This window comes from Strongylocentrotus purpuratus, unplaced genomic scaffold (assembly GCF_000002235.5).
Source record: "Strongylocentrotus purpuratus isolate Spur 01 unplaced genomic scaffold, Spur_5.0 spur5_scaffold_10, whole genome shotgun sequence".
Lineage (NCBI taxonomy): Eukaryota > Metazoa > Echinodermata > Echinoidea > Camarodonta > Strongylocentrotidae > Strongylocentrotus > Strongylocentrotus purpuratus.
The window spans coordinates 26933631-27005719 of record NW_022145595.1 but is presented as its reverse complement, the minus strand read 5'-3'; the positions used below and the strand labels follow the sequence as shown (position 1 = coordinate 27005719).

Below are 72089 nucleotides of genomic sequence, written 5' to 3'. Positions count from 1 at the left end.
TCTAAGTACGTGATGAGGTATGGTGCGTGACAAAATTATATATTCAAATATATATAACCTTTTGAAGTAGCTCGCTAGTATATTTATATGGGCGAGATGCTTGTTACAATTGGTATATTGCTGATCGTAAATATCTCACCCTAGCCATTTAATCAGCGAATAAATCACATGATCACTACCACAACTTGAAGTTTGTTATAAACTATCAACGCAAGAGATTGAAATGGTTTCTAACGAAAAGTTCAACACAATAAATACCAATATCTGCAAGATGATCTCTCTCTCTCTTTCATCGGGGAGGGGTGAAAGTGAATGAAAAAGAAGGAGAGGAGATGTACAAGAACTCATGTTGGATTTTTCACAGCCTGAGATTATAACTTTAGAGAAATAAAACTTTTAGCAAAGGACATAAACTCATACCTCTTTAAATTTGAGTAAAATTTGTGTGTAAGATTATACACATAAAACTTTTATATCAAGTATATTATTATTATGGTCGACAATTTATATTGTACATTTGTGTAAAGCAAAATTCTATTTGTAAACCTTCCAATTATGAACTGTGATCAACTTCAGCAAACTATTTAGCAATCTACGTATTAATGTTCAGGTCTCAATCTAAATTCAAACGCATTAATAATAAATTCAACTATGAACGATTAATAAATTAATGAAAAGTATTGAAAGGAATATTTCGAATTTAAGGATGGATTTAGTGGATACTACCTAAAAAGTCATCGTCATTGGAATACGAAATTTATGTCCAGGTTATTTCCAAGTTCACATCTTTGTGAGAGTTGTATAAGCCCACCTGTCATACTCTTAAATCTTACATCGTCAAGTTTAGATAGGCACCTTGGTACAGGGTGCCTAGAAAAAATATATGTGTTTACCACCAGTCTACTGAATACTACCAGTATTAAAACTAAAAATATTACAGAGGGTTTTTTTCTAGTACGATCGCTCAGTAAATATGATTTATAACTTTTGTGGTTTGATGGCAAAGTCACCCGTCGCCACCCTCATGTTCCCCCAAGGAAACGGTCGCTGGCTCGTCTTAAATCTAGGATGGTACGTTACATGTAAACAGTATTAGCAAAAATATTTGTGGAGCAACAGGAAATAATATCACTTTAAAATAGTAACATTTTTGCTTCTAATACTGACCCTATCTAGCCCCTTGCTTAATATAGAAAGCATTACTTTTTCAGTTCAGTTTTGCATATACAAGTCATAAATTGTATCTTCTGTGAGTCTTCAGCACACTTTGCTGTCTGAGTTCATCATGTCAGGTGTCACAAAATAAAAAAATAAAAGGTGTGATGATACATTCGGGTATGAGACACAAAACATATTCAAATACCATTAAGGCGTTGAACTAAAATCCCTTGCCTGAGAAAGTTTAATGGAATACAAAGTTTGAAAAGTAAAGATTTATCCTATTTTCAAGCATCATTTGGTTATTATTCAACTAATAAATTCGTATTTGGAGAGATTTCAATTGTGAATAATTTGTGATATATCAATTGCGATTGCAAGATATTATATTGCTTCTCAATTATGGCTTTTATAGTGTGCAATATTATAATGTACGAGGCCAAGAAGTTCCCCTCTACAGCAAACGTTATTTTGTGTAGGCTATATGAATACTAATTAGTGAATAGTTTGTAACTCATTAGTACTTATTTGTCTCTCCTACCAGCACTAATTTACTGACTCAATTGGAATATGAAACCATTTTATGTTGGAGCTTGAACAAAATGAACCTTTATATATATATATATATATAAGCAAGTTTAGTGAAACTGCAATTTCTGACAGTGCTCAACTATATATATATATATATATATATATATATAGCAATTAAAACAATGAAGTTAATCATTCTTGTGAGAAAGAAATTCCTTATTACCGTGGCCTCCAGCCCTCACATAAGTAGTTTTGTATATTAATTTGATAAAGTAGTTCATGCGATTAAATGAACCACCTTTAATATGGATACGTAAGTTCACTTCTTGAAGTGAAACAAAGGTTTAACTAGCAAACTTTGACTATTACAGTATTCAAAGCATAGAAAGTAGAGATTTTGACCCCCAAAAAGGGTATATACATTTTTACATCTCTCGGAGATCAGGACTTTTAGAACCGTTGATTTGTGCCTCATATTTGTTATCTCGGTGTTTCCTTGTTACATCTAAATATTTTGAGTGCGAATGAGAAGTGTGACATTATTCACAATTAAACTCAGATGTTCACGATCCGATTTCCAAGATTTGATATCCAGACAATATACCTAAGAAGAAGTTGGATAATGCTTTACGGGAAAAAACAATCCAACCAAGCAAGAGGCAGGCATCGCAAGATTCTTAATTGGTGTTGTTCCTTGTGACGATCTCCAATGAGGTGAAGGTGTATACCCTATGACGCCCGCCTCAGAGAAAAGTCGAATCAATCGGATATCTTGCAATGGAGAAGGGTGTAAGGAGGTATCACGAGGATTCAAGGAAATCACCTAAAGATCTTGCAAGTTTCGATGCAGTGAGAACAAACCTCATGGTCTCTGGCAAAAGTTTATTGGTCAGTAAAAAGTCAACCCCCACTGGGGGGGATTTAAGGACTCACTTTAGAGATAAGCTACGTGTCCCAAAGCACGGAAATCCAAACTCGCGCGAGCAGACAGTGCAAAGTATATTTTAAGAACTGTTTATTTTATTTCAGACGAAAATTGTGATTTATCATTTCCATATTTGATCGGAGAATGTAAATCTTGTACATGAGCTTGACTTTTGACTAGGGACCATTGTGTATTTTCTTTTGTCTTGCTGGAATAACAGAAGATGCCCCCTAAGAAAGGGTACCTGTCTGGTTCGTAGAGGATTTATGTTTGATAAAAAGAAAGAAGCATCTTCAAATCTACCACTACTTCTGGCAACCCTAGATTTTGTTCGGAAAAGTTTGAATTCAAACTTTGGTCAATAAAATCTAGCATGTCTGGCGTCAGAATATATACAGTATTGTATACAATTGTGTCGCAAAGCATTTATAACAGTGTCCATAGTATGATCATCTACACTTGGGCTTATTTATTTAATTTATTAGATGTTTATTTTACGACATGACTGTGAGTGTCGCCTCCTATGAGTACTCGTAAAGCATATCACGAGAGCTCAATAATCGTTTCCATTTTGATGGCGTTTTTCCTAATTTTCAAAATGTAAGAAGATACGCTTGATGGTTCCTCCACTCTTGATATTGACAATTTTATAACTTTACCATGGTATTTGCAAAGGTCATGACTTGAATTAATTGAATTCGTATGACTCTTTGTGTATTTGTATGGTCTCACGTCTAGCTAGTGCAAGCAATGATGAAGTCTACAAAGAGACACATTTAAACAAGAAATTCTTGTTTAGAACTGAGATAAATAAACTTTGACTTATATGTCGGATTTAAAAAAACTAAGAATGTAGAATTTTGAGATTAATGTAGGGGTTATACGTATGACTTTATTTTAGGGTGAACAAAATTGTGCTATGGTTTGACGTGTATCTTTATAGAAAAAAAGATATATAACAAGTGTTCGTTAAATACTGAGCTGCCATTTAACATTCTGCCTTTGAACTTTTAATATGAGCGTTCTGTTTCGTACTTTACCTTTCTTCGATACGTTAACACACAACAAAGAAAGTAAAGAAAACCAAACGTGGTAGAATACTCATATTCCCCTTTTTTTGGGCGGGGGGGGGGGGGGGTTGGGTTGTTTACTTTGTAGTTTTAAGCCTGCATCAATAATGACGTTCCGACGGTAATTGTGTTTTAAAGTTTTAAAGCAACTATTTGCCTATTACGAAATGAACAATGAGAGAGACGATGTGCAATCGATATATTTTATTGAACTGAATTAAATGTGATAAAAACGACAGACAGCGGATGACAAAGATAGAATTAGAAGATTGATTATTTATTCGTAGAATGAAAGGAACGGATATTTATGAGAAGCTGGTGCTTCATAGCGGGGTTTGCATCATGAGATCTATAGTGGATGCAAGTAGCTGAAGTTAGAATTAGGCCTAATGCTGGCTTTTCTCGACTTAATTTTTAAAGGGCAATAACATTTCATTACAAGTTGAATTGTGTGAAAACAGAACGATCAACAAAAATTTGTGTTAAATGTACTGTAGAATGGCCTTTCTGTGGTTTGTCTTATTTACATGATTTTGTTTCTGTTTCTCTCATTTTCCTACTTCAAAGGAAGTTGCATAATTGTTAGAGAGTTTGGATTGGTGCGATAACGTCATAGATTGAGAATGGTACCGCATGCATGGACAATCCACGCCTTGCTGATTTCTTAATTTAGGCACAGTGAGCTGATGAAACAATAATATAAAAAAGATCAAAGTAGCATTTAATACAGGGGAGGGTGGGATGTTGTTGCACACACAAGCTAGTCATTGTTAGGTCTATACATCTATTGGAATTTGATCTAACTGGTTCATTAATATTTAATCAAGACCTGAGACGAATTCGAGTCTTATTTCAATCAATGGCCATTGCATCAAACAGCAAATATGACGTCAACCGCGCACGCGCCTTACGTCTTTTGCTGCTTCCCATTCATTGTTCTTGGAAACTTGAGAAATGTCTCACGCTTCGTTTGAACTTGAAAATGACAGATTTACATGGTATTCATGATGGGGTTAATTGCACTAATCAGCCATCAACTTCGGAGGGCAGATCCTTCAGGACATTTTCCACAGTTCTGCGGTCTGGACAGTAAAGTAGGTCCACATGGTCTGGACCACGCGGTCGGGTTACTACATGGTAAGATTCCCGCTGGGTAGCAGCCAACAAGGAAGGTCCCAGTTCTTCGTGAGTAGGTCTATAGCGAGCTATTTGGATTGGAGTTTTGTCATAGCGCGTTTGTGTCAGAAGATCTTTCGCGCGATATTCGAACGTATTATTCATACCATCAGGTTTCACAGCCGACCGTTCATACAGATGTACTGAAATGCTGAACTCTGCTGGCTGACTAAGGAGTTAACAAACCCGGCTGCCGGATCTAAAAAACAGTTCATGATAAAATAAAGAATATAGCAAGTCGAACTCGTGCAGGAGCACTTCTCGACATGAATAAGTACATGGATCAGGGTTTAGACCTAGAACTCATAAGCCATGCGAACAGTTGAAAAAGAAATCACTTCTAGATGTTAAATTCACATGCTGTCTGCATGGCCATTTACGCCAGGTACAAATAATGGTTTCAGGCGCTCAACTAAACTTACGACCAATCAAATCGCCCTTTTATGAGGTCATTATGCACACACAAACACTTGAGAAGAAAGGCTCGTAATCCAAAAACATGCCTGGTCTTCCTCTAAAATTATCTCCATTTTCATAATTTCGTACATACCATACTTAGTAGTTGTTGTTTTTTCTAATAAGAAACTACCTTCCATCATTTTGATGATTATCATGCATTTATTTCTCATAGGTTTTTAAATCTTTGGAAGAATTATTATACCATCGTATTATTTGTTTTGTTCGTAGGGTTAACAGATGCATCCGATTGCATGTGTTCTATCAAAATGAACTAATACTATTTAGTTTTGTTCGCTTATTCTTATTTAACATTTTCATAATCATGTTGAAATTGATGTGAAAATAGATATTCAGCCACGAAAGTCTTCCAAACTGTACTGTACTTCCAAGCATTGCACCCATAAATTTGTCTCTTTATATGGTACCAATTGTTTGCATTAGCCAGTTTAAAGAGCTGTCATTTTTTAGCCAATCCTGCCTGCCAGTTTTCAACTTTTCACCCAGACCCCTTGAATCAGGACTAGGTCTGGGGCATCCATATACCTGCCATGTGGTGATATATACCATGTCTGATCTAAATAAGTATTTGAAGAAAAACATATGTGCACATTACATCCACAGTTGTGTTGGCTTGTATATTTATTATCCTTGGTTGGCTGGGCCAAAGGGAGAGTGGAACGATTGCCAATTTAAGCACATCAAAGGGTAAGGATCTTGATATGATCCGACTGGAAGGATTTACCAGGCGATCAAAGTATTTAGAACGAGGAGGCTCCTAGGTCAAAGTGTCAAACCTTCAAGTTCGTGAGACAGATTATCGAATTTCGAGATATCGCTGGTTTTTGGTTTGGATTGGTGCTCTACAAACATTGGAGGTAAATTGCTCAAAATAGCTAGTAAATGCATTAACAGGAGCAGGCCACAAAGTACAGTTTTAAAGAAGTAGGGCGCTGGCCCGATTCTAGGAATGTGGCGCTACTTTCTCTTATGATTAATATCTCATAACTACGATGATTTTCAGCGCCTCATCCTGTATCGTTAGCTTCTCGTCTTGAGTAGTCAAAGTACAATACATTGCCTTTCATATGATAAATGAAATATGATATGGTATCAAAACTTCTCCTCTGAGCTGACAGTGAGGGCGCAGTCAACCCGAACGAAATCAAACGTAGCATGGAAGGCTCTAATGAATAAACTCGAGGGAACGAACATGACTGCCTTAAGATGTCGATATTGATAGGCAAGTGTTTTGACGAAGGTTCAGGAGAGAACAAATACAGGAAAACGTATCTTCCTGCATTTTCCCTGAACAGAGGGCAACGAATCTTACATTCTGACCAAGTGAACGAATCTAGTCGTTTGGTTAGTTTAGACCAAAAGCAGAGTCGACCATTTATCATCAAAAGATGTTTGAAGATCACGTTACCAATTGGCAACTTCAATCGATAACGTAATGCAATAAGCTCCAGAACGATTAGGCAAATTACACATTGATCACATATTTGAGAAGAAGCGCCTACTTAAATTAACAAACAATTTTTAGCGACATTTCAGTCATACAAATACTCCGTTTCGTTTATTTCTGAAGGGGGTACAATTTATGGATGACAAGTTATCACTAGAGAGCATAGTGAAGCATTCGTCATAATCACAATACTGGATTAAAATTGTAGAACTTTGTAGGAATGCAACCAAGTGGAACAAAGCAATCAATAGTTTTATTTTTTTATATAAAAAAGACGAATTACAACAATCAGATCAGATCTGTGTCAATATTATAGGATATTAATAACAATCATAGTGTACATGTTTCTCATCGGGAAGGTTTTTTTTTGGAGTTTGAAGTTCATGTGCAAGTAGGGTAGGCATTCCGAGAGACACGGGGTGGCTGCTCGAACAGATCGGCCACCCCACGAAGCATGATTATGACCATTAAGAGTTTCTCTCAGGAAATGGTTGTAACATTCATTTTACCTGACCAAAATCTATCACAAGGCTACCAAATCAATAATTAATAATCAATAATAATATTTCGTTCTTAAACGTTAATGTATTTCCGTAGCCTGTGTATGTATACTGTGCTTTTATCCTTGGTAAAACATTTAACCCATAAGTATCATAAGTACCGTTATAAATGTTTTTAAATCACATCATATCAGTGCTGTTTACAATGACTCGGACATGTGAGTTTCTGAACAGTTGTCCCAACAAACACACAGCATGGATCCAACACCCATCCCAAAGGGAATAATAATGTTGTAAAACGGGCCTCCTGGGGCTGCAAGGTACGTGCCTGAATTATCACAATTTACAGCTTTCTGATCTCATTTGGGGATTTGTTTAATATTACAAGGAACTACTCACCAATGGGCATGAATCACTGGGAAACTTCGGCATCGTGAAGGTCTAGGTTAAGAAGAATTATACACATTTTGTAAAAGATGTATATGGATATTCGATGATGTAAGCCGCTAAAATGCATGATTATATCCATGTGTAGACCAGTCTGTAGTTATAAGGTTTAATTGTTAGGCAAATCGCTTGCGATTGTGCGTTTGTAGCAACTTGTCTTGCAATGCAGGATCTAACCTAGTTTTATTTCAGTCTGTGCAGACTATTCAGAAAATGTGTATGAGGAATTTTAGAATATACATCTCCAACAGTATTATCCTCTTCTGTGCCCCATTTGTCTATTGTGATATTCTTTCCTTTTAACATTTGTTTTGTTTGTATTTATTTGTCGTTCTCATGCCTTCAATGTCTTCCTCTTTCCCTTCCCCCCGATAAAGCTTCCTAAGACATCCATATCAAGTGATTCATGTAAGCGTTTCAATACTACAATATAGGCCAACTAAATATAACCTACGTATCGTGGTATTCTTGTTAATGTTCAAAAGTCTTCAACTTTAATTATGTAAATGCTATCCTCATTTCAACAAAGACATAGATATCCTTGAACCATTTCGCCTCGCTCATTCGATTACCATGGTGAACTTCCTTTTAGATCACAGTCACCTTTGGCTGAGTTTAAAAGTTAATAGAAGAGTTTACACCTCTACTAGCATCATGTAATGGAATAACCCCGGGAGATCCCCCGGTACTGGGTTATTCTTCTACTCTGAGGTCAAAGTTCATCTCTGACGGAGCTCTGACGCTCATCGTAACAGTGAATTGACCTCCGTTAGGGGCATGTGAGGACAGAGGGGAAGGGGCAGCCAGGAGCGCATGAATCATCTTTCATCATATCCACATGATCGTGACAAAAGTGAGAAATGTGAGTATTAGTGGCTGAATGATACATATTCATTTCGATAAACAAATGCCTCGATTTTGGCATGGATATTAGCCAGATGATTCCATCCGTGCGTTGCAAGGAGGGCCGGGAAGGAAAGAGTCCAAAGCGACAATGAGCATTTTGACGAGGCTTGAAAACAGTACAAGAGCCAGAAAATAAAGAGCATAGTCTAGATTACTAACAAGTCATTGCTTTAAAGGTACTTTGTCCCTTTTGCAGCCAACCTCTAATGCTGTAGAACTTTGCAGGAATTATGAATATGTCATGTATGTCCTATCTGTGAAATTTAAACGTTAGCAGTGTCCTCATATTCAAATTATGCAAGGAAACCCGTTTACTTGCTAGACTTCACTGCCTGACACTATTGAGTGACTGACTGGCTTTTTTCTTCTTTGGTAATAACATACGTGAAGAGAGTTGTAAAGCGTACATGAGCATTTGTCTACATCAATAACCCACTTCTTGTGATGGCCAAGATTAAACTGATTGAATCTTTGCGCAGCATAAAACGTATGACCATTCGGTACAATTGTCTGAAAATCAAGTCTATTACTTTTGGGCTCTATAGCCCTAAAGTCGATTTGACAACTAATAGTCATTATTTTCCCACTTGAAGACATTTTCAAGCCCACCTTTTTTAGGGAAGTTCTAAATTAGTATTATCTTTCAAATGCAGGTGGAATTTAACTTTTTCATTTGTTTGGCCTGCAAAAGGGACATAGTACCTTTAAAGAAAGCATTGAAGTCTCTTGCGAATGTCATGTCCTGTATTGAAGTAATGATATGAAATACCTGCACTCGATTGCCTGAGTTGAATGGACAAGAGATGATCTAGCTATTATTTGGGAAAGTACCCCAACCTCGAGTCGAAACTGCCCCAAGGTCTACCGTCTCCCCTTCACCAAGACCATGACCCAACAGAGTCTCTGTCGAGGTCTCCTCGCCTCCTCGGCTCATGTTTTTCCTGTCAAAATCCTGCAGATCACGGTGGTGCATTGCTAATGATCTAGATCTAGGGGGCCGAATAAGTAGTAGGAATGGAAGACAAAAACATATCAGATATAATTATAAGCCTATGATTTTGACTATTATACTCTCGCGTTTTACGAAAGTTCCTCGAGTTCCAAGTTGTCTTCTTGTTGTAAAGATATCAAGAAGTCAGAGTGATATAGACATCTTGTTAATGTTCCGAGCTTCTATTTTAGATCAATACACGAGCTTTGCCTTATATAAAGACCTGCATTCGAAAATTCAGTAACCAATAAATGAAAACTCATAAAAAATGTACTGGATTTCAAACCGGCAGTAGACTTAAAAGTGTTATTCTGTATTACCGGGCTTTGTCAGTCGTGATAGACATGTAATTGTTTGTAAAAAAAAATTGTGGATGTATTTGGCATCCTTTTTTTTTATTCGATCCAGCATCGTTCTCACCAACCGTCACATAGCGAGACAGACGATGGTAGTACTATTCACACCGACTTAAATATCAAACATATCAATTAGGTCGAGAACAAAATCATTATTGTAAGACATTGCGACCACGCTATAAAGTTCTGAAGTTATCTGGTACGATGTTTCTGCAGATCCTAAGTAAATGTTGTTAACCTATTTCCACGAGTTGTCATATCTATCTTACAAAGGAGAGGACCTGGCTAATATGCCGTGGTTGTTCAGCGACCTGTGTAAAAGCCCTTTTCCGGAATCACTTTACTTAAACTGGCACCTGGGCAAACTGCTCTCATGTGCTTGGCCATCCTGCCCGAGCCGAGTCGAAAATGTGTTTTTGCCATAAAACAGCGGTGCTAAAGGGAACGTAAACTTGAACGAGCCCGGATCTCTATGAGTGCGACCATTTGAGTACTTACCTAACTACCTGTTCCAATGCCAGTCATTTAGTGAGAAGGTAGATCACAGGCATGCACTAGCGACGTGTGTTGGAAAGGCTTCCTCCATTTGATTTATCTTCATTAGCATTCTGAAGCATTTCGCAAAGTGGGTTTAACGGCACTTTGGCTTTAGCCACTTTTTTCTCTTATTGCAATTGTGATATGGAATATACCTCAAACTAAGGTGAACTTTGAACAAACCTGGGAAGACCTAATTCTGTATGCATAGTTTGTAAATCAAGGAATTATCTCTACCGTTGATCATGACGTGCGTGGTAAATATATGATGGATTTATCCTTGAGTCGTCTTTGAATATCTTGTTGGAGGTTTTACCTGCTTTGCCAGATAGAACATCAATCAAGCTTTGTATAATCAGCATCAGTACCTGTACACGTACATGGATTTATCGATGTAGCGAAGCAACGCAGCTTGAGACACGTGAACGAAACGAGGTAAGCTTTCTTATGTGTTACTATGGATTTCAGTAATCAACGAGTAGAATATATGAAAAATAACGCCCTCACACACATAAATTTACATTGAGAATGTTTTTGTCACTATCTTAAAGAGCATATTCATTTTGTATTAGACGCACCGATATAATTTTGTCCATAATTCGCATTTCGAAACTTTGACCGAACGCCAATACTACATTCAACAACATGCATATCAAAACTAATTTCGTATTTTTCTTGGGCTTACAAAATAATATTCAAACTGCGTATTCCCACTGCAGTAGCATTTTTGTGTCATTACTGTCTATCCTGATATTATATTCTTCTTGCCTATACGTGTAGATGCTATCAAACTAATGTATCAGCTCAAAAGGGTGCGAAGATGACAAATATCGACTAATATTGTAACATTGTTTACTGGCCTGCTACCCACAGGTGTAGAAACATGATTCATACGCCATTGGCCCGTTTATTGGCTTCATAGCCATCACTCTTAATAAACCTTCTAACACTTCACCAGAGGTTTTCCCTGCTCTTTTACCAGCAATACATCCAAAATGCACACCATGCCCCTGAAAGGTCTGTGGCTGAAAATTAAGTTTGAGTTTTCGAAGTTTTAGTAGCAATATTACCATGATTACCTGAAATGACTCGAGTTCACCTGATTGTAAAATGGCAGCTTAGAATGCAATCGTAACGATTAATAATGTATGTATTTATATGAGTCAAGGAAATGGGAGTACGCTCATACACTTCTAGCTCACCCACACCCTACCCTACCCTACACACGCAAGCACACACACACACACACACGCGCGCGCACGCACACACACATACGCACATGTCATCCGTGTTAATACAAAAGAGATAAAATCATGAGAATCGATACAAAAAGTGTTTATAAATATATAAAAACGCAAAAAGAGTATGTTACAACTTTTTTTCGTGCGGTTTAAATTTATATATGAATGTATGTGTGTGGAGGGTTTCTTAGGCCGTTTTTTTGTTTTTTCACATATGTATATATGAAATATTCAACAGCTATGTAGTAAGAAGGTACACCTATTGAAATCTTTGGTAAATGCTCCCTATCTTTCCTTACAACTGAAAGAACTGTTTGTACTCACTCTTTTTAGCCAGTGAGATTTTCATCCATGGGAAATGTTAAATGTCGTCTATCTTTAAAAATGCCACCCTGCTTCAGGTGCTACCTGTTTACACATTTCACGTTACCATGTGCATTTCGGTTCTATCCAATGTCAAAGGTCATCCAACATACAGTTGTGAATAGGAAACTCTAATTCTGCTAAATTCATTAAAAGAAATCACCACCATTTTTGTAATATCGACGAGTAAAATGACATCTGTGGAAAATTCATCAATCATGAGCACTAACCTGGGGCTCAAGCGATAAGGCAAAAAGTACATGTCACACGAACCACAGCATGGACTCACCGAGCTACCATTTAAAGGGACTATTTAGAATATCTTAAATTTTTCTCATTTGGTGGTATTATGCATTAATCTAAATTTGATACATTATACACCTTCAAGATAACTGTTATTCTTTCAAGTTTGACAGAGGAAATTGCCTATTTTCCAAAATTGTTTTGTTCATCGATTTTGGGAAAACTCACATGCAAGAGTATATGCAAAATAGTTTAATTTGCAAATGTAACGTTTTTGAAAAATAATTCTCTCGTTTTTTGTTCTCCTTTTCTCCGTCCATGTTTAAACGAAAAAATCTTACATCGGAAAATATGTAATAGACAATAGCACTGCTTTAAAAAGGAGTGAAAGTATGAACATTTTGTATATATATATATATATATATAAGAAAATTGATGTATATGTACCCATAAGACAACAGTGTTGAAAAGGATACTAAACAACACAAATTTGTAATTTTAAATAAATATTGAGGCAGAACCAATTACACTATAGAAGTGGTCATCCACTTTATGTAAATATCTGAAACAAACTTTATATATTACAAAGAATACGTAATAACATAAGACAATGTTAACTTAGTTGCCGGTTTAAGTTATCTAGGTTTAAGTGTGTCCTCTAACAAAACACTTAGGTTGCATACCAGCTGAGTTTGAAATCCAGTATATATGTCATTATCATTATCATTATTATGAAAGAAATGTTAAAATGAATGAAAAATCAAGATTTCAAATATTGAGTTTACTTTTCCGGTTATTCTCAAAGGGTTGTTTCCCTGATTGTACCTTATTATATTGAATGATGGGATTGACCTCTATGTATGAGGTCTCCATCAAATACTCGTTTAAAGAGCAAACTATATTGACCTCATTCAGGTATTTCAATTTGAAGTTAGACCCTTTAAGGAGGCTGTTTAGATCATTTGTCAACTTCTGTTGACAAATCATTGGATGTGGTGAGAAATTTTCATAGTTGTCAGCAAAGCATTTTCCGTTCTTCTTGTCGATCTGTAATTTTGAACGTTCTTAAGCTCTTCACATGTTATATGCAATGAAAAACATTCGTAAATCTTCATAAAATTGAATTTTCCATTGCCCTATTTCAAAATAGGCCATTAGAGCTTCTTTTAAATGTAGACTGAACACATTTAAATGTAATGCAATTAAGAATACTCTTTGTGGTTTTAAGGCCAATGTCTTCATATTCATCTAACAGGGGTCCAAAATAAGCTTTTCCGATGATTTTATTTTGGTATTTAAAGTTTATCCTAAAAATACATTTATTTCATCCTCTCAAAAGATCTAAGAAATGTTTGTCGCAATATTTCAGGCTTGACTTTTGTAATGTAAATGATATGTTTAATTATAAATGTGTTAACAATTTAGAAACAATGTCAGGAAAGAAGTAGCCATATTTTAAAGGAAATTTGTGTTGTTGAAAAGATCCTTATTACTGTGACGTACGATATTTATTTATTCTTAACTGTGAAGAATAAAACAGAGAACTTATATTGCTTATAGGCATGTTTTTTGTTATATATATTAAAATATATGCATGCCTTTACGTGTGATGACGGAGCAATTTAATGGCTTTTCCGCTGAATGTGCTGGGGGAAATGTCAATATTCTTCATATCTGTTCTTTTGGGAAGACACAAGGAATACATTTAATATATTTACCAGGGAGAAAGAGTGCAACAACCTAGGCTCATTATATAAAGGATACTTATAAGAATTACGAAAATTATGGGGAAACCGTTATTTTATAATACTTCCATTCCAAACGAACTTCGTATGCATCGTCATAAAATCGAAAAGTTATTTCATCGCGATGCGTCACTCCCCATCCATAAAACTGTATTCTCCAGAAAAAAGGGGACATGTTTTTTTCGAAAGTTAGACATCGGGTTTCTGTTGAAAGTTCCGTTTAATAAAAAACATATTTATGATCTTTTGGATACCCAGTAGCATAATTAGAACAAGGAACTTCTGAAAATCCTGTTTCAATTATCCACAAATACGAAGAAAAGAAGTTGCTGCTTAGATTGCGGTTCGTCAGACAGATCAACTGTTTTCCTTTTCTTTGCCCAGAATTGCACTCTCTTTATACTTTCTATCTATCTCCCCCCCCCCCCCCCTCATTCCTATCAACTTCAAGAATAGTTTACTTGACAGGGGCATCAAAGCCAATTTGCCGTTGTAATCCTAATTCGGTAATTCCTCCTTATGAAATACAGACAATTTGAGGTCTTTTGGATTCACTCTAGGAAGGGGAATAAGCATGCCAATATATTTATGTGTCCTGCCTGTTGGGCAGTGTGAACTCTGTCGAAAGTGCAGTGGTTTTGGAGTAGATTTACCTGTACTTCGGGAGTCGTTAGCGTGAACCCCATTTGCACTCAACAGTTTCCATCAAGACATTCTTGATATGCTCTCCTTAAAATGAATATACCAAAGATGACAGCATGTTCTTTACAAAGTAAAGAAATTATTATTTAGGATCTGGTTGCATTCGTAGATGCCATCGGTCTTTGCACAGTTAATCGAGGATGAGCTCGCATGAACCTACTGATCAAACCAATCGTATAAGTGTCCAAGATTACACAATTTCTGAGTCAAAATGGGGTCTACAAGCAAACTCTTTGTAGACAAATACACTGGTTTATATTTTACACCCGGTCTTAATGTAATGTGGTTAAATGAGTGCCTTTGCTTCATTTTCGGTCACGAATTGTCGTCTCTTTCTTGATTAAACTAAAGCATCGTAAAAGCAAATTGTTTGCATTTTGTCTCAAAACGACGCAAAACCTTCAAAAATGCTCTGTTTCGACCAAGGCACCAGGTATAGTCTTTTAGTGTAAGGAAAATCTTCATATTCAGTGCAATGATTAGGCGGTATCTCCCTTAATATAGAGGATCATTAATAATGCAGTTACAATAATAACATCATCTAAAAAACAACATTTTTCCTATACTTAGTATCTCAGTATCCTACCGGGTTTCCATTTACTCCACCTGGCTGTAGAGTGGCAAAGGTAGGTGAATGTAGACTAGTGGCATGGTGAGATCTATAATAGCTCGCTCGACCTAGATAGAGAACACGAAAAGCTTCATGGGATGAAGACATTAGACCAAAAGAAGGGGGATTACATTATTCACTAGCCAGACAATCACCATGTTCATGTTCTCCTTCTGAAAATCCACATTTAAACTTTCCGTGTTGTACCTGATGACATGCATGTCGAGAAATGTACCTCATGAAGTACTTTCTGTATTAAAACCACACATATGTTTGTAAGTTAAACAAACATATGTTAACACGAACCCGTATCGACATTAGGTCCTTTTACCCCCCATGGTGACTCAAGGTCAATCTCAAGTCCTTTTATCCTCTCGTCTCATCCTCTGCTATACCCCTGCATCATCCCTTGTCAGAGTCCACAAGAGATACCCTTGTTAGCAGGACCAGTCTATGAACCAGGAGCTTTCGTAATCATACTGTGAGTAGCAAAGATGACTTTTTGATTCTCACAAAAGACAGGGCTTATTACATACGATAAACCTCGGGAGGGGGGTTCCTAAAGACGCCACAGCCTTGCCGGTCCAATGCTGCTATTCCAACGAGCACCTGGCCTTTAATCGGAGGTTTTCCATATTCGGGTCATGCGTTTCTTGAACGTGAAAGGTGTCCTGGTCTTTCGAGGAATTTAAACGTCCTCATTCTCCTTTTTTCACACTCTCTCCCTGTCCGTGCTAACTGTCCCCAGTTGCTTTCTTTCTCTCTCATCTGCTCATCAAGTCTCTTCTCTTTTTATAAAGATTTCTTTGTCACTGTCATTCACTGCTCCCTTATAACAACTCTACATTATTCGCATTTAATTATTACTTTGTTCGTTTGTTTGTTTTACTTTTATCTCCATCTGTCTTTCTTATTACTAGTATTCAATTCACTGGTAGTTGTTTTCCTTCTGCATTATCATTTTCTATACAATTAATGAAATACATAAAGGGTACTCAAATGAATGGCTTTCATTTCTTCAATGCAATTATGCTTTTAAAAATGTATTGAATGTGTTAAAGAGTTCATTGCCGTGTTAGTTAAAATATGATTTATTGAGGTAACCGAACAGAAATCTCTGTCAACATTTCCACTACGAACATATGCAATTCATGTCATACTTGATAAATATACTACTTAAGCGCATTGTCTACAAGAGCAACACACTTTGTGCCGAATAAAAATCCACGTGGATACATTTATAAAAGGTACGTTCGGTCAGTTAGCACATCAAAGGCATATTGCGGAATTTAATATGGTATGAAAGTGCATGTTATGGCGACAGAATTGATGGTTTGATTGAAAGCAAAAGGTTGCTAAAGTGACAAGGTCTTAACGACAAGAACGACTTGAATTTCCTTGTTAGCTCTTCAGGCTCAGACGGAGAAACGTCCTTGGAATTTTAGTCCTTGTAGTCGACTAGGGATCAGACGAAAGGATAAAGCTAAGGTTCTTCGTAATACCTTTGCTTCTAGGAATATCTTCTCCAATAGTCATGATGCTTAAACAAAAATATTTCGTATTCTTCTTCTCCTCTACCTGTTCCTCCATCTCCTTCTTATTCTTCTTTTTTCTTTCAAATAACCTCAAACTTCTATCCTTTTGAACCTAGATCTCTTTTTAAGTGACGAGCCTGAAAAAAACTGCTAGGCCACCTTCATTTGTCCCTTAACGAGTATTGTTTCATAATATGAAAATGCAGGTTTTATATTGCTATAAACTGTATCTTCATATTTGATTATTAAAGGTGGAAACGATATGTTCGATAAATAATGGTGATTCATTCATGACTTTAAGTCATGCGTTATATTCACAATTAATAGCAAATGTTGTAGATGGTACTGATTATCATGATTTTAAAGAGTGTGACTACACTGAATAAAGTGCAACAAATCCGTTTTTTCTTATTATTGCATTATATATTGTATTGTTTGGATGCTTAAGAAAGAAGCATGAGTATTTTCTTAGAATATGGTCGGAAGCATTAATGTTTTCTTATTTCTTCCTTCGCGGGTACACGGATAGAACTTAAAATTCTTCCTGACCATTTTCTAAAAACTTTTAATTTCCGAAATGCCAGTTCGGCTTTTGTCAAATTCTCACCGATCAGCTACGAAATGACAAAAGAATTCGAAATCCAAACCATGTTTGAAAAGGAAAAAATTCGGAAATCATACCCACAAAATGGTGAAAACATCCTTAGAAGAACAAATTTAATTCCGCTGTTTTCGTTTAACCTGTCAAAGTGTCAAATGTCATTCCAACAAAATATAAACATTCTATTTTCTTTGACAATCTGCGGCAAATGAAAAAGATCAAAGGTCCTGGCACTCGATACACTTTTTCTGCGACATTAATAAGAAAGCTAGACTAGTCCCTGCATGGTTGCAAGATATTTGTAAGTGTTTCTTTTTTTCTTCTTTTAGGTAACGTAATGGCAAGAGCCTTTACGAAAACGGAGAAAAGATTAGGTTGTATTTCGGAGATAAATATTTAAGACTGCACTATTTTCTTCCCTCCTAAACGTATACAGTGTGACGATTTGTGATTAAGAATCTGTAACTATTATATAAGGTCTATTGTTTGATGATGTCAATAATAGTCGTGTTAACTAGGCGATTTCGAAGTCCCCACAGGCGTATACAACTATTCACTTTAATGTCGTAAATCGTTTTGTTTTAAACTTCTCGCACTCCCATACACAAATCATCTGATTTATCCTTGGTCTCAACTTGGACAATTCTTAAGACCCTTGGGTACTTTTAACCCTATTTTACAGTTACTCTCAGAAGACTTTCAGAAGGGGAATGAGTTTTCTCAATGGCGCAAAATAAATTGTTTAAACAAAGAAAAAAATGGATTAAGAAGCATAAAATTACATAAGCCCTAAGCTGCATGAAACGGCCTTTGTCCAACTACATATGAAAGGGAATATAAATAAATTGTAGACGGTAACGAATATTTATTCACATACCTTTTGTGGAAATATTTCATGAATGTTCTTTAAACTTAAGAAGGGATGGATTGTGAAACGTCATATATCTTAACAAAGCTTGTCAATTCATGTAGGCATACACATTGGAAATTAATTTCTGATTCTTCTTTTGCATGAGGAATGGTGCAGAATAAAAATGAATAATTGATATTTGCGTTTATTTCTGAAACAAAATTGCAGATGTTCCTAATCCCCTGTAAATCTAAATTCATACGAAACTAGGTAGAAAAGCTTTTTTTCAGAGTACACGATCATGACGATTCGTGCAATACGTGGTTTCTCATGTTACTTGCTAGTTGTGGGTCGTGTGTGCGTGTGTGTGGGTGGGTGTGTATGTGTGTGAAGATGGGCGTGCGTTCTAGTCCAACTGTGGGTGTGTTTTAGTGCGTGCATGGATAACATGAACACCCTTACCAGGAAGAGCATAACATGTTTCCGAAAGTAATTTTCATCCTCGATTAGGGAAAACATTTCTCTAAACGAAGGAGATATGCGGTTATGCCGAGATGTCCCACTTGTAACTGCCAAATTGCTCAAAGAATTGCACCATTATAAATTCATTTACCTCTAAGCTATCTATATGAAATGCATCAGCATGAAAATCCTTCTCTACACATTAGAATGGACTAAAATGTGACAAAACTGCTCAAATTCTACTGAAAACCTGTAAGTGGGTGCTTGACCACTTCCAGTAAAGTAACTTTGAATGACTTTAGTTACATTCTGACTAAGCTTACACTAGATCTCTCGATACCTGATGTCCACTTGTGCATTTGTTTGCGATGTAACTGAGCTCTCGGAGGAAACCAGCCTGCTTCACTGGGGGGTCAAAGACGAGTTGTATGGAACGCGGTTTGCATTATTCATTCAGGAAACGCGGAAATGAAGGTTTGGGAAACTGTGGTGTTACAGCCGAGAAGATATAACGATGTGACAGAACTCTGGTAAAGAACGAGGGGAAAAAGAAATCAATCAAAGGATTCCTTCCAAACCGCAAAGAGAAATCACCAATAATGTCATTAGAAAACATACAGACTACAAAGAAAATAATCGTATATATCGTAGCGTGTCAATAATCATTTGTGTAAACTTGTTACATTTTTCTTGTCTTTTTATAGCTGTTTGTGGGATGGTGTGAGGGGATGGGGGCAATGTTGAGTGCTTTAGGGAAGAGCGTAATTCTGTTAGGAAACCAGAGGATGCCGTGCTGCTTGAATTTTGACAAGTTTTGTTGATTCAGGGAAGATACAATTTTTTCCTTATTGTTTCCAAGTTGCATGAAACTAATAACTCGACATTTAAAGTCATCACTAGCCAAATGCAAATGACCTTTCTAAAGTTATATTACCTCACGTACAAAAGAAAGAGATACCATCAGTTCTTGCAATCCTTACCATTTTCATGAGAGTCTGATGTCTGAAAACGTCACAGTTCGTTATTGTTCTCTATGGCCTACAGCTGGTGTCCATTCTAAAAGAGAAGTGAACCACTTCCGGGTTGGCTGAGTCAGGTTTAACTCTGCGTACGTTTCTACAAGTAATCGAAAACACTGCGACTTTCATGATTGCGATATAGCATGGTCATTTGGTTACCTTTGAGCCGAGTTAGTTTTCCCGCGTCCCACAAAAAGTGTACTTTTGAAGGTTTTAGTCATTGAAGTTGCTTCCTGCATTTATGATTTGTGTTTTTTTTCTCAGTCCCATGTACTTATAATGAGGTTCTCACATCGCATTCAGTTGTTCGTTGAACTCGTCACACGTCTGGTCGACTTTTGTTTCGTGCAGTAGACGCCATTTATCATTACAAACACGTGGTTTGAATGTTAATAATAGGTCACAGTGATTTCTCTATTACGTATTAATTGTTTCATTTCCAACTGCCATACAAATTTTCCTCGCGATTTCAGATTACCCATTGTAAATGAATCATACATGTTCAGTTCAGTTTTAAGGTTTATGTAAGTATTGTTGCAAAATTGTTTTCCTTCCGTTGACTTTCACTATTCACACGTGCAGTTATATTAGAAAAAACTACTATAATCATTCTGATAAGCCTAGGTCTATATTTATATTCAGAAGTTATATGACCTTTTTAATATTTACATTAAATTTTCTTTGACTGTATATTCTTTACAGTACATATTGCGCTCATGTAATGACTGTATAGAAAATAAGTACTCTTTCAATGCATCTTAACTACATTATCTTCCTTTCTACTATGATGAAGAAGATTATTCTTTCGTTAGATTACTGCCAGGAAAAATAAAATATAGTGGGAAACAACACGAGAGCTTCAGTCATTATACACAAGTTTTAAAACCAATTGCAAACAAGACTCAATTCGTTCGGTGACTGGAAATATTACAGAGATGTATTGGAACATGAGTTCAACTCACGAAAAACACTTCAAAGAAATGACAATTGGAAGAGCTAATATGGGTCTGTATTTATCAACTTTCGAAATTGTTTTTGTTCACCTGGTCATCCCTTTTGCAGAATGCTTTGTTTCAAAACTGTAGGAACAACATTCTTTTGAGACGTAGTAAAGGATGAGAGGCATTAAAAATCAAACTCTTAGAATATTTCAAGGTCACAGAAACTAGGGATCATTTTTAGAGCACCACTGTAATTGGTTAAGTGTCGAGCCAGGAAGTGAATTTATTGATTTATCTGTTTGGTTTTAAAAAACAATGGCATTATATACAGTCAATAAAGTCTTCTCAATGTTTTCCATATCATCCGTCATGGACCCTATTACTATTTTTTTAAACATTACCTGGTAGTGTTAGTCTTTGCATCGATATCATTTTAATTATTTATTTAAAAGAAAGAATGACAATACTTGATTCCATTACAGTTGCTTGAAATATGGTCCGATCAGTTTAAAGTAAATGGGCATTACCAATTGTATAAGATTTTAAAATAGGGAGAAAACAATACAACGGAAATAACAATGAAATGATTTCTCAGAATTCAATATATATATATATATATATATATATATATATATATATATATATATATATATATTATAAAACATCCCGGTACATCTTCTATTAGGCATATAAATTATTTTATTTGAAATGTGGTGAATGCGTTTACATAAACTGTGTTCGATAGAGCAAGTGAAATTAGTTGGGGTTTCAACAGTCGGCAAACTTGGAAATTCCAGAACATTTGAGTGTGAGCACCACGGTAGTACTGAAGGCTACGGTAAGTTCTGAAGTCTCAAACGACAGGTCCAGGGTTCGAAATGTGCTCTGTGCTTACATCCTTAGATCATGGACCTACTATGCTTAGACAAGGTGTTTTGTCCATAGTTTCCCTCATGACGATTTAAATAGATTCATAATGGTTGGGCGATAATAATTGCGGGGCCTGCAGGAAGAACAGTGTTTATATCGATGTGTCTCCCCTGGGTAAACAAGACCAAATTATGGTAAGGTAATAATCCTGGTCTGCCAGCTATACAAACCATTGCTTTATTTACTGTTTATTTACTGTTATTTACTATCCAACTTCTCATGAAATTTGCTGCGACACCCCTTCCACATCCAAAATACTCTAGTGATACAGTAACTTGATAAATATAATTACTTTTGACTTTGAGCCACATTGTTTGAATATCTCTTTAGTTCAAGGTGATTAGCAGGTACCACGTGTCCCCCCAAAGCGGCTCTGTCCATGAAGCATGTACTATAAAGCGAATTGTTTTTAATATCGGAAAAGCACTTAAATGATTACCACATTTTGTAGGCGATACCGGGTGCTATATATGGCGTTTTTTCGCTCTCTATGCGCTAATGGTCAACACTTAGTTCCGGAGGGGACTGGTAAAATAACTTCAGTAGGCCTACCGAGGCTAACATCAACAGGTACTTCTATTTAATCATGCTCGTGACATCTATAGTAGACTAGTAGGTGCCCAAATAAAAGTTCGATAGGTGACGTAGTAGATCAAATGCGTTGGGGCATGATGTAAGGTCATGAGGACTGGGTTGAACGTGGAGTTGCAAGGTGAAGTCCATTTAGCATCTTACCAGAGACAAATCGATCATCACAATTAGAATGGATGCCGCTCATATCATGGGCTGATGTGAATATGGATTAAAGACATCGCGCTGTAACATGACGTATCTCCATGAAAGTGAGCGTGTATTGCAAGCAGGTGCAGCAAGACTTGGAAGTTTTGAAACTATTATATTTAACCCGTTGACTACTGAATTATCTAATTCCCATAGACTTTAACACAGAGACCACCAGGTTCCAGTAAGCAATGAGTTAATAAATACATTATTTATGGAATGATGAGAAACAAGAGAGTGGGTTAAATACAATTTTTTTAAAGACCTGAATTAGTATCATTCAATGAAAACTAGCGTGTCTTGCAACCAAGCAGGTGCAATTAGACTTTTTCGAATGAATTTCAACTTGTGTTATATAAATAATATATTTGCTCACCGGCTCTGTTATGTTGTAATTGTATTCTAAGCCGTCATTGAGCGTTTCCTTTGCCTTGACGGAGATAAAACAATATTTGACTTCCTCTTCTGGCAAATGAACAATAGAGAATGTATGCAATGAAAGGACTAGATACAACAAAGCTGTTGAGATGAGCATAATAGAAAAGGGAGAATGATGGTGAATGTCAGAGAATGGAAATCCAATTTTTATGAATAAAAATGCGAGATTAGTTCGTAATTATTCAGTTTATGGTGAGAGAGTGGGAATGGTCCATAGACCGTAATCCGTCCAAGGTCTTACGGCGTGCTGTTGGACTGCCTGCATTAATCGAAATGCCTAGGTCATATGATTGCAGTGATGCGCCGATTAAATTGATAAGAGCTCGGTGGTGTGATGAGGGAGGCGTTTATTGTTCGATTGGAATGCATAGATGGCAGCATCAAAGCGGAGCGATCATTAATAATTTATCACCTTTCGCTCTCGTTAACCTTCATCTTAAAATAAGAAGTCTAAATGAATGCGCTTGATACGAGTGTAGGGTACAAACCATAGAGAGGAAGGGAACTATTACACACGCCTTTTCGTTACACGCCTCGCTTTTGTTTTGCCAACGCTTCCAACCTTATCAATTGAGGGTAAGAGAAGGGGGCAAAGCTCCCCCGCTATTATGCAGGAGATTAGCAAGGGGTACACATACCACTGGTTCTTGTGGTGGACGCAGGGACAGAAGGAATTTCACCCTAGAATCGATTTTCGATAGCGATCATGGATGTACCTCCAAGAACTCGGCGCAATTCAAACCATACAAAAAACGGCGTTGGGGAGGGAATCACGCATTGCATACATACTGCAGATAGACTACCAGTCGAGCAGGACTTAAAACATGTGCTCTATCACCAGATACTCTTCTCCAACTCTGTCAATCTCACCAGTTAGGATTCACCACCTCATTCATTACAGACTACATCAACACGGATCATTGATGGATTAGCTTTTCTATTGGCTAACAAGTTTTGTGTCGTAAGCGGATGAAAACTTGTAGGATTACACCCAACACTCATGCGTAGTGTGACTTACGCCACACCACTGACAGTCTCTATTTAGCGCGTGTTAACGAGGTGTGCTTGAGGAACTACTCCAGAAACGCACATTCTTTTATGAATGATATCTCCTTTAAAATACTCTTATTTCATTTCGTCGAAGTATTTTCTGCTCCTTTCTCCTCCTTGGATGAGTATTAGGATCTATACCACCAAACACAAGGAAATGCCACTGTAGGGTAAGATGACACTTTTTTTGTTTATGAAATGCGTCTATTCGACACTACTTTTGTTCGTTTGTGAGATGTTCAAGCTGTTATGATATTTGGACATATTTGCAGTCAAATTGTAATTGTGTTGGATATCCTGGCTAAAGTATTTGCTTTGCCTGACATCGCATTACTACCTCAGTCACTCCGCTAAACCGACACCATTATACCGACACCATATACCGACCGACTCCTGTCCATTCTGGGTAATGATATGTTTTGTTCGGTCTGTTTTCGGTCTCGTTTCGGTCTCATTAGTGGGATTGAGGTATAAGCCCAGAGAGCACAATATAAAATTAGAAAAAATATTTGTATAGCAGATTTTATTTCCCTCAACCAAAATCGTATGTCATTACACACTTCACGAGCGTTGAGGAAGGTAAACAAGATGAAAAATAAACGAATTTCTTTTCATAATGACTTTCGTGTACTTTCGATTATTCCTTTCTCTTTTTTTCATCAAAGAATTGAAACAGTGAAGAATTATATTCACCTCAATTAATCGAGGATACTTCATTTAATAGATTATTAAAATCTTATAGATTTTTAGTCTCTGTCCATATTACATACATATAATACCTAATCTGATTATGTATTCCAAAAAACATATTCTTCATTTGGACTGTTGTTACAAAATATATTAAACTTTCTACCATTTTCATAAATCTCTAAATTATGTAGTGTATTAGAATACAAGTACGAAAGTCCAGAAATTAGTTTCACGTTAACAATGTATAAGCTATTAAAAAAAACAAGTGTGAGATATATTTCAAATAAATATTTTCAGAAATATCTGTCGGAAATATTGCCTACATTCCAAACGAAGTATTGTTTTAGAGGATTTGAAGACATGTGACAAACTTTTTCAACGATACTTTTCGCTGACTGCCTGATAAAGATGTAAGTCTTGTATTCCAGAAAAGCGTATTCTGACGTTTGATGGCAATTGCAAACTATAGTTGATGAGTTAAGAAGATAATCATAGGGTTGATTCAAATCCAATGTATTTATTCCTAATGACATCGATTCCTCACACTAATTGACCTTGGTGGCAGAAGGGAGACAGACTCGGATCCATACACAAACCTTGCTGGCTTTGTGCCACCAGGACATGTCAACATTTGATTGTAAAACAACAAAGGATGGAATCATATACACCGCTATATATCTTTCAAAAGGTGTAAAGATTCCTCAAAGCACAGTGGACCAGTTTGCGGTTGTCATCCTTTGGTCAAATCATACCCTGATTATGACACTATTGGATTATGAATTCTCTCCATTTAATTCTCTTTAATGTTTAGCTTTCAACCCCAAACAATTATTGAATAAGGATGCCTGCTTCTGTGTCTTTAACCTTCTCATCGGATAAATGATGCGTGTATCTCTGTCAAAGGTGGATCTTTTTTTCCGGGTAAATGCGAGGCTAGAGGCTAGCCATCGATACAGTTCCGGTAGTGCTGTTACCAAAAGAAACCATTCTTTATGTCGTACAAGGTGGCTTTACTGAATATGATGAGAGAGATGTTGGGAAGCATTCAATCGATACTCATCCAGTGGCCATCCAAGCCTATCTCATTCCTTTTGCTCTCATCCAAACAGGATTAAGATGTTCATATCACTTGGACCTTGCTAATGCCGGCTTATACTTGGGGCAAATTACGAAAACAAGTTTTCCGTGAAAAGAGTCTGAAATTTACAGAATGGAGGAAGGGTACAAACCGCAGCAGATCTTGGAAATGGGCTCATTTCTGAGATAGACATTGTTTTCTTCTGTTTTCTTTTCTTTGTGGGGGGCGCCTGAAACCGGAGCTCATTCACGGATGATTTGATGAGTAAAGATGCTATGAAGAACTAATGTACATCTACTTCCTATCTAATCGATATATGCAGTTCCACCCATTTAAAGGCAGCTCATCGCAGCTTGTCTAAATAAGATTTGTCCAAACACAACCAAAAACAATCAGACATAATTCCAAACCAAGAAAGAAAACTTATCATATTATTGTCTGTCGGATATCGTGATGGATTGCATCATTGTGGGTAATATGTGGTATATGTTCTTCTAAATCTTTGTAAAGATGCAACTCGAACGCTTTACATGAGGAAAACACAGGCTTCTCACGCGCTGGATTATTCATTGTTTCGTTTCCCCTTTTTTTTCTTCTGACACGATGTTTTTATTTGAAAATTTAACATGTTAAGTCCCTTACACATTAAAGGCGAGTTCTTGGGTTCTTTCGCTGCAGCGCCCTCAAGTGAATCGCATCTCGAAGACGTGATCATATCGGCGGCTTCCCGGTGATGGGGCCCATTTTTTGCTTGTTCTTGAGAATGTATGTGTTCAGTTGACCTTGAGAGTAATGGATAAAGCTAGTAGTTGTTTTACACAAGATATAAGATTGATAGTGTTGAACTTTTGAAATGCTTTGAATTTGTTTTTTTTATCAGGTTTAACTTTAGTTTTTTAGGATACTGTTCAGGCGATTTGTATCATTCCATCGATATATTTTCGGTAACTGATATTGACATTCTTCTGGTTACATTGCGTTGTGTATAAAACAGGCAAGAGAGATGAGCTGAGCTGAATAAATAGTTCGTTTTGAATGTAGATATGGGACATGTCCCCTTGTCAACATTGTTAGTTCCATACGGTGATCGTTTCCAGAAGAGAAGCACAAACCATTTTGTCGTTGAGTATAACGGTTGGCTTTAAAAACTCGTCACATAAACACGTTGATAGTGGATAATAATGCATGACGTCTTATCCTTCTGTATGAAATTCTGACGTTCATATGAATGTCAGTTTTATCTTATCGGTCAGATAGGCGCGAACAGACATTACAAGACGTTGGAAGGTGTGTGAATTAGATTCCATTCACTATCGTCTGTCTACAGAAGGTCATAGTGGTGTGTGATGTCGTCACAATGCGTCGAGTGTTCGTGCAGCATGTGAATCAGGACATCGTTTTCATGAATATATACAGAAGAAATATCAATGTAAACGATTCTAAAAAGTTCCACAATATGTTAATGCATACGATCATAGTACACGTAGCCCAGTTTATCATTTGTTAATCATGTGTACCTAGATGTTTTTTTGGTAAACCTCTTCATAAGCTCATTTAATCCTGTAGTATTGATATTTTGCTCCCCAAAGGTCCTCGAGCATTGCTTGAGAAGAAACGTATAACAGTTTCATCATAGGTTTCACAGTGATGTTTTACTCCTATATTTTCGGAAGTTTCGCTTTATTTGGCCTAGCGTTTCTGATAAAGAAGTGATTGTTAATATCTTACAATCTACAAAGATAAGTTATATCCTTAGAAATGTAATAGATATTTGTTTCTTCTTTTACATTAATTCAATCGTTAAGTGATCGTAGGTGTGTTTTGACTCTTGAGAAATCAACGACATTCCTATTACGTAAGACGAGGTAAGATTGATATATGTCTTTCAAATTTAATGTATATTATATAAAAGATGTATTGCATAAAAACAGGGAAGTCATGCCTCTGATAATGATTGCGTTGGTTTGAAAAATGGAAGGTTTTAATTCGCGATTCCACTTCCCTTTCCGAATGCTTCACGGTTTTCCTTTTCCCTGGTGGCACATGCTAATCAGAATTCATCCTTGGTTAACCACAAATGAATCAATATCCAGATTTCAACAGTTTTAATATTTACGATGGTTCAATGAAATTTTTGGATAAGTATTAATGACATTAATTCTTTTCACTTCCATCACGAAGAGCAGAAACCCTTGAATCCGTAGGAAATTATGACTAAAAGTCTTTATGAGACAAAACTAGCTCAAGTTTGTAAAAGTATTTAGCATCGAATTCTACATATTTCCTTGTAGGAAGTTGAAACACAAATGTATCCTGGGTCTATCGTAAGAAGTTTTTAGGAGAAGTTTCACGTGACGTTACTTCTGTCATGTATTAATCGTATGTCGTTATTGTAAACTACACTAACAAATCTTGAAAGCTTCCAGATAAGTGGATCGGACGGTGTGTCATTACAGTGTGATGTTGGTGCTCCTAGCTAGGATGGTTGTGCTTCTAGCTAAGATTGCGAAGAGGACGTAGACGACAGCGATGACGTCTTCGGGTACTTGGACCACATGGTTTGACGATGGCATTGCGGCTCTTTTGAGGCCCCTGTCATCATTGTCTAGTTGTTAATCAGACCTGACAGCATTGGGATCTTAGAGTAATGAGTATCACCTCATAGGGGACGATCCTCTGGGAGATAGACAGTAGATCGTGAGGAAGTTCATGCTGGGGGTCACTATACTTCTCCCACATCAAGGATGGATGGAGTGGATGTTAGGGGGCTAAATGTCTTGCCAGCATTACTCTGACACATATCCTTTCGATAACACCAAGTTTGTATGGTCCGAATGACATCATCCCCTCCACACTCGAGCTGTAGGTGCATGAGCAGACATCCCTGCGAGCTTGCCCATACGATTTTCAAAATATATCACTAATAAGCTCACCCTTGTTTGAAATACGAAAGAAAATGCGCCCTGGATACTTTGCTTTCATGCAGCCTAACGGTAAATTCGGAAATAGTTGAATAGATGGATAGTACAAGATTAAATCAATACTCGGAAGGAAAAGAAGTCGACCTTTACTAACGGACTCCAAATTTATGCATATATGTTTTGTATCGCTGTTGGAATAATACTGTTATCACAATAGTACAAAATGGGTTTACAAATTCCATTAGTTTTTGCAATCGAATTTGTTTTATTGCAATGACCCCGGACTCGCTGTGGTTTTGATGTCTTTACCATAACTGATAGAAAGTTTTTTTACTAGCTAAAATAGGCTGCCTTTCCTGTCACTCATCCCCCAAAACGTCCTTTTTTACCAAGTTCATTGTCAGCCATTAATGCAACTGGCAGAGAGACTTCGTTTACAGAGGGTCGTAAAATATATAACGATACTACAACTACCATAGCTCTCTTCTCTCAGATCCGACTTAAATGCCACCATTCTCAAGTTTAGTGTCTTGTCTCAAAGGGCACATTACTTATTTAAATTTTAAAAGGCTTTTTGTTCAACTTCTGTCGTTGTCTTTGAATCTCCTGCGGAATTTTTTCAAAGAACTCAACACGGGACACTGTACTATTCGCATAGTTTTCAAGATTACATGTTGGTTGACCAGTTACAAAGTCCTGTCGATGGTCATAGAACTTATTTTCTACTGTGTTGACAACCGTTTACTCATAAAACCAAAAGTCCTCCTGGCAATTTTCTTTCATTAATCTATGATTTGTTTGTAATCTGCACTTTCAATCAAACAAGTAGCCGGTGTTGAATGGTATTACATAAAAAACGTTCCGCCTAATTCTGTTTCTGTTCATCCAAATTGTTTTTGTGTGGTGACGCAGGTCACGCCCACATCTATCTCTACGTCGAAAACACTCCTTAGTTATATGTAGTCTTTTATAAGGAAATCTATTCTTAGTAGAAGATTGATCTGAAGGAGAGAAAAAATCAGAAAAACAGAGAAGTGAACTCTAATAAACGACAAGAAACTAATGAAAATTGTGAAATTTGATATCACTATAAATATTTGGGATTGAAATTGGTAATGTCATTGTGATAATATTTACAAACAACTCTCCAAATTCCTCCAATACAAAGATTGTATACATACATTTTTTCTTCTTTAAAATGCAATTAACCTGGTCTTTTCTTTGTATATAAGAGGACATTGAACAACATGATTTTAATGATGTACTTCGAAATTTGAGATAGCTTTAGCGAACCATTCATTCAAACTTTTTTAGCTTTTTTATCATTTATTATGTCTAGCGGTTTCTTCTTTTTACAAAATGTATCAATGTTGTGTTGCCCTTAATTGAGGTGATGCTTTTATAAAGGTGATGGAAGAACATTACTGCCATTTAGTATCGCTTTCAAAACTTAAAGTGACTCGGTAACATCGTTGAAGGTTGTTACAAAAACTGCGTAATGTTTGTATAAAATGTCACTAGTATATTCATTTTACTGTACTAACCCTCTAACATGCAACAACTCAAGGAAAAATCTCAAACTACAAAGATATTGGTTTTCTTTGAAGGCGTCACTGTGTAGTAAATTCTCCCAACCATTTTTGAAATTTCTAAACCGTTTATCCATGAAAATAAGACATATTAAGACATTATTAAGTTGGGAGAATTAAAGGTACAATGTCCCATTTGCATGAAAACAAAAATTAAAAGGTTAAATTCCGACGGCATTTAAAAGACAATATTTATTTAGAACTTCTCTCAAAACAAAATGGCTTGAAAATGGATTTTTGTGGGAAAATAACGACCATTAGTTGTCGAATCGACATTGCAATCACCTCAGTAAGAGTCTGATTTTAAGACCCCTGTACCAAATGGACATACGTTTCGTGCAGCACAAAGATTCAATCGGTTAAGTTTTGGCCATTACAAATAGTGGGTTATTGATGTAGACAGATGTTCATGTACCTGTTACAGCCCATTGTTTGTATGTTAATACCAAAGAAAAATAGATGCCAGTCAGTCACTCAATAGTGTCTGGCAGGGAAGTCTAGAAATTAAACGGGTTTCTTGCATAATTATAATATATACTATGACACTGGTAACATTTATATTTCACAGATAGGACATACATGACATATTCATAATTCCTGCAAATTTCTACATGATTTGATGTTGGCTGCAAATAAAAAGGGTCATAGTATCTTTAAGGAACCGATCAGATCATTTTTCCCAAATTCTATCATTCATAATGGTCTGTTTTCACTCAAACTTTCAAATTATCTTTAATTGTACAGCTAGCATTGAAATCTCTACCTAAGTAACATTTTCTCTCATCTGAACAATGTTACCCAGTCCCTTTAGTGGGTGTTGTCTTCGTTACGGACAATGATTGTACTTACGTCAAGATAAAGATAATGATTAGTCACATGTTCCGATTATGGTAATTTAAGTCATGACAATGATTCAAACATTAACCATGGATTCAAATTATATTTTGGATAAATACATGTATGGATGTAAAATCTTATATCATCATGTGATCGAAGTACAGCAATTCCGCTCGTAGTATGTCCACCTCGTTTAAAGCACTTTGTCACTCCGTCTAATTGAAGGACGGAGAAAATTTTGAACAGGCTCAAAGTTCTAGGGCACCTTTCCCCACCGTCCATGAAGTTCTTAAACAGATCGTAAACAGTTGATACCACATTCAATTTCGCTCGCATACATTTTGAGCCCGTTCTTCGGCAACATTTTCCAGAACGTAGTGAGAACTATTTGTTGTGATAACATGCGGCTCACGACTACATAAGCTAATGATAAGAATACATTATGTAACACCTTCGTTCAGGCATTCGAACCAATCACCTGTTAGACCTAGGTGATCAGGACCAACACCTCTAAAACCATTCTCATCGGGTAGACATGTAGACAGATAAACACCTGGTGGGATCTCAGACAGGAAACAATAGGACCACACGCCATATACCTTGAGATAAGTTATCTCTGAGACACGCTAGGTTGGTGTTAGTGACACCTGACGACATGAGATTATATCGTCTATGTCCTTACAGAAAACTAAGGGAGTGTCAACTACATTCTTATGCAGAAACATAATATGAATATGGAGCCATCATCAGACAGGTTGTTCTCGACAATCTGAAAGCTTGTCCGAGGCTAGTCCGACATAGCAACGAGTCATGTATGCAGATTGGCATTCATTCATTAATAACAAGTTAATCGATAAACTCGGAACTAGGTCCCCAGGAAGTAAACATTCGTAACTAACTTTGAATGTATTAATACACCAGTCTTTTAGAGAAACTTGCTTTTGTTATATAACTATAAGTTGGGGTTTCTAAGGCAACAATGATAATATGTTTTAAAAGGGTAGTTTAAAGGAAGTTATTTGTTCTACTTTGGAAAGATTACTACTTAAGGTTTGTGACACACGGTCATGTTTCTCTCATTTCTATATTGAGGTGCTCTCAGTTTGTTTATGAGGTGGTTTGGTGTCTCACCGTGGACTTTATTATGTATATTACGAAGTGATAAAACTGTGACACTATTTTAATCTAAACTTATGCTTGAACAGTTTCTTTAGGTGTTTGTCGTCTTGATACACAAGAAATATGCGTATATCTTGAGGGTTTCGAAGAAGAAATTAATATCTTTGAGTCTAATATTCAAAATAATGATAGATGTTACATTTACCAGCAATGCTAGACGTCTATAAATCTGCTTCCTACTCCGGATATATTATATTCAATATTTCATATACACAGTTCACTGACCGCTCAGTTCATTCCGAAAAACATCGTTATAATTATTTTGTGAATATTAGAGTGCGCTAAGTCTCCTTACGGACGATTTCAAAGGAATGCATTAGTATAAATAAATTCCCATGACAACAAAGAAATATATGAAAAATGGAAATCTCCTTCTCATCCCTCCACCTGCGAGTTTTGAATATTTATAGGTTTTACAATCCACCTGTCACTGTGCGCTTATCGTCAAACGAGATGATTACCAGTACCAAACTAACAACAATAATTGTAATTTATATAATTGCATAGAGGTGAAATAGAGTTTAAAATGGAGGGAAAACACCTTTTGAATATGTTTCTTATGGAATGTCCTTTTCTTCAAAAGCGTGCTTTAGGGTTTCATTTTAGTTTTATGTTCTTCTGAAATGAATCTTGAAGGAAGTGTGTTTTATATCATTTCCCTGAATTTACTTCATAGAATATAATTTCCACTCCTATATTATATAAATTTATGACGAAAGTGACATTGTGGAAACGAAAAACAATCTTGTGATTTCAAGAGGAAAAGCGTATTCCAGTCTATCATAATTATGGATACAAATTGTCTTTCATTTGTCATTTTCCCAGCAGAATTTCGTTTATTAAAAACTTTGTCTGATTGACGTTTTTCCTAATTTTATTTTCTTTCTCTCTATCTCTCTCTTCCTCTCCATTTCATAAAAGTGCTCAGAGACAGAGTTTAGCTACTTTGAAAGAAACAAGAGAGGAAGGATGAGATTCTTTATTATTTAGCATTCTTATAACTAGTAGAAATTAGAGTCGATGTTATCAAAATGTATTCTCAGTATAGACTGTCTATACGACTATCAGTAATGAATCATGGAATACTAAGCCGTGTTACAGAGGTGTGAATAAAGAGAGATAGAGAAGAGAAAGATCTCTAATTAAAACAAAGTTTAAACGTCATCATGAGATAAAGCACAGGGACTCTATTACGTCTTACATACGTCATAAGCCATACTTTATCTTCTGCTTTATGTTGACATTTCTAGGAGATTATTGTTTTGAGTTGATAGAGCAAAATCATTTAGGCCATGATGGTTTGTTTGCCTAAGTGATATAGAAATTAAGAAATCTTTTATTCAGCTCACCTAATGGGAAATGGTCGCACAATATGGATGTAAGGAGGGCTCTTAAATTGTCCATCTTTCTGAATAGACACTGGTTAGACTTTAACACATCACCCTTACACCATCACTGCGAAAGGAATGAGAATATAATTGATAAAGCAAGGAGGGGATGTAATTCACGCATCTCTGCATCTCCCTCCTACCCTATCATCTCTCTCTTCTCTTCCATTTAGGCTCGTCAGAATTGTGAGGCATGTCACTGAACAACACATTTCGATCGTTAGTTCTGTCGCTACAATTACATTACGCCCCCATGTGTAAGCAGTACACTGCCCCCTTTTTGCAGGGGCCTTATCTGGGGAGAGTTTTCACATCAACGGTAGACAGAATGTGTGCGCGTGTATGTGCGAGAGCGTGAGCGTGTGTTTGTGTGGGCGCGCGTGAATTCGGTGCGCACGCTGTGTTGAATATCGTCTGTCACAGTGGCGCGACAAATTGAACGATAGCAAAAAAAAATGCTTCATCTAGATCGAGGCAGAAAGAGAGTAAGGTGCCCGGCTGGCGGACTTGCTTTGGAATAGCCTTACTTCTGACACATCAAGCCTGTACTCTGGATGAAGCCTGGCTTTCTTTCTCTCTCTCTTCTTCCCTCTCTCTTTCTACTCCTCTCTGTCGACTGTCTCTGGCCAGCGATGCCTGACTAGCATCCTCCATGACCTTAACTGTCGAACGTGACTATAATCGCTTCTTTGTAGTCGTCATTATTTCAGCAATAATTAAATTGTGGAAAGTATCTGCAATACCCTTCTACATTTCTTCACTCTTCATAACGTGACATCTTCTCTGATTCAAATATCATTTGTGTGCAATGCCGGAAATAACTTAATAAGCCACTCCGGTTGAATACATCAAATTAGTTTAATGGGACATTAATTGTTTTGTTGATATCTTTTTATCGTCACATACCTTCTGCGAACTCTATGTTGGATACGTTGCGTGTTGTTTATAAAGAAATCAAATTTTTAAACAAACTTCATCTGTTTGTGTTTTGACAGCAATCAATACCTGAAGGACTTTGTGTGGAAATTGCACGTGACCGATCTGTGAACATCTTCCTGTCTGGATACCATTTAAAAGGATTTCTTATCTTCATTGGATCGCAAGTATGACTGGAAGAGTTTTATCCGTACCTGGCGGTTTGTGCCTTCTTCGAGTTGGACCAGTTTTCTGACAGATCTATACTTCATCTCTGTGATTTCTTCTCCAATATTTTGTACCCGCTGAGCTCAGCCACTTCAAGAGTGTAACTTCTAAGCGGATTTTGTATGCCTGGCTTCTAACCCGTTGCCACTGTTACGTGACATCCAACCATCGAATAGATATCCAGGTAAGAAACAGACACACTTTCATATTTAGGGTTTTTATTTCTAGTCTTCCTACTTTGATATATTTAGAGGAAAATACACTTTTCAAGTAGCTTTAGTATTTGTATGAAGAGGGGCTCTCCGGGAGTTCGCCGAGAAAGAGAGTCCACGTATTTACTACAAGGTTCTGTTTAAGGTGGGATGTGATATAACACTAAATATCTGAAATAGTTTAATCTGCACTTTTGATTATGTAGTACTAAACATCTCATTATAACATACATGTATCTTTGATAAAAAGAAATACCTCTAATCGTCTTCTTCCCATAGGGAACGGAAAATAATTGCAATCTGTATTTTTAGGGAATAGACACATAGATATCCAATGGATGAAGATACTTAAATGGGTTATAGCTGCTTAGATAATTGCATTTACATGCATTTGTATGAACTTTCTTCAATCTCCAAAATGCCTACACCGTCATCACTTTCTTGATTAACGGCCCATTCAATTACCTCGCCTGTTACCTGGACAATTTGGGGGAAGGTTTTTCTTATATCAGATAAAGGATCGAAATGTGTAGGTATTTGTATTTTAGAACATGTTCATACGAGTAAGCAGTATGATTGCAAGCAGTAATGTATAGACGTGATAGTAAGTAGGAAGTTGATGGTATAAGTACTGGCTATCGCAGTCCCCAGGGCCGAGCGAGAGATTGGTACAGCTGTGAATTAACGATGTTTTAATGCTATTACATGGACGCGTTCGAGTTGTTCGATCGCACACCGGCCTTGATAGATGGGTGGATGGAACGAGATCCAGGGTACAGGGATTTAACCCCTCCATTCCTGGCATTTATTATCCACTCCAATTCCTCTCGTTTTCACTCCCACTTGACATTGTGGAGGTTAAAGCGACTATTTCACAAAGGTGTATGGTCATGATAGAAAGCCTCTGCTATTTGTATTATGTTACATGTACATATATGAATCTGTGCGCTTGATATATAAACAAAAAAGAGCTTCGATTTGTAGTTTCCAATCGATTTTAATACATTTTCTTATAATAAGATACAGTAAATTATGATACAGCAAATTGTAACAATATCATTAACTGCCACCTCTGTCTCGTTCCAAAAGGGTTATTTATTAATTCTTTTTTCTGTCATTTAAAACAAACCTATCTTTCGTTTTCATTAAAAAAAGGTAAACTAATATAGAAGCTTGAAAATTAAGGTGTATGTATACATATATTACTAAAACTCGATGTGATGCACTTCATGTGCACTCATGATCAAAAGCAACGATTATAATAGAGTTTCAATAAATCTGTACACAGTACTGCAACAAGGCTAGTGGCCATATGGCCATAGAGTAAAGTACTTCACGAACCATCAATTATTGGTTGCAAAACTCGATATCTACTGATGAGTCCTCGCGTCTGATTGTTACCCACGCAGTGCAAGAAAAATCCAAACCGCACACTGATATGATTACTTCCATCAGGCACTTTCAAATGTGAACAAAAGTTGGCATAAATTATGCAAAAATGATGAAAACCAAGTAAATCGTAGATAGGATGTCAAACTATACTCACAGCCCATACATGCATGGTTATATCCTTCCATTTCTATTTCTATAGACACCTGGTTTAGATATAAATGTGCATGTATTAATACAAGAAGTTTTAATAGTTTACGTGTAAATATAAATATATTCAAATAATTGTACTGTTTTTATGGTATGGTTATTATGACTGCCATTAAAAAATCTTTAGTTAGCATTTCAGTAAACTGTTAAATGAGAATGTATGAATTATAATCATAAAAATAACAGAAACAGTAAAAATGTGTTTTCTGTGTTTTTTTCTTCTTTTTGTTATAATTGTGATGATAATTCGTGTAATAATTACCATACAGTAAAGATATTCAAAATGATAATAATTAAAAAAAGTGGTGAGAATGACAATGGTTATAATATCAGTGATGATAAAATAATAATACTACTCCTGGCCTTTGTTTGTATATATGTTTAATCATCAATATTCGTAAATCAAGAGTGACATAATTTATTCTTTAAATGCTCCTTTTTGTATTATGTAAATAAACGAAGAGGTAACAAACAACAAATATAGGAATGATAACGAGAGAGCAGCTGAAACGTCTGGACATGGTGATAGCTAGTAGAGTCAGTCGAAGGGAAAATTATCTTTGTCTCAAGGTCATGATGTGTCAAGGGTTATAGTGTTGATAGTGTGCATCTCGATATGACGCCATTAGCTTGCTCTTACAATGCTTGTATCAACACCACAAGCCTTCACTCTCTTCCAGTGAATCAGCTGTTATGATAATGATTATTGAATCGTGATAATCTATAATAATAATTCCAATAAATATATCTCACAAAGGTAACGTAAGGATACCGAAGACTTGCATTCGCAGACCGCAAACCGTTAGAAATTAGGGAATCACCAACGTGAATTATTTATAGTAAAAATATATAAGCTCATCTTTTTCATTTAACTTTCCTAGTAGTTTTCTAATCATCAGGAGCTCTTGCTTTCGTAGTAACTGTAAACGTCTGATTGATTTGGTGAACTTCCTACCTACGGTATTATTATCAGGTTTAATCATCTAATCTCATTGGTATTGTGAGGTACAGTACAGATAGTCATTAATGACATCATTCCAAAACAATTATCCGTCTGCTTTGAAGTGGGAAAACTTGTATTGCTAGACTAATAGCAAAACTGCTCTTCGCATAGAGCTCTAACCGATATGTTTTAAATACGAGTTTGGCTCTATTTATTGAAGGTTTCCGGAAATTGATATTTGGATAATGTCTACGCTTAGAGACTGCGGTAATGTGTACACATGAGTACAATGATTGGGATATATAACTAGTGATTGCATATTGATGTATGTTAACCTAATACAGTCACGTGGTAATTATAATTATTGAAATATCTATATTAAAGGATATAACTTCAGGCCTTATCATGACTTTTCAAAAAGAAGCAAATAAGCTGATTCTGCTCGATAATGTTGGACTGATTGTGTAAAGCTTTCAGATTCCTGTTATTATTATTTTTAATACTGGAACTCACTTCAGATACAGTAATTGGGCACCGGGTGTTATTTTCCTTTGACATATTTTGATATTTCTCTTTTAGAAATACGTAAATTACAGCTTATCATTGACTACAATGAGCAACGATAATTTATCCTTAAAGGGATCGTTTAACAATGTTAAATCTGATATACACGGCCCTACGTGTTATCAGTGTCTGTGATATGGTGTAATATTGAAGCCCTAAAAAAAATTGCGCTTCAAAATGATCAAGAAGTGCCTCAAAAAAGTAAAAATCATTGAGTGACCGGTTTTACCATACTCGTTTTCCTTAATAGACTGTAGTGTTATGAAAACCGTCAGGCGAACGGTTTTTAAAATTTATAATTCCAATCATAAATATCTTGATAATCAGACAGGCGACCGGCTTGTAAAAGTCATGGGGTTCCTGACTGACCTAAAGGTTTATAATTATCATTGCATCATGAGCTAAATCCAGAATTTTGTTTCAGAATCTGAGACAAAGTTACCGGATCCCTTTAACATTCACTTGTTATTGTAATAATTACTTTCTTTTTAATGTATGTCTTTTAGATGTATATATAGATTGTTTGAACATGCGTTGGATTTAATATTATCGATATGATGTTTTTATACTCTTTATGAACAAAATACAGTGGTCAATGCTTGCCATATGAACAGTATATTCATACACATTTCATTCATTTGATACTAGGTAGTCGTTCGTTCATTTCAGAATTGACATGGCCTGTATCAATTCAGCCTTGAATTCCGGAAGCTATATTTCTAATCGCTGTACCTCCAATAAGGTCTAATTGCTCGCGTGTTAGAACCGACAAGGTTTATATTACTATATGGACTCATGGCCGGTCTGGGAAAGCTTTAATAATTCATCAACCTGGTTATCAATTTTAATTGGCTTTACACTTATCAATATTGATTCAGAATATCCATTCAGTATTCAGAATACCAGCTTCCACTCGGACGCTTTGATCATTAATGTTTTTCGGCTTCGTCATAAACGTGTATTATTGTGGTAGTTACACACGGCCGGTATTAAGGTTTTTTTCGTTATAAATAAAATGTATTAAACCTTATAAATCGAAGATTTGATACGTATACTTTGTAATCAGTAGACATCAAAAATAAACACCGACTCACTGCATGAACCAGTTAAAAGAAATCCATTGTAACATTGATTTGTTTCATTTCAAAGTTTAATATCATCCGTTTTCTGTTAATTAATCAGAAAATTACCAAGACAATGCTCGAGAATGAGACAATTTAAGTTTAAGGTCTGTCACACATCCAAACTCGACTAAAAATGACAGGTTCTTGTCCATTCGTGGCTGGGTCATGTGTCGGTCTATCGGCCTGGTGTCGGTCTCGTTGGTGTAACTGGGACATTATTGGACAGCGGGTAACTTTAGCTCTCTGGATGAATAGGTTATTAAACCTAATCATGGCCTCAATGTCCTTCCCCTCGCCCACCTTCCCATCTAATCTCATTGTGTTACATCACAACAGATAAAACAACCATTTTAATACTCCCCAACACAAGTCAAACTGAAATAAGCGCTTAATGTAATGATCGTAAAGAGCTAACATACAGCTCGTTGTTTTATCTCGCCGCGTCAGTTGATGTGATAGGGTAGAATGAAAGTATAATACCGTTAATTGACAGAGTAGTGTGTTAGAAACACTTCCTATTTCACCTAGTCTGATTATAGAGTGTTCCGTGCCAGCAGTTGAGCGAGCAATGAAAGGGCGATCTCACCTTGAAGTTACCAGCTCGATCAGCCATGTGTCCTGCTATTCTATCCAATTTGATGGGCTAAGTTTAATGGCGAATTAATTGATATGTTTATAGCTTGTAGCGTATTGGGGTTTTTAAATATTACAAATTGGTATATGCCTACATCAAGTATTCGAATGATTTATTGAACTAGTGTTAACAAGTGATAAGCTGTTAAAACACGACACAATGATAACACATTGTTTTGAGAGATTTACCCTACAAATTTGCAAAAAGTTGTATTAATTGTATAGAATTATACGTGTTAATACCGACTGTAAAACTTAACTGTTATCTCATCGAAATCTTACCCCAAAAAATCTAGTTAACTCGCATCAGTATCAATACTTTTTCCAATAGATTTTTAGATATGATTCGATATCATTTTTTGGTCAAAACAAATCTTAAATCATTGTTCAGCTCCCTTGGATACCATCTCTTTTTCAAAAGAAGAAAACAAAAATCAATATATGAAAACCTTAATATTTGTCCTATTGATGAACCATGTAGCCTTTGAATATTGACAGGATTTATGTCGTCATATTAAAGGTTATAGCATGAATAATGATTGTCTCAGTCCCATCTATGCATGTCTGGGTTGGGTGATGTTGATCAATGATCTTCTCTTAACGTTCACACCTCCCCGTATCTCTGACATTTCTGAATTATAGAGTGAGTTCCGACCACCAGACCCTCAACGATGGCCACAAACTTTTTTCCTTCTTTTTTTCCCTTGGATTTTTTTTACAGCTTGGGAGTTATCTACTCTGTACTTCTCATTGTGACGTTTTATCGGCAGTAGTGTTTGTACATGACCTAATTATATGGGGACACGTTCACATTATTCTTCTTTATTGTCAGTTGTATCTGAACAGGTAGGTGAGGTTGATTCATGTTATCATGTTACGAATTGGTGATTTTTAACCTAGTCTAATAGTACGAAACATTCGGAATTTGATTAAAATTAAGTGGCAAAAGTATTTTGGAAGATGGACATGTTACAAGGTGTTTGACATCTTTTATTTGCACTAGTAATCGAGTAGGCCCGATAGATTATGTTCGGAAAAATTATTTGAACTTGGAATCGTGTGTACTTCTTATTTACGAATCACTACAAGCATGCAATTCCTTTGATAGCTGTCGAATGAAGTAAATAACGTCACTAAATCATCTACGAACGGCTGTAATGGCATTGTACATGTAATCATGTTTTCCAAAATATGTAATGTTCTGGGGGGTGTTTCACAAAGATCCTATGTTGAACTTATCTCTAAATTGGACTTAACAATTATGGAAAGCCATTAGCATCCTTGAAAATATTTTGTAAACGTTATTTTAAAAGGCATAAAATGTTGATTCAAGTCATTCATATTTTCTATTATCATGTGAGATTTCATGTTCTTGATGTGGAATTTATGAAAAGTCTAAAATACTTGAATTTTTGCTTTTAAATATATTGCAAAAAAAGGCTCTCCATACTACTTAAGTCCAACTTAGAGTTAAGTTCGACTTCGAGTCTTTGTGAAACACCCCCTGGTGTGAAAGCGGAATGATGTACTCCTCATTAAACTAACAAAGAACAAACGCACACTATTACTCATGGCAAGGGTTATTTAGGTCCCCTCCACATTGTTCTATATCATCGTTATGGACTTGTTTTTGTTTTTTAAACTCAGTCCTTTTTCCGGCACCTAAGGCCTTATCTCACCCTCTACTTCCGATATTTATATCATAAGCCTAAAGTTTAGATGAACACCATGTGATACAGGACAATGATGAGATTAAAAAGACTCTTACCATTTTTAATATTCTATATTGTTATAATAATCAGTATACAGTTGCAATACATTGCACAAGCCCATTGACATCACATGAGTGTGACTAAGGCAAGATCAATCTGACCGACAGAACAGAAATAGTAATTTTTTTAAAACACATTTTTTCGTTAATGTTGAAAAATTACTTACATAATATACCTAGACCTCTCAATCATACCGTCATTTCACTTCAACCATCAGTGTGATAATGATTATTTTGATAATTTTATTTCACGTCACATTATTAATTATTCATTTTTTTGAGGCTTAACCTTCTGCAGAGTTTAAATAGACTGTAATTAAACATGTTTCTAAACTAATTTTTATTTTCATTAAGTTATGTAGGAAAGGAAAAGTTCCTGTAAAGGTAGTGATGTTAATTAAACGTAGATTCCACTGCTCAATGCTTTATCTGTACATGCCATTTTGTGTCAGATATTCTGCAGGTGTTGACTGCAGATTTAGCTTTCGTGCACTATTCAATCATGATTAATCTCTGATGTCTCCTATTCGACTAGTATGGAAAAGAAATCGCGTTCAGAATATTTATTTCTGTGATTATCCCTTTAAAACTGAGGGAGGTACTGTAGTACATCATCACCAAGCGAAGAGAGTATAGGTGTAGCTATTTATGGCTACTATTTACCTATCAGCATCCCTAATAGTATCACATGGATTGATGAGTTCTTCGGTGATGTGTCCTTTCCATACGGCCAATCTCAAGCGCATTATTTTATCTCCTACCCGGTCACACCGCGAAACCGATTCAAAGATACCACCAATCACTAAAAAACTGGACCATTTAGGGTAATGTATTATTTGGTTCGGGCTGATGTCGATCTGTAGTCGGTCTCGTTGGTGTGACAAGGGTATCACGTTAGAGATAGAGATGCGATCCGGCCAGAGATATAAAAACAAGTAGTCGAGCGTTTGGTAGACATCATGGAGTACGGGTTTAGTTTTCGTCAAGAGGTTGGCAGTCATGTGAAGTTCAAATTCAAGGCGGTGTTGGACGACGTGCCAATTTAATGTCTGTATTATTTTGTGTCAGACGATACAATAAACCCGCAATTTGAAGTAGCATATGACTTCTCAGTGTTTATTTTGTGAATAAACGCAATGTATGACTGTTAACCATGCTACGCGCAGTGATATATGTTAGTGTTTCAATCTTTTCTCAGAGACATTTGCATTTAGTTTGTTCTAATTGAGCATATCTTCAACAACAAAAAATGAAAAAAATTGTGTGTTGAAATAGACACTTCAATTTTTAAAAAATTGCATTTCATAAAAAGCATATTGCAGCACGGGAATCTAAAAATAATATTGTGAAATCATCGGAATAATGTAGCGTAAACTTCACATCATTATTTCATGTTAATTATTTAAAGAGATATTTATTTGTGTTAACAAATTTCCAAATAAAAGACAAGAAATAAGAGAAAATTGAAAAAGAAGTAACTGGACTATTATCACCTACAATATGATGTTAGAGAGTGGTGGGTTCCCATTTATTCTATGCTCTGAAACGCTTCCTTGCATGCGCTTAGCCAAAAGGGCAGTTTGAGAAATTACTAGGATCATACAAGATCATATCACTTTCACTCCGAAACAAAATGGCCATGGCCGAGACATCCATATCAAGGATAAGAAGACCAAACTCAGTTTAACAAGCAACCACCCTTCTGTAATTAGGTAGTCGGGTCTCTGTACTTCAGGCGGCAAGTCTTTGTAATATCTTTATTTCTCTCTCTCTCTCTCTCTCTCTCTCTCTCTCTCTCTCTCTCCCGCACCCACACGCACACACACACGTACATGCACAGTCTCTCCATTTCTCTCAATACATCTGCCGCTTCACCTCCATCTCCTCTCTCTTTCTCTCTCTCTCTCTCTCTTTCTCTCTCTGTCTGTCCTTCTGTCCCTCTGGCTCTCGCCAACGTCTTGAACTTATTTGCTTTGATGGGGATTATTCAAATCTGTTCAAATCAATACTGGCATCTATGGCGAGTCTGAAAAGTGTACAGAAGGGGTCGTAAAGCTGGCTTGGACCAGGGAGATGTATCCAGGGCATGCTAAGCTTTGTGACCAGTCATGAACCTTTATGGTATCCAGGATGATGCCATGCTCTCCAGGGTCAATTCTAGATTCCTAGAGGTCTATACCTGACCCCATTCACCAGGGACTCGATACCAAGGGGGTTACTTAGGGCGTGGCCGAGGGATGGTGAAGGGTACGTGGTATCCCCTCCTTTCCTTTTTCTTACCTCCAAATCCAATAGTGAAGACTGCACGTCCCTCATTTGATTTGCACTTGGTCGATTGCATGTAAGAAATGATTTTATAACATTAAATATTTATAATATGCTACTCATGCCGATTATATACTCTTCATCGCCATAAGGTAAATTTGTATGTAATACGAAGCAGAAGTCTAATATGCCCCTCCTCGTCCATCCCTTCTCATCCCTTCCTTTCGTTTGTACATTTTCTCTTTCCCAACATTTCCCTTTTTTATGTCTTCATTTTTCATCATCCAATTTAATAACCTCCACGACGCTATGTCCAATCGTAAAATAAGAAGCATGTACGAGTGCAGACGACTCGGCCTGAATATTGATTTACACTTTTTGGCGCGTAGTGGACACGCTGTCTGCATGGATTCTAATAGGCCTTTAAAGGAGACACTTCTACTGTCAATATTCAGTTTTAATTGGACCGTTAAACTGGACGATTCAGACGGTTATTTACGTCTGTCGTAAACCTCATAAATTGTCAAAGTAGCATTGGTTTGAAACATTAGAAGGTGAAAGTATTTCATATGCAGGGTTCATCTAACTTTCTTAACCATTTTGCCAATCAACGCTTATGTCTTATTTGCTTCAAGCAAATATTCCCTCGGTCAGCTTGTACTGTAAACGACTGATTTAAGTAAATGCATGTACGTAGCCGTTCTAAACCTATTATGCTGATGGGTTGCACGTGATTAATGCTTTTACAATCAAAATTTATATTTTAAAGCTCGTGCGCCTTTAGCGGTATTTTAGAAGTGTTGTAATGAATATTCTTTTAATAAATGACCACTTATGGTTTATATTGATAAACTTCAAGCGAATATAGCCTCGGTCAGTCGGTCACCTTCATCAAGCCTGCACTTTTCAACCTAGGTCATGGCTTGTGTTACTTTGGTCAGTACATAATAGAAAACAAAGAGAGGCTGTTCCTCTATGTATAACAATGTGAACTGTTGAGTTGAATGAGAGGAATATTCATTATGAAATATTAAAAAGTTGCCGATTCAGTTCAAGAATTGTAATATGAACTGTAACTGTAAAGAACAGTGTGAATTGATAAAATAAACATACAGTGATTTCCAAGAGCGTTATGATATTGTCCATTAAAAACTTTAAACAAAGTAATAATATTCTAATATCAGTGCAGACTGAACTGCTTGCGTCGTTGTGCCTCTTACTACAGTAAGGTTTTTTGGAGAAAAAAAACAAGGCCCTGGAAAACACGACGTACAAGTCACCTTAATAGTTCACATCGGACGTGATTTTTTTTTTCAGGTCCACATGTTTATCATATTTTTTGTCTCAATTTTGTTTAAAACAAACGAATATAATCCCATGATGCATGATTACTTCATCATCATTGTGTCATTCACTGTGAAGGGGCACATTTCCGGTTCCCGCTGCGCAGACTCAGAAATGTAATTGAACGAAATGATTGTTTCAGAGCTCCACTTTGATACATATTCCCTTTGGACAAAAATATGAATAACCTGATCTTTCTATTGTCAAAACGAGGGAGAAGAGTTGAAAACAGATAATAATGCTACTCGTTAATGTGATATATGATTATATATCAGCGTCGGACTGTCAGCACACACGACATTAGTGGTTTCAATTGTCAACAAATTAATAATTTTTAATTGTCACTCAGGTATTTCTTACCTTACCGCATTTTGTCTACTTGTCCTCGTTTGTACTTGTTATTACAAGCATTCGCAGTGAAGTTGGCCATGTGAACGACTAGCGCTTTATTAAATGTCATGATAACTATATTATGAATGAAAACAAAAAGCTATGAAGTCAATACCAGTATTCAATTGACTTAGCTATACCTTTATGTGAACATTCCCAGCTCAGAGAGGAAAGAGGGGGTGGTGAAAAGGAAAAGGAAACAGTCCATTTATAATCATAATCATTTTGTAGTTTGTACCCAATGTTTTCAAAGGCAACGTAAGCGTGTTTGTGGTATATACTAAAAAACACCGAAGTTTATTGCTGGTATAAATTGACATGACGATAGGTTTTATGGTTTGCTTTCTTCTTCTTGTAACAGGATTATTGTTGTGAATCTACCTACTGGTACTTTCTGGTTTATGTTGATGCATTAATATTCAATTCTCTTGTTCAGGTGTCATACAGACGTATTTAAACTTTAATATTTCACAATAGCAATTAGTTTCATCCCTCCATTATCAGGATTTAGCTTGGTAAGTTGACACTGAAAATAAATTATAGATCAAATTGAATTTAAGCATACGACTGAGAGAAAACACTGTGTAAAATATGTTGTATTGAGAAACAATCTATCTGTTATAAATGTAATGCTTCCTGGTTCACATCCCGCTGGTTCCAAGATTTTTTTTCTGACTTGTTTTTCAATACAGATCGATCAATCGATCTTATTTACTGGGTGTAAGCCACAAATATGTTTAAATAATCTATCTGTTGTTGTAAGGGTATTTTTCTAAGGGTGTTTACATGAGTAAGAGAGTCCAAGCAGAAAAAACAATAATATTCCGTTATTATGCGCTTCCAAAAGATCTTAAAAATCATTACACCTGTCAGTCAGGAGACAAGTAGCCCAATGTCATATGAGTTCTAGCCCAGAACAATGTGGGAACGTTCACATATTTTTCGAAGTGACAGATATCATACACATCATATTAAGATAACAGTGTTAACCTGTACACTATCGTATTGAGTCTTGGCAACATACGATTCTTCTACCTCCTACCTCGCATCAGCCAGGGGTATTTATTGCAATAAATTGCATCCAATTTACTCTGACTTCCACCTGCTATTGTGCCTGTATTCGGCCAGGAATTACTTCTATTTTTCTTGTGATTAGCTCTTCTCTTGTTTAAGTTGAGTCACCGCTGTTTTGAAGCATGCAGTTAGTAGGTGGGGGATATGAAATGAATCCGGACAGGTTGTAAGGTTGCGTGTTTTTAGCTGTAAGTGTTGAAAGTTAGTTTATCTTTGTAGAGTACCATGCCTCACGATATGACATAATACACCAAATAATGGGTAATAATAATAATAATAATATTTAATTTTTAATTTTTTATATATCTCTCATATATCAACCCCTGTTCAATGTTCATATAGAGTGCTGGTAAATGATTACATGATTAATGATATTTATGTGTCCATACTGCACAGTAAATATGAAATATACTTACATCTGACAAATACTATGAATAAAAGCATTTTTTAATAATATTTACGATATGAGACACTATAGAAGTGAGTTGGCAATTCAAATAAATGTATAACTCTTGTAGATAAAGTAGAGGGTCGTATACTTGAAACATTTTCTAAATGTTACAATATGATACCAAAGAATTGAAATATACTTTACGAGATCGAATAGAGATACAGACATTCACCTCTCCCCAGTTTACAAGCTGTAGTTATACCCAACCGTCTGTAGCTTTTTAATCATTTATAAAGACCTATCATTACAGTACAGTTTGTTGTGAACCAAACTGTCGAACAGGGCCTAATCCATGTTAATACTACCGGGAGCTCGTGGGCAAAGCGCACGATTGATGCGTCTGACATTCTCCAAGATTTGGCCAGGATTTGGCGTGACTGTTATGCTTGTCGATTCGATCGATCATAAGGGAGGAATATACCAACCTTTTAATCAAATAATATTTCAGACGTATTAAGGTCGATTAATATTTGAAATATGTCTCGTATCTTCGGAAATCTGCTTGCCTAGATTTTCCACGAATTCATGCAATGTCTGTAATAAAATACGAAATACAAGTATCAGGGTTGATATATATCCATGATACCCTTATCTGAGACAGACGATATTATATTATCTTATTCTCATAATTCTCTAATTTGTTTTAATGGCGGCACAACAATGAAACACATCTGTAGCTTTTATAAAAAACAAGTTTTGAAGACGTCGGTAAACCATTAAATGACCTTTTTCTTGAAATGTTATATCGGTCAACCTACAAAAGAGTTTTTGTTGGAATCTATAGACAAATAGTCATTATAAATCTTGTTTGAAACAAGCATGCCGTCCTGACATTCAAGGAATCATATATTTAAGTGTTTATTACAGTATGGAAGTTGTTCATCAAGTTACATACAGACTGATGTTTTTTCTCTGTTTTTATTTCGTTCCTTGTTTTTAATAACAATAAGAGTTCAGTATTATTTTCACGAAATTACTAATGACACATATTATATTACAAGGCTCTTTTCTTTGAGTTTAAACAAGATTACGGACTGTTGTACGTGGGGAAAATTTTAACCATACGAGTTACTATCTGTGATTAATTTATATTTGAAAAATCTTGTTTTGACGGATCGTTGGATTGTATATGTTAATTGTCCAAAATGCATGCATCTGTACTCTCTAGGGAACCACTTATGGCCATACCATAGGACCGAGACTGCAGGTGGCCGTCGAACCATACTTGTGGCATTCTGTGAGGGCATAAAATCACTCTAAGAGGTCTGCATCGGCAGATGACCTGAATTTGAACTTGACTAGATTCACTTATCATTTATGCCATACCATTCTCATTTAATGACATAAAACGTCGCCTCATCTCACTACCAGCTCTAGGTCACTCTCAGTTTCAGGGTGATCTGGTGAATTAAAGAAGAGCGAAAAGGATCGGGCGATGCACTATATCAGTGGATGAAAATGCAGACAGACAAAATGCAAACTAAACATTAGATAACTTCATTTGAGAATGTTTACATTATAATAATTTATATATGATGGTATTATGTAAGAAATAAATTGCCAAATAGACTTATCCTTGTTTTCAGTAAGACCTACGCGAAATGGAAATTACCAAGGGAAATCCTCGATACTCTTTTTTGCTATAATTATGTATGATGCCTCTGTAGGGTTTTTATTTTCGAAATTGAGGCGACAAAGCCTTTATACCTGCTACGAAAAAATAGGCGCCTTGAATATTCCATTGGATGTATATGAGTACATAAGAGAAATGCCGCTAGTATTATAATCATGTTAAAAAGATATTGATTTTTTATGAGACTTAATGAGACTTGATAGACATAATAAAAACAACACTGTAATACCCATAGGATTATTCACGTTGTGCGCAATAAAATGTTTTAATATTAATATCATCATTATTATTATCATTATTGTAATATCATTGTTAGTTATTATTAGCATCATTATTATTAGTTTTATTATCGTTATTATCGTTATCATTATGATGATGAATATGATGACAATGTTCGTGATCATCGTTATCATCATTATCATCATTTTCATAATAACAGTCTAAAAATTCCAGATGTTGCAAAGTAATGGTATGGTTTGAGTAATGGTCAAATTGCCAAGACACCGAATTATATAATCCGGTAGAATTCGTAATGATTATATTATGTGTGCGCGAAAATGTGTGGGTGGGTGTGTATGGGGCGTGGGTGGTAGTGTGCGTGCGTACGATATTTATTCTTAGAACATCAATCTATTAATAGCCTATAATTCAAAGTTTATATCAATGAATTATGAATCTGAACTTGACCACGACCTAAAAATCTGTCTAGAGTCAATTGTTGAACACATGATTATTTTCGTTAGAGTTCTCTTCTAAGTTGCTTACTTGCATCCATGGGTGCATATAAACGATGTTCTGCAAGTTTAAAATGATTTAATGAAAGGATGTCAGAAAGAGGAAACCACGCATGGATCACAGATTTAAACAACTTCTCTTAATCTTATCTGTTACGTACTTGCTCCCATTCCACTTGTAACATTAAGTGATGTCTTCTAGCTTCCGAGAGGGATTTAGCTTCCACAACAAACGTCAAAAACACCATACGCCGGGCATCAATCTTCTGAAGGGGCTGGATTCTCCTTCAGCTGAGGCTTCTATACTGTATAAGACCATGAATCAGCAAACCAAGGTCAAAGGTTAAAATGGAAAAATATTTCATATTCATTCTATGAACTATCATAGGAATATGTGTGTATAGGCGAGTCCAACCGACAGGTGGTTCCTTTTCCTTCTTGATGTTGGTAAGATCTTGGTGACGTTGAGCTTCTCCTGGCCTTAATCCCCTCCTAAAACCGCGGGAATTGAGAGTGCTAGGATTTGCACGTATATGTCAGTTTATATAACCAATTTACGTATGTTTGACACCAGCATCGTTAGGGTTCTGAAGGGCGATGATGCAGAATTGATAAATCACCACTACCCCCACATCTAGGCAACTATTGGACACTATTTCACCACAATGCGTCACGCAAACCTCTTGATTTATTTGTGTGTTTTTTTTTTTTTCGTATCGAGAAAAGGCTTATGTGTCCTTAAAGCATTACACTAAGTCTCAATCTTGCTACTGGAACCTTGAAAAGCAACTTGATTTCTTGATGGTTCGTCCGACTTTTGATAATATTTGTATGCTATGTTTAAGTCAAAGAACAGAGTTCAAAGCTTCCTATCCACTACGACGAGTGCAGAATATGTGTATTCCATGTCTCCTCCTCTGTTGTGTTCAATGTATTATGATCTGTATTTCTAAAGGGGCCCCTCGAGGACTTGTTCTGGTCGTGAACTTGCCTTTTACGACATTCTCTGCATGCCACAGAACTCGGCGGCAAATTAAGCACGAAATTTGTATGTAAACTTGAACAGGGCATCACTGACTTGGTCCCATACATCAGCTTTTGTGCAGGTGCGCAAGATCGTTTTCAGCCAGGCACGTTACATATTTCGTAGTTCTGATCACGTGACATCCACCTGTTACAACATGTAAGATTCAAATTGCATCGACCTATTTCCACCGTTTGTGATATCTAAGACATTGACAGGATTTGACGTGAATAAAAACTAGCATAGTTCAGTCGAAACAACTTCATGTTTCGGTTAACTGGACATATATTGCTGATCCGTGTGTGGTATATGTAACTATACCAACAGCATAGTTACGTTATAAATATGTCAGATGAACGCACTTTGTTGGTATTGAAAACAGTAACAGAAATAAGGTTTCTCGAGCTTCAATGGCATCAATTGATAGCTTATGCATATATCTAAGTCTATATTTTCACGCATTTTTTAATCAAAATTAATGAAATAATGATTATTTCATCGCAACAATAGTGACAAGAGAGCAACTGAAAGTCACAGTCCGATGTACCACAATGATATACATGTATAACTAATGAAAAGGCCAAAATCTACTTTTAAGAAAGGTAGTTCCATACAAAAAAAATTATAATTATATAGTTATAAATTATAATCATAATAATGACCAAAATCATTATTTATTTCCTCCAATGACTCCATATGCAAGAAATAGCGCTGGATTTAAAATATATCCGTTTCATGATCCAAATGTTATTTTTCTTTCGCGCATCTTGTGAAAAGGGGTACATTTATTAATTGCATTATTCGTTTTTTTGATAATTCGATGTAAAGGGGGTATAATATAAATTGCATAAAGAATAGATAATGTAATAATGAATAACAGGGTCAATCTAAGAGCAGAAAGAATAATTAAACATCTCAGAGCCTATACCTATTTTATCGTGACCTAGAAGATGATGACCCTTGTAAATCAGAACCAATCTCTCTCTCTCTCTCGCTCTCTCTCTCTCTCTCTCTCTCTCTCTCCCGGTAGAACATAATATTGAAAGTGTTGTGTCTTATATCCACCATCATCAAAAGCTAGTAGCATGGGCAATAATAATCCTTGATGTTATAGTTTCAGAGAAAATGCAATTTAATTATGACGTTCACTCCTTCAGTTAACCAAGGCCTACCCTTGTGATTTCTAGGTATGTCTTTCTAAAATAGAAACGGTCGCCCCTCGCGAGAACAATTATTAGTAGCACATGTGTACCTTGTTGTTTAGGAATTAGCAGCAATTAATCTACAATACCGAATCCTAAGTATGTCGAGGGCATTTTGGGGTATTTAGTCACTAGTGAATGATTGTTGTGCTTGTATCATTATTAAGAAACTTCAAATGCACGTCTCTGTATAACAAAATGAGTTTGCTATTAACAATGCACTCTGCGAGCCTCATAATAGTCAGTTCCTGTCAAGCGCATAGTCACATAGCGATATAACGTCTCTATGCGCTTCCAAAGAACTGGATATTATTACTGTATTGGCAGTCGCCCGAGTAAGTTTTTTATCTAGCATTTGTCAATTTGATGCTCATTTAGATACCTCATGTCTGTGATTGTGTTATCTGTGAGTATCATATTACAGACTGATACGTGAATAATGAACGCACTGCAGTAAGTTGGCCACACAAGTCTGTTTTGAAAAGAGAGTCATGTCAGAAGTAATTGGTGATTATCACTGCTCGCTCCTAACCCTAATGAGATAATGTGTAAGATGCTAACCGTGATTTCGCTCAGGTTGATTGAGGTAGACCGAAATAGAATAGGGCTGGTGGAAGAAAGGAGAGAAAGCGCGGGGTCTGGTTCGACTAGGGTGCAATTAGCCAGGGGCTATACCGCGCAATGGTAGAAGCACACGTATTAATAGATGTATCTGTCAAGTTAGTTAATTGAAATTGATTAGAGAGATAACATACCCGTTAGCTATGTGGGCTGACCGTGCGGACATATCGAATGTTTCGTGAAGGGTCGTTGGGTTCATGAGCGTGTTCTTCATTTTAAACATTATACATGTAGAGGTTCTAAGCCGAAAACAGGATTTCTTTACCTCAGTCTATAACATTCTTCCTATACTCCGTCTCTCCCTTTCCGCTTTTCTCTCTCTCTCTCTCTCTCTCTGTTCGTCTCCCTCTCTCTCTCTCTTTCTGTTTATCCCTCTCCCTCTCTTTTCTCTGTCTGATCATTTTTTCTTCTCTTCATCACATTTTGTGTCGCGTTATCTCTATTCCTTCTCCTCGTTTCTTTATCCATTTGTACGCATACCTGCATATTTCCTCATCTCGCCGTTTGTCTGATCACAGCGTTATCGTTTATGTCCACATCAAAAAATATATATAAAGCATGAGATGCTACTTGACGTATTATCAATAGTTTGGCGTTATGTTACATAATTAAGAGGATTCATAATGCTTACAAGGGCACCCGAACACCACCTGTTACTGAAAACCTTCCCAAGATTATATCAACCATAACAGTCGCTGAAAATCCATAGTTTTCCATAGTTGAATGGCCTTAATTACTTCGTACAACTTTTGTTGCGCATTGAATGTAATTAGCCATGAACATTCATCTTTTCAGGATGCTCCATAAAAGGGTTATTGGGGCACAAGAACTCCAATAGAAACATTACCGCCATTGCTCATGTGTGAATTTGAGAGGATGTTATATTGATTACACGTCCATGTTACTCATAAGGCCGTACGTGTACAAGCATGCAGAAATCGCGTCGACATTGACGCGAAGCAAAATCAATGAAAAGCCCTCGCAATACCGACATAGTCTGACAGATATATACATAGTCAGAGTGGTAACATTTACGCAATTAATTAAAAACTTACCGGGTTTGGTGTTTGTCTAGACGCCGCTAGCTAGGGATAATGAAAGTAAGACACTCTGGGTCACACTCATTTATTGACAGGAACAAAACCAAGCTGGGTTGAGTGAATCCTGTACTGTAGAGTATATATAGGGAAAGGACGGTGAATACCATCCATAATTTCTAAAAGCTGTTGCAAATTTCTTCATTAATTTAATTGTTTATATGAGTGTAAACTTTCTTTCTCATCAATCTTTCATTAACGCTTTTCTTTACTTAATATACCTTTACCGTACGGATAAAAAGTATGGGATTTCTGTCTTGTATGTATTCGTTTTTATTCCTTATCCAAACTTTGGATTTTGTTATTTTTTTCTCGATGATGTATACGAAGTGTTTTAAAGTGTATCTTACATGTAACCAATGTGATTCAAATCATCAGTCTGTTTCTGGTACGCCTCTGCTTTCTATAATATGAAAATCTGAATTATGATTTATAAGAAAAATATTGAACTTTAACTTCAATATCTACTATCTGCTAGATTTCTGTTGGGGCTTCTTTTTAGATGTATGTAATTTTCCCATTATGGCGATCCCATGTTGATAATATTATAGTTGGTATTCATCAATATGAAATAATTCACGTTTCAGCAAGGTATATTTATCACGTTTGACTTTGTATTTTCGTAAGAAAAATACGATACAAACCAACCGAAACAAGATATTGCTTTATAATAATTTAAAGCACTTTACATTAAAATCAATTATGATGATTACGTGCCGCTAAAACTGAATTTATTTGATGTGAAATTTCAGACGAATTGCAACGCAAGCAAGCAATGCAAAGCCGAGTTATCTTCCACGGTTATACATCATTCTCATTTGCACTATTCAATTATTAACGCGATGGCGTAATTGCAAGTGGAGTTCATTACTACAGCGGCGAACACGTTGTGCGGGGATTCCCTATTCATAAATGATATATTTATAACTATGACTCTTTCGCCCAGGGTAATGATGAAATTATGAGTGTAGTCGAGGGAAAGTACTATTTAATGATATCCAATGCTATATTTGTCAATCTGATGCGATTTAGCCACCTTTGCTATACCACGTCATCTACCGTAGATCGTAAACTATTCATTTATTCAAGGCGTGTCGAGGCCTGTGTGTGGTGGCGTGTCGTAATATCACCGGCTTTCTGATGAATTGTGATGCCATTAGCTGATCAAATCCTTTCAATACACGCCTATCCATTAAAGGTTCACACTCCCGATTTCATTTTCGAGAGACTAGCAGATGGGTTCAGGTGGTTTCAGGTAAATTCACAAAATATTTTATTGTCTTTACATTAATTAAGCATCTTTCTCTGTTTTCCCCTCTCATATAGTTCTTCTATTTGAATGCTCTGTAAGATAAAGAAACGGGTGATTTGCAAGTGAATTACACAGAACTACGTTATATCATGGACCTACTCTGTTCATGGTTATATTTACTGTGTTAGTGGTAGATTGCTAAAGCCCAATTGCACTAGTTCGGCCAGGAGGGATTAGACCTCCCTTCATGGTCACTGACAGGTGGTTATCTCATTAAATCAGCTTCAATTAGCATAAGAAACAGGGGATCATGGGGGACCAATGGTCACCAATTAGGCATTGTTTGCTATATAGAGGGCGCAAGTAGCTATAAGTAGTGCCGTGGGGCTTTAAGAGGATTGTCGAAATGAGCAAACATGCTTAAGCAAAAAAAAGGTACGTCACATTTTCCGGAAGTGATATTGGAATGCTGAACTGTTCAATTAAAACTGTACTGATTATTCATTGATAGGAAAATCGAGGTGGTTCTTCCGTTTCGCCAACTATCCAACTTGATAGACAGATAAGTGTGGAATAAATTTTAAATATAGAAACATTTCAGACTTGGGAGTGGGCGTATTGACACAGAGGTATCGCCAACCCAAATCGAGTATGGGTCCAGAAGGTTTGAGTAAAAGGTTTCTACATCGTAACGTGCACTCTGACATTTTACTCGAAGCGACTGGTCAGCACTCTGAAGTGACATCGTATACATGATAATCGATAACTGGTGGAAGCGGGAAAATGAGGATGACGTCACGATTTAGACCTTGTCGTCTGCTCTGAGGTGTCTCGCGTATGGATAATTAAAACAATTGGACGGACGATCAGCAAACACTTTATATTAATATATAAACGTATGACTCTACGGTGCATCTTGAATGTCAATGATAACGCCCATGTGACTCGTTGCCTCGTATTGCGTAATTTGAACATCATCATTACCAACGAGTGGGACTATATAAAGCATGAAAGTTGAAGGATTGTTCAGCATTGGCTGCGAGTGAACCGAAGAGAGGAATTCAGTCTCGCCATATCGTCCGTATAACCATCAATGTCAATCGAAAGTGATTAAAGATTGAGAGGAATAAAATCACGTCAAAAAGAAAACAAATCTCACCCTATATTCCTCGAAGGTAATGCAATGAACCCAGAAAGTACGTTTTCGTCCCTTTCTCCCTTTACTGCAGACGGTACGTCCCGGGCAGGAAGCGTTACCGTAAACCGTCGATAGCTCGAGGCGTTGTGTGTATAGGACGCTAACACGCTGGTATCATCGTGCATAGATGTCGTGATTGATCTACAATGCTCTGTTTTCTCAAGTTCATCGTCAAAGGAGTGTTTAAAAAGTCATCTCGGTAATGAGCCGCTATTATTGAGCCCGCGGGAGGTTCACGGGAGGGGAACTTTGTCGTTTTGGGGACAGGAATGTCCTCCCCTTGTCTTAGATATCCACATATTGCTCCTAAAATACCCCCTTTTTCTACCAACATTAGAGTCTTGTAAATATTTAGAGAACTCTGTATGAGCGATACTAAAGACGCGGAATACGGCCGAATGAAACTAGATCAGAATCTCTTGAAGGGCACTGAGAGGCGAATGAACTAGGAGTGAATCATTCAATTCACCTCTTAATCTTATACCAGTAGATTCGTGACTGCATCTTCAGAATCCCATATTGGAATACATTGGTATCAACAGACTTAAACGACTGGTAAGTAAAAATAAGAAGGACTTATCAAATGCGTATGCATTTTACATTTGTGTTGTGAATAAATTGGCCTGTATCATAAATATTTGTGTTTCTAGCAATTATATTTTATTTGCTTGACAGAAGTGGTGTTCGCCGTAGAACAAATACCTTTAAAATACCAAGATCTAGATCTCATCGAGGAAGTCAAAACGTATATCTCATCACGCGAGCGATAATCTATTTTTATATAATCAAGTACTGGTGAAAGCGTTTCCATTCTTTCACAAAAATTAATGTTTAAATGTTTTCAGCTTCGTTGATAATAATTGTTACGCTTTAGTCTCTTTCTAGCTTTACAATCCGAGTCCATCGTACAAAACATTTCTCATATTACTCGTAAAGAAAAAGAAAGGATGACTTTATGATCCGTAGAGAGAAATGACTCACACCACCCCCTCATCGACACGAAGTCGAGCTGGAAGACAATAGAAGGGCAGCCAAGTTGACATTTAAAAACCGACCTTTTTAGCTAAAAATCGACGCGAGAATAATAGAAACCACTCATATTGCTTGGCAATATTTATCATGGATTAGGGTATCAGACGGAGGGTGTAATAATATTATTCTTTTCTTCTTGCAAGTATTATGGACTCTTGTTCTTGAAGAGGTAGAAAGGAAAAGAGATGATTTTTGTTTGGTAAAGAGCCAGTAGGGCCCTGTCAATCCAGATTAATGTCCATACTAAATACCCTTCTAAAGGACATCTTTTGAAGGAAGTCACGTGTCAAGATGAAGTTCAAGTGTAAGCCAGCCCTGTTTCTTTACCTGACGTTTGCTTCATGAGCTTTTGAATTATCTGAACAATGTAATCGTGAAAAAGTTTTAAAGTTTATTCGAATAATGGCATTCATGTCAGCTTACTGTGTGTTCGTGCAGGATCTAATGGTGGATAACCAATGGATAAGATGTAAGGAACGTTCGATATTCAGATATTTGACATCTGCATCACGTGAAAGAGGGAGTTAATATCGCAAATTAGAATTTTATTTTCTACCATGCCATTTCATAAAAAACTTCGGACGAACTGTCTTCGCATTATTTTTAGGAATACATTGTGTAACCTACACATTGACATTAATTTTAAAAGGGTATCAGAAGATTTGTCTTACTGTGTATAGCCTAGGTTTGATATTGTCTTCAGTTCTAATGCTCCAGAAATCATATGTGTTATTCGCTAGAAATATTGTTTCGACATGTCACTTGTCATAACAGATTTCTGATTCCTCAGTCATCATAAGAGTTCATACCTTATTAAACTTCATACCACTTCGAAAGTGATGGTTGTACAATTGTTTTGTAGAAAAGTTCCCGTGGTAATAGACACTGGTCAAACGTTAGTTGACCGCTGGCTGGAGGAAACCCCACCTTGACCAAGCAGCTTGACATGTTTTCCTTCGAAACTGAGATTAAAGATCGTCCATTTCCTCGGTATGTTGAAAGAGAACGCTAGGGGGCGTCCCAGACGACTGATGTATAATATCTCGAGGCGATGCCATTGTTTTAAGTCTTATGCCATGTTTTGTTTACTCGCCATTGGAATTCGGTAAATGTTTCCTGCCAAACAGACAGGAGAGTGGGGTCAACGTGTTCGCTTGTCACTTAGCATTGGACAACCCTTTTATTTTTTAAAGGAAAATCACCAAATTTAGAGATTATTTCATGAGATGAAAGTGATAATTATGATGCAAAAATGTACATAATACACATTTTGAGTAATACCACTGAAGAATAAGATTCGTGTGATTTCTTTTGATTTGAATACAAGTATTATCAAACTAGATTTTCGGGATCTCCTAAACCAATCGTTGTTGATGTACTGTTATAGATAAGTCTCTTTTTAAGATGTATGGCATTTTCTAAAAGAAAGTCAGTTTCTTTAAGTGGGAAAATGTAAGTTAATGCGTGGAGCGGAAATTCGCTTTTTTTTTTTTTTTTCATGTTTGTAATTTTTATCTTGTTCATTCAAACTGCTTTTAACGAATATTCCCATTAATGTCTTTTTAAATCATAAAAATGCAATTTCGAAGGATTAATTGCATATCCGAAATAGCCAGCTATGGGAACACTCCTTTAGATTGTAGGCCGCATTTCGACGTCACCCAAGTAGAGTGGTATCAAGGGAGAACCTTTTCTCAGAGATAACAATCATCCCCTCCTTCACATTCATCGGTTTGAGATGGGACAAGTGTCTGAGATCGGACGGACGAGCGTCTCACCACTGGAGCATAGAAAGGCGGTTAAGTCTGAATGCGGAGATGTGCATGGTGGTTGTATTGGAGGCGATCTGTCCGAAGTTCGTTACCCGGTCATGAGCCTTTTACACTTCCTCTGCGCCTCTCCTTCGCTTGCTAGTATGCTCTAATCAATAAGAGTTTATGAAATATATCAAGTTTATTGCCAAGATTGGGTGTAGGTTTCATGAAGGTTATAATGTGATGTTCTATTCTTGATGAGAGCATGCTGGATTGATCTGTCTATGTAGATATTATGAAGCGATTTTTCACCAAACACGTGATGCAAGAAGAGGAAGAAAGAACAAACTAAGGTGTATCATATATTCTCATCTGGACCCCTGTCATCATGCAATTGTAATTTGTTTTGTTTGTTCTTGGTTAGGTTTATGTTGGATTTCCTTGTTCATGTTTAATATCGAGATTTTATGCTGTTGTATACTATATATCATTCGAACTTTCTGCAGACTTCATGATCTGCCTGCCAAAATTCCATGAGAAGCATCAAAGCTAGAGTATTATAAATTGTATTCCACCTGGTATGTACTTTATTACAAGCCGCATATTCTCTTGCTCTTTAATATTCCCGAGTTAGTTTGACAGGGTTTGCTTTAATACTGGTGAGGTTTAATTTTGTATCTACAGAACGTACTTGTCACCTCAAACTTCGAAGTGCAGTTGTGGTTCGTGTATTCTCTATAATTATATTGCATAAATAGGCGATAGTTATTACTGTTCTGATATTGGGTTCAAGTCTAGTTGTTAAGTTTTCGTTTAGTTTGTTCACTCAGGTGAATCATCGATTTGTTCATTGCCTGGTTGACATGCCATTACAAAGTCAGGTGATGGAGGAGGTTTTCACCCCTCCTCTATCCTTTCATTTCTGAATATACCACTTTTGGTAACTATTTTCACAAGAAACATCTTTAACATAATAATTAAACAGTATTCATTCTGATGTGGAATTGAAGTCAAAAGTATACATATTAAAATTGACTAAACTGCTACCCTTAATTCAGGAGAAATAAACGAAAAGTGATCTCAGCTAAATATTCAAAGGCCCACTTTAATATATTCGTGTACAATAACTTTCCATTCAATTCTTCCTTTTTTAAACAATTTTCCCCGTATTTTTCATATGCTTGGAATCTGGGTCGGAATCCTTGAATAAAAACACACAAACACTTGTCGATGAGTTGTTTGAATTGATCAGTAAGCACTGGACATCTCTCAAAAACAACATGTTTTCGTCATGGTTTTTGCAAGTACTCTTAAGCCATCTTCTTCGGAGACATCGGGATGGTTTGTCTGAGGAGGAGAAAAAGTGCCGGTGATGCTGGATGGAGAGCAAGGAGAAGTCGATCACCTCTATTATAAAATCGTGACTGGATATCAACGAGGGAAACTCTCTGTCTCTCTCTCTCTCTCTCTCTCTCTCTCGCTCTCCTTTGTATTTCTTTGCTTTCATCTCCTGAATACACCCCCTCCATCTCTTTGTTTCTCCATCACCCACTCAATCTCACCCCCCTCTCTCTCTCTCTCTCTCTCTCTCATTACAAAACTCCCTATCAACATTTTACCTGCCCCACCAATTCCCTATTTTTGTCAGCTATTCCACAATGCGCCCTCTCTCTCTCTCTCTCTCTCTCCTTATTATTTCTATTTTGTTGATGCCGAATTCACACTACCTCAATCCAGAGGCCTGCTTTCTTGACCAAAACCCCAAATTCAAAATGGCGGCGGCATCCAGACCACTCATCTCAAGGTTGGCAGACGACAAACGACAAAAAGAGAAGCATGGCCTGGTTTCCTTGGCGACACTTTCCCGCCATTTCGAGAGTTTGAAGTGGCCGGATGTGTGATCTGCAGCGCCGATCATCAGCCTACAGCCCGGCCGAAATGTCGGGCTATATATAGGCCGCCGTCTCCAGCCACATTTGTCTCCATTTGAACTTTTCTAGATAATGATTATACATTAACGATATGCGTATCCAGACCAAAGGCATAGAATTTCACACTTTTCACAAATATCAGAAGCCATCTTCTTGTATGTCATGATTATTTTCCGTCTGTTCTGTTTGTTGTCTCCTTATCAATCAATGAAATGAAACGTCATCAATATTTTGTTTCATTCCGAATCTGATTTGCTAATTATTTGACAGTCCTTCCCCTTCTCTCTCTCTCTCTCTCTCTCTCTCTCTTTCTCAATCTCCCACATTTTAAAAACAAAGCTGAATCTTGAGGTATTGTGTATCCTCATCCGTTACCTTCTCCTTCTTCATGCATGGGTATTCCCCTACGGCATCATTAGTTAGCCATTGCACATTCTATATTTGGGTTGTTAGCTGTCGGGCATGACTTACGCAAGACCACCAGAAACCTGCCGAGTATGCGCCACCAAGTCCCATTCGAATCATCAACTCTGATTAATGTTTATAGACAAGACACTAAACGACACGAATTCATCATATATATTTGAGCTTAATGTCCTATCACATGATATATGCATCTCCTTGCTCTATGGTAGTGTGTGTGGGCGGGTGGGAAGTGGGTGTTCGTGTTCGTGCGCGCGTGTGTGGTGTGTGAAGTGTTACGTCTTCAGAAGATGAGGCGACAGGAAGAAGCGATGTTTCATATAGTACTATGACTGGTGTCGATAATTTGTTTCTTACTGAAATATATATTAGCTAATCTTTAAAAAAAATCATATTCCTGAACATCTTGGCAAGACTTTCAAAGAGCTTTTAGGGCAGAAATAAGACAAATCATATATCTTATGTCCATGGTAGGAAACGTGATTGTCGATGCGTTAGGATGTGGCATTAAATAATATTTTAAAGATCACAATAACATCCAAAGTCCTTTGGAAGCTCAAAGGGACATGCTATGAGCTATAACGGTATAATTTTTATTAACAACTGCCAGCATATAAATTAATGAAACTGTTGAATTTTCTATTTCGGTCATGTGAAGGGATATTAATTTAGCTATATTAATTAGTATACAAATAATGTATGGTTATGAGTTCAATAGTGCGAATATTTTCATGAGTTGAAAGATTAACATTCTATTCAACGAGGCGTCAGCCGAGTTGAATAGAATTAATGTTAATCTTTCAACGAATGAAAATATTCGCACCATTGAACGAATGAAAAACATTCATTATTTGTTTTATACAACATATCGAAGAAGATCTAATAGAACGTTAATCAACAAATTATGCTTTACTCCTTATATTAAAGATAAATTCAAGTTGGATTCAAGCCTTCTCGATTACATTCAGATTGCCTTCGCGTCAGATACACGCAGGGATACGCGCGCGCACGGCAGAGAGGTACGCAGTCTGCATATAACCAAAAATGCACGGCGCATATAACCAAAAATGCACGACCGTGCAATATACCATCTATTTAATATCATGTGACCAACAATCCTCCAATCGAAAGACAGGGATCCACGTAGGTGTTGTATAAAAATGTATAGTGTGCGTAGGACTTCATCATGATGTGTTCAATTCATTAATTGAAGCGGTGGTAAATGGTTTTAAATCCATTGTCATTAGGAGTTATAGAATGTAAAGGTTCTATTACCCCCTTTGTACTGCTCTAAATTAGATTATGACTGCACGATAATGAAACCAGTCAATGTTGAACATTGGGAGCACTAAACGTCATCTTTCAAAGAGCTCCTGAACTTTGAAGCGGTTAATGGCATTATCCTATCCTTTATTAAGGCATTATCTCTGTCTTTTCGGAGGCTTATCTGAAAGCTTAAAAAGCTGTGTAAACTTGGAAACCTGCCCATCCTTTCCTGATCATGCAGTCTTACTTCATAAATAGTCGATTTTCACCATCTCCTTTCGCCTTCCTTATTCATCTTGGAAAAACCGCAACGCATCTTCTCCATCTTGTACATATGCATATCATCATTATCTCTCGCATCAGTTTGTCTTATCATTCTGTGCCCGCATTCCAAGGCGGTAGAACGGGTAGACGGAGCTAGAGAGAGCAAGAGTGCCACAATGTTTGTTGCTTTAGTACACATTGCATAAAGATGATGACACGTTAATACAATAATTTGTGTTCTCCATCCAACCGAGGGCGTACTCAGGTAGTACCAAAAAAGGGGAGTGTAACTTTAGCATCCTACTTGAACTCGAGCACGCTGAGCTGTGGATGTGTTATTTTGTTTGAGCCAGCCAACAATGCGAGTCGATTTAAGTGTTCGTATAAGGGGGAAGGGTAAACCCCTTATCATCCCAAGAATAAGTCCAAACCCTGGATTCTATTCGACTGGGTCGTGTATACAATATAACCGACCCCTAGAGAACTAGTAGCATACGATGCTACCTTACAGATTGGATGGATGCTACAAGATCTGCGGTCTGTCGTCATCTTTCGCTTCTTGCCTGGTTGGTATTGAAATGTTCCATACCACAAAGCCGGTCAGTGTGAAAAGGAGAGGTGCGGGCGATACTCTTTCCTCATTTCCGCATCATCATTGACGCCTCATGATTATAAAATATTCATGGTGGAGTGTGAAAGAGCGAGCAGAGAATGAGAAGATGAGAGAAGTTCGCTATCAAAGGCAAATTGAACCGCATATCATCGACTTACCTTCCTCTAACAGCTTATAGACACACCGCAAAGAGACGGGGTAGCTTCTCTCCTACCTACGAACCGCTTTGATTTACATAACGCCTATTGGAGTTAAAGCAGGATTATAGTCCAAGTCACTCGATAATTTCCATGGATTTCATTTTGGACCTTATTGTGATAAAAACCTGATTTCTTTCGCTTTTTGCAATTAACTCAGAGGAATATAACACGGATTAAAAGCATAACCTAACGATGATTACGTAAGTATCTCTTTCCAATAAGGAATCGTGAAATACTATTTTCGTCCTCGATTATGTTTAAATATTTGTTATGATCATGTACTATTTATGCTTATTGACTGTAGATGGAGCGAATTTTTTAAATGTATTTTCAATTGTGTATACGTGAAGTACGTCGTTCCTATTTTACTTGTATTTGTATTGGATTTCAAGTGATAATTTTGAAAGAGTTACTATAGTAGGAGAAAATAAAAACTGATATTATCTTGGCATACAAACCCTTGGAGGGCATTATCAATCATCTTCTCTTCAAAATGTATTCATAAGATTATTACGTACACTCGATTATCAATTGGGACACAAAGGGAGAAGCACGTCTCGATTTGCTATTAAAAATATTTTCGTTCATCCCAGGAAAATAGCTTCCTTTTCTTTAATGATAGTTCGTAATTGAGTTGAAAATCTTTCCGTCAGAGAAGTCCATCAAACTTTGTCTTCGAATCACTTTTCCTTCTCGTAAAATCCTCAGTTATCTTATTAGTCATGGCCAAGTAATGGATAGGAAATGGGGATGAAAAGGTACATTAGTGTTCTAATGGCATCCCAGGGTGCAGTTCGTTAAGTTATCTCTCTGAGAGCAAAGAGGCCAGTCCTGTCGATGGGGTATAAAATATCTGGTCAGCTACAGAAGAAGATCATCAATTTTTGGAAACTGTTCAATTATTCAAAGTGATTATTAGGCCATGTTAATTTGAGTATAATGGGATTATTTACTTGTTCTTATTTTTTACGCGATGATAATGATTTTGCGTGAATGATATCTCGTCTCTATGATTTTATGGAGCAGTTAGGTGAATATATAAATTGTTTTTCTCTGCAAATCGGACGTTGTATGGAGATGTTCAATAATTAATCAAGTCGTCATAGTGCGAGCAGGTTAATGTACATGATCATTTTTTATACATGTATTTCTATTTATGCAATATTAATGGAGCCATAATTGGTGCTATCAATACGAGTAATATGGGGTTTATGAAATATTTGAACTGCTGAATATTTCCTTATTGTAAGTAAAATCTAGAATGATTTAAGTAAAATCTGCAAATTATATACTCACAATTCATATCATTAAAAAGGACACCTTGATAGTACATGTTTTGTGCAGTGGATTATGTATTTTATATAATAATACCTTTTGTTTAAACCTATGTCGATCTAAACTATTTCACAACATATTCAATATAAAATAACTTTTATATTTATAACTCTAAGAAATCTAAGAATCCGTTCTACATGCTTTCATAGTGCTGTATAAGTGACACCCTTACTGACGACGGGTCATTGTCAATTCCATCAATTCTGCTTTTCTATTTTGGGCGTAATGCAGTGGGACATATAAATAATATAAATTATAATATTCGGGGAACTTTTTATACAAGGCCACCATAGGCTTTTCCTTTGTTCTCCCATTCCATTTGAAACCATTTTATTAACTGAACATTCTTTGTATGTATATATACTTGTATGTGTATTTGCATTTGCTGTGTTTTTTATGAAAATGAAATGAATGAACGAACTTGAACATCACACATTGAAGTAACGAAATAATGAAACATAAAAACTAAAGAATTGACGTTTAGTGTGATAACACGAGATCATGTCAGAGTAATTCGAATTTGGAAATGATTCTTCCCCGAATAACTGAGATCATTTAAAGAGTTCTCCATCATGATGTCAATCAGTTTATTTGGTTGACTTTTTACAGCAATACAGGGCATTTTATAAAAGGCCTCCCATCACAAAAATCCATGATAATTTTTGGACTACTACGATAACCGCCACTACTACTACTTCTACTATTTACCATATTACTTCATATCTACCACCATTATTATTGATATTACTACTATACAATTCTTCTATTATTGCTAATATACTACTTCTAATGCCATTTCTACTATATTACTACTGTTGCTGCTACCGTTACTACTGCTGTTGCTGTTAGAAGTGGTATCTATTCAATAACATGTGACATTTTCAGGACAGACTGAACCTCTATGCACTTCCATCTCTCACTATCCAATTTAAAATAAAATGCTTGAAGCACAGATCCTCTATCGGGATTTTTATGAATGTTATAATGATGTCTTTATCACTCACGAATTCGGATATGATTCGTGGGTTTTAGTTTCGACTTCTTAATTCCCTTTGAGTCGGATGAACGCATTATGGCGAAACTTATTAAGCCTCCCTTTGCGCGTGAAGTTTGTTACACGGTAGACAAGCTAGGCGTACCAAGATGAAGTGTATTGTCCCCATGACAAATCCTAAATCTTTATTACAAAGACAAAGTGAACATGTGATGTTTTGGAGGTCAATGTTGCATTTGTTACTCACCTGCGGATGATTACGGAAGCTACGCTGTATCATTCCGAGCTTCGCTTACAAACATCTTTAGTCCGAGTTCTGTGAAGTTCAAAATCATCAGTGAGGGGTGGGATGAGGGCATTCATCATTTCAAAACTCTCACGTGATTCGTGTATCTCCTCCTTGAGAGTAATTTTATCGGATTCGGATCTTAGATAAGTGAATAACTCACGCGATTATCATCTTTATTTCCTATTCTCTATCACCATATTTGGATAATGAGACAAGTGCATTTAATGAAGTTTATCCTGCTTTGACCTGCATTTCATTTCAACCCTCGTGTAGCCTCATTTTTATTTTAAACGAGATATAAAAAAAAATGGAAAAGCAAAGGAGAGCGGATTTTTCTGAGAGTCCGGTCAATGACCTATATATAGACATGATAAGATAGAATGAGAAAGGCATGATGCATCGTGTTCTTGTGACCACGAGATAAGTATTATTGGGTATCGCTCTTTACGGAATCTATTCTGCATTTTAAAAGCTATTATGGTGGATTAGGTGGATTATGGTGGATTAGATGACGGCTTATGCAGCGCAGGGTACCACCAAAAAGTAAGTCAACAATAAATTATCAATCATGAAAGAAATTAACTACTAGTTGTTTTGATAGGTGTCGTCTATCAATCAATGTGATGGTTATTTTACCTGACTGCTAAGAAAGCATAAATGCTTGTAAGTAAGCATTTAGCAGTAAGCACGGCTTTAGGTCCTCTCCGAGGGACCTGGTAGTGAGGATTAATGCCTTGCCAAAGGGTATGCACTAGCGCATCGCCTTGGCTTCGAACCCGGGTCACCGGATTACGAGTCCACTGCTCTACCGACTGAGCTATCGCGTCGTCTATACAAAATGCTATGTTAATTCGTCATACTTATTACAGATTTTTTCTTCTCTAATTGATATCCTGCCTTTGAATGTTAAAATGCCATACCGTACACAGACAAAAACTAAAATATAAGAACTTATATGCATGTGACAAAGCTTCTTTTCCCGAGGAAGAATGTCAAACGTGTAAGTGCTCTACTCGAACTCTCTTATCAATTAATAGCAAATGCGAACTGGCGCCACTTTACGCAGTAACATTGCACAGTGAGTCTCATCAAAAACACAATAGGTGACTAGACTTGTCTGCACTGCCAACCCTCGTGTAGCCTCATTTTTATTTTAAACGAGATATAAAAAAAAATGTAAAAGCAAAGGAGAGCGGATTTTTCTGAGAGTCCGGTCAATGACCTATATATAGACATGATAAGATAGAATGAGAAAGGCATGATGCATCGTGTTCTTGTGACCACGAGATAAGTATTATTGGGTATCGCTCTTTACGGAATCTATTCTGCATTTTAAAAGCTAGTATGGTGGATTAGCTTGCTATTGGCGCCTTCTATTTGCTATCTTCATGTTGACCGCCATTTTATGCGAGGCTCTAGATTTAGGAATGGTATGGGGGTCTCCCTATCTCAGAGACCTGCTTTTCAGAATTCTCGTCTTTTCATATTCTTTTTTAGCCTTTTATTTTATATCCCCAAATGCGAATTGCAATGATCGACAACGACCTTTTTGTTCTTTATTAATTTCCTTATTTATTTCGTTCGCCTCTCTCTCTCTCTCTTTCTCTCTGCCACCAGCAGCATATAGTCTGTTATTTATATTCTATTCATCTTATTTTTCTTTTCATGCTAATTCATTCACCTTTTCTATAAACCTGTGTCTCATTATCTCTTTTTTTTCTCTCTTTCTCTCTCTCTCTCTCTCTCTTTCTCTCTCCTTTTCTCTTTCTCTCTTACACACACACACCCACACATACACACACGCACACAAACGTTATCTTTACCTCTCCCTTTCACACACACACACACACACACACACACCCACTCTCACTATCTCTCTCTCTCTATCTCCATCTTTCTCTCTCTCTTTTTCGCACACACACTTTCTCTTTTTCCCTTTCCCTTTCTCTTTTCCTTTTACACATACACACAAACTCACTCTTACTTTGTCTTTCTCTCTCTCCATCTCTTTTTATCTCTTAACAACACACAAACGCGCACGCACACACATACATCCTCCCTTTCCCTCTCCCTCTTTCTCTCTCCATCTTTCACGCAGTATCCTACTCGATGAGTCAAGCTATCTTGAGAAAGCGCTTTCGGTGCAGTTTTACACTCGAGTTGAATTAATTATCACGTCTTGAGTTGAGTACGATGGGTTTTGTCACGTCCAAACACGGCGTGCTGATAGATAGTCGGGCTTCTCTAAAAACCACATTGTATCACTTCATCAATAATGTAATATAGAACATGTTTCTTTGGTTACTCGACTTGGTTTCCATGCTTATCTCATTTAGTATTCTGATGGATTCGATTTCAACCTACAGGGGGCTCTGTTATTCGACCTCTATGTGAGAAGCGTGAATTGATGTGATTTGTAATCCGAAGAGCTTATACGTGTAGCCTGTTTATTTACTCGTTGAATCTCCTAAGCATGACTCTGCTTTTACCCCCATCCTCCTCTCCTCCTCCTCCTCCTCCTCCTCCTCTCACAGAGGAGAAAGCATCATTGTTTCTTTTCATACTTTTATCCTTCCCATCCCCGTATTAAGATGCTATTTCATTATCTCATCAAAGATGATGAAAGCAACGACGAATGATGAATTGAACCTTAAACCAAAAAAGCCCGAATGGTATGACGATCTTTAAAACATCATGACCTGTAACCATAGTAACACTGGCAGCCATTTGAAACAAATTTTTGGACGCCATCATTATCGGTAACTTTTCAGGAAGTAATCATTAATCAAAATCTAACTTGGTTTATCCCTTATTCTTTCATAAAGTTATGTACTGAAATTAATTGAGATTTGTAGCTGAATTTCATGGAATGTATGATGTAAAAGGATAATAAAAAAATTCTATTTACATTATAATCGTAGAGTGATATGAAGTGAATTGAGAGTTTTTTCTATGTGCCTTTCATGACAGTTTACATGAATCCATTTCACAATTATTCCTATTCATCTTTCTTTAATTTTATTTGTAACCTCCTTTGCAGACTGGTACTAGCCCTGATCTCTGTCCTCTGCGCAGCCGTCATGAACTCGCTTTTCAAGCCACCGTTGACCTTCTTCCTCCCTCTCCTCCTCCTGGTGTCTCGAGCCAAACTATCACCATCGCAACGGCTCCCTGGCAACAACCCTGGAGAACACGCGGGCCGTCATCCAGAGCTCTTCTATGAGAATGGTCTCCTTCCAGACGGCAGGGAGATGACGGCTTATGCAGCGCAGGGTACCACCAAAAAGTAAGTCAACAATAAATTATCAATCATGAAAGAAATTAACTACTAGTTGTTTTGATAGGTGTCGTCTATCAATCAATGTGATGGTTATTTTACCTGACTGCTAAGAAAGCATAAATGCTTGTAAGTAAGCATTTAGCAGTAAGCACGGCTTTAGGTCCTCTCCGAGGGACCTGGTAGTGAGGATTAATGCCTTGCCAAAGAGTATGCACTAGCGCATCGCCTTGGCTTCGAACCCGGGTCACCGGATTACGAGTCCACTGCTCTACCGACTGAGCTATCGCGTCGTCTATACAATATGCTATGTTAATTCGTCATACTTATTACAGATTTTTTCTTCTCTAATTGATATCCTGCCTTTGAATGTTAAAATGCCATACCGTACACAGACAAAAATCAAAATATAAGAACTTATATGCATGTGACAAAGCTTCTTTTCCCGAGGAAGAATGTCAAACGTGTAAGTGCTCTACTCGAACTCTCTTATTAATTAATAGCAAATGCGAACTGGCGCCACTTTACGCAGTAACATTGCACAGTGAGTCTCATCAAAAACACAATAGGTGACTAGACTTGTCTGCACTGCCGCCGTTCATCCCTCGCCCCATGCACCCATGCCCCTTTATAAAAAGAGACCTACTCATATTTCCATCTATCTCCAGGACTGTCTTGATGCTTGTAAAAAGAGACCAACATTATGCTTAGAAGACATAACAAACTCCAGTCAACCTTCTCGCGTGTGTCTCTTGAGCTGCAGCCACAGATACCGTTTATTTTTCTTGGGGCTTATAACAATATCAATCCTTCAAAAAATTGCCATCCCATTAAACAGTCGTTGTTGTAATGCTTACACTGCTGATGAACTCGAAGCCGTTAAGGTCAGCTCATTGCGGTCAGATTTACGATGAAGATGAGCACACGCGCACGCACACACCCACACATTAGATATACGCACACACTCAATTTGTCCAACATAAAGCTCTCTTGCTTTTCAAATAAACCTCTCACTTTGATTAATGTGTGATCCTACCTTGTTTGATGACAGTTCCTTTTCGACTTTCGTTTAATTTCTAAAGAACCTTCTCATGAAAATCATTTCTTCATAATTTTTCGCAATCCTTGTTATTTCACCCATAAGTATGTGCATATCAAAACTGCTCGAAAAGAATATCATGTACATGTATAGACCAACCTCTCTTATCCACTTTTTCTCTAATGCTCTCTCCTAATCGATACACTATCCAGGTATATCTCCTTTTCATGTTGTCTCGTTTCTTCCTTTATTTTTCAAACCTTGAACTATTCCCCTTCACCATCTTTCCATCATATTTTCTATGATATCATATTGTCCCATTTCTCACATTATTTTTTCTTCTGGCCATGCTAATCGCCGCCAACCTGGCAAAGATCCAAAATGGTTTTTAGCACGAAATGATGATCTCTCTCAGCTCCAAGTGGGGTACCCTAGACATGATAGGGGGAGCAATATATGAACAGCTAATATTATTTGTTGCTGTTTGTCTCGTACACTGATTCTGGTTAAAACCGCTTTTTTAGCACCATTCAGACTGAACTTGATACATTCTACTGGGAAATAATAGTTAATAATGGTTAACAAAGTGGTGGGGGTTCCTAGTGAAATGGTTTGAACTATTTTTGAACACTTTGCGTACGATTGAAAGGGCCTCCATCCTGATCTTGGACACGGCACGCATGTCGTTATGGAAGGCATTTCATCGACATAGCCTCTTTCAACCCAGGTGTACAAAACAGATATTTCGAACCTTTTTTTGGGGGGGGGGGTTGGATGTGGGCACCTATATTTCTATGGAATGCACCCCCATGAAAATAGCAGGCACAGTACATGTGATTATGTAGGACATTTAATCCAACGAATTGGGTAATAAAACCACTGCCGCTTTTAGTTCCTTGTATAAACTGGAAGAGCGCTACTGTTTTATTTATTAAACAAAATTAGCATGCATATGTATGTTTAACTTAATATCTAAACAATTCTTTCTCTTTTGTGTTCAGGTTTTTCTTTACTGTTGAAGAAGACAACACTCCAGTGCGGATCATGGTGACACCCTGCTCGGCAAGGATCGAATGGAATCTATCTATGTTAGAGCTTCCTGAAGATGGCAGTGGGTCCAGTAAGTAGTCCTCTCTCTCTGTCTGTCTGTCTCTCTCACTCTCTTTCTCATTCACCCTTCTTCCTCCTTTTCTGCATACTTATTGTCCTTTTTCTTCCTCTTCATCATCATCACCATTATCATCATCATCATCATCATCGAACAGGTTTAACATCACACCGGCATTTCACATGCTATTGAATGTTGTTGATGTATTAATGATTTTTGGAGAATCCTGGAAAGTACACACTGGTCGTTGGTGTCCCTAGCAAAATAATGACCCTGACAGTTATTTCAGGCAACACCCAACTACTAATCATGTATGTAATTTAAGAAAAACATTAAAATGCCTTCATGTTTGAGATTGCTTCTCATTGTGCTTTGAATCAGTATAATATTAACTATATTTTGATATAAATGATTAGAATGATTAGAAGTGTTCAGATAATTACATGTATCTAGAAATATAGAACTTCATTATCGATTAGGATGCCCACTTTGAATTTCCCTAATTTTCTTATTGAAACTTGTGTACGAAGTTGCCTGAAGGGTTATTAATCCAATTGTTCATTTTCCATTTTCTTTC

At 36.7% G+C, this 72089-nt stretch overlaps 1 protein-coding gene and 1 long non-coding RNA gene across 2 annotated transcripts in view; both read left to right on the top strand.

The window, feature by feature from the left end:
• Nucleotides 1–23257: 23257 nt before the first annotated feature.
• LOC115921769 lies at nt 23258–41160 on the top strand. Its single transcript, XR_004063104.1, has 3 exons — nt 23258–24201; nt 34709–35040; nt 40653–41160. It is a non-coding gene; the product is annotated as an uncharacterized LOC115921769 (long non-coding RNA).
• Nucleotides 41161–69106: 27946 nt separating this feature from the next.
• LOC756348 (protein NDNF) overlaps nt 69107–72089 on the top strand; it is a 5571-nt gene continuing 2588 nt past the window's right edge. The window contains exons 1-2 of the mRNA XM_030979930.1: nt 69107–69374; nt 71406–71524. Coding sequence (XP_030835790.1) covers nt 69169–69374; nt 71406–71524 — 325 coding nt within the window. The 5' untranslated portion in view covers nt 69107–69168. The remainder of the gene's footprint in view (nt 69375–71405; nt 71525–72089) is intronic.